The 72089-nt window shown below is 42.4% G+C and overlaps 1 protein-coding gene across 1 annotated transcript; it reads left to right on the top strand.

The window, feature by feature from the left end:
- The first annotated feature begins 27535 nt into the window (after positions 1–27535).
- On the top strand, positions 27536–42494 carry LOC128429180 (eukaryotic translation initiation factor 4 gamma 3). Its single transcript, XM_053415462.1, has 3 exons — positions 27536–27832; positions 28681–29008; positions 42421–42494. Exons 1-3 carry the CDS (start codon positions 27536–27538, stop codon positions 42492–42494), a joined length of 699 nt encoding a protein of 232 aa, XP_053271437.1.
- Positions 42495–72089: the final 29595 nt, after the last annotated feature.

Raw genomic sequence — 72089 nt, forward strand, 5'->3', positions numbered from 1 at the left:
CCACCGCTGGGCCTCCTCTCCGGCTCACCCCTCTGTGTTTCTGTCTCTCTTTTGCTCCGGCTCCCAGGAACCTGCAGTGGGTCCTGTGGACAGGGTCTGGCCCATCGTGATTCGAACACTTAAAGGTACGTGCATTTTACAAACCCGCACATAGAACTGTTGGCTTCTGGACTCAAGGAAGTACTCTCTCCACCCCCCCCCCCCCCCCCCCCCCCCCCCACTCACTGCGCCAGTAAGCAGCAGCAGCACGAGTCGTATAATAAGCAGTGATGCTCGGTGAATAAACCCTCAGGCGACGATACGCTTTGACACGGCCGCGCACAAAACGATCAAATTCTTCCACACACGCATTCCCTCACACACACACTTCTGTTTCCCTTCCAGTCAAAGGCATGAAAAAAAAAAAAAAACTCATACTCCACTTCCACATTGGCATGACAACCTGAGGGGGAGAAATCTCCCACATGTGACACTAATAAGTGCCGCTCGGAGAGGAGCGGGAGAGCCATTTCCTCCACGAGGCATAAATAACTAAATAACACGCAGGCCGTGGCGTCCGGGTGATTTGTAGCTCGGCTCGCCTTTATTGCTCCCTGATGTGACGTATCGCCCTCGATCTGCGGAGGGGGAGAGAGAGAGAGTGTGAGGCCGCACTCCAGTGGCTCCGAGACCCGGTCGCTCCGTTTTTCCTACCGAGACCGATGAATTTCTGATGCTCTTCAATGCATTATCGTTGGTTTGTATCGGCGTGCTCTTAGGCCCGGGGAAACGTTTTCTGAAGTCAGTTCTGCTCTCGATTGCATATTGAAAAAAGAGTGGATTGAGATTCCGTTTGAAACGCCCGGTTGACCAAAAAACGAATGCAGAAAAATCCTGTTGTTTTTCTTTTGTTAGTATTACTGCAGATTGTTTCGGGTTTTGTTTTTGATTACTTGGTTTAATGTACAAATATCCACCCTCATACATCCTCCTTTACCCATTACACTAAATCTGACCCGGACCTCCCAAGCGGTTGTAAGAGAGTTGTGAGGAAACATAGAGCAACAACAGTATGTTAGTTATTGTGTTTTTTTCAGTTGGTTTTAACCCACTAACCAGCACCACACCTGCAGTAGCAGTGGCTCGTATCATTCCTGATTTGTGCCAAAGTAAATCAGAGATGGTTGTCTGTAAATCCATGTGTGCATTGCAAACTGAGTTAGCGAACAACTTATTCATCAAACCCTTAATATTTCCAATTCACTTCAATGTCAACACATTCAGACGAAAGAAAATTGGGCCTAAAGATGCAGATAACAACTTACTTCCTCCGTAACTTTATTTTTCAGTGCTTACATCCCCAACTTATCAATAGAAAGAAGTTAAATAAGCAGAATCTGCCGTTGTCTTGTATTTATCTGAGGAGTGTGTCAAACTGTGCCACATTTTAAATTGAATTCCCAAACCCTGCTGTGAACTGTTTTTATGTAATAATGTTTATAGGTGATAATGAAAACAAAAGTTTTGCGTTGTAATTTAGATTTTGTTTGTGTTATGAGCAACACAAGCAAACTTCCTCTCCTTCTTTTTATTCCCGTGGGAATATCAGACATATTGACGCACAAGTGTATAAAACCTCACCAGAATGTTGTGTGTTTGTGTTTATTCAGCCCTTGTAAATCACTGGTGCTACTAACAAAATACACAAAAACACAGCCGCTTGTTTATCTTATGGAAGAAACCAAATCCCAAACCGGGTCCTGTGAGGCCGGATTACGACTGGAAGAGCAAAGGTGGCGTCAGCGAGGCGGATGTTTTCTTAATGGAAGCTGTTTGCGAGGCAGCGCTGTGGCATGACGAGGCCCGGGGCCTTTTGTCCTGGATCATTTTGGACTGGTGGGATCTGCAGGCGGCTTCGGAGCGATCAGGCACACAAATGCTAAAGGGTTGTCCCGCAGGATTTTGGCGGGTGTGAGATTCTCATTGTCTCCACCATTAAGAGCAGATGCAGTGGGAGCGATTGTGGCTGAAGTCTACCCCCCCCCCCCGAGAATTATTTTGAGCAGTTATCCAACTGGTTTTGTGCGCGTGGTGGATTTCATACATTGTGTGTGTTGCTGTGTAAATTCTACATGAGTGTGTGTGTCTCGAGGTCAGTGTCTGAGTGACTGCTCCTCAGGCCACGAAGCCACAGTCAAATCTACTCACTGTGATGAGATGTAGTGTTTGCTTTGCATACAGACGTACACACATGTTTTACATGTAGACAAACTGTGGGTTTAGTGCACTACACCAGCACAGAGGGACACGTTTTTGGACATTATTTTTACATTCAGTCAAATTTTTTTTTTGCAACTATAACATTTCCAAAATCCTAAAACCTACTAATGCAGTGTAATAGAAAGTGCAAAAATGTTCTGATGACTTAAGACCATTTAGTTTTCTTTTATGATAAATAAAATCCCTAATGGCAAAATTAGCAAGAATATGTGAGTTTGTTAAAACGTCAAGACTCAAGGCCCTGAATAAAAAACGCCCGCTTGAAGCAAAGCATTGTGGGAAACAACCTCCAGAACAACAGGTCAGTCGATGGGTGTGAATCTTCTTTAATAGTTATTTTCATTGTTTTCATTTATGAAACACGCCTGTGATCTGTTTAGTTTTTCTGGTAAATTAAATCTTTGAATCTATTCCACAATGAAAATGTTGGACTTACTTTGAAAAATTGTAAACAGTGAAAAGGTTGGACTTTACTTTGAAAAATCTCCAATTATATTCAGTAAAAATCGTTGATATTCGTGTATGTAGGTAGTCAGGGAGGTCCTGAACACAGGCATATCAGTCTCTCTCTGAATTTATTGAGCAAAGTGTTTTTACAGTACTTTGAAGTATCCTGAAATGATCTATTCCACAGTGAAAATGTTGGACTTTACTTTGAAAAATTGTAAATAGTGTTGTAGACAGTGACAAAAAAAGTTTAAATGAGCGTATTTCATCAAACTATAACCAGAGGAGATGGACTCCCATATCCCTAGAGAAACTGTTCTGGTCAGTTAATGCAGGTCAGAGCCTCCATATCAGCTCATGGAGTCATGATGATGCTTCCTAATCGTTTCAAACGTCAAGTCAGGGCACACACACGCATGCAGGGTCAGGTGTGCATGCAAATTATGGTAACACACACTAGGTCAAACAAGGGGCACATGCAAAATCTCTCCCAGCACAAACATTACATTTCCGCGGAGTGACGCAACTCTTTGAATGTGTCAGATTTTGTCACGTTCCCACTGTCTTAACATCCTTTTTCAGTCCTGGTTGAAGGGAAGATGAAAAAGTCCAGACACTCGGCTCCTGTTCAGTGCTGCACGGGGATTATAAGAGTAGAAGCAACACTTCTCTACGCAGCCTTGTCAGGTTTGGATCTGTGTTGGATGATTTGTCACCGAGATGTGACAGAGATTCCAGGTAATCCTCTGAATATGAATCCGTGGTTGCCCGCTCCCTTTTCTCCAGCCTGAGATTTGATACTCATACTCTCCCTGCCGGTTCCTCACTCTCCACCGTCCTGATGCCCTATGAATGGGTTCATCAGAGGATGGAGGGAGGACAAGTAGGGGGGGGGAAGTCGGGGAAGGAGAGAGAGAAGAATACTGTGCGAGTAAAGAAGCATAAGTAAAGACATCATGCTAATTAGCTGGCACCTTTACCCCCCCTGCAGCTCATCTCATTTGGATGGAGAAGTCTATGAGACTGTGCTTAATGTGTTAATGTGATGAATGCACAAAGTGTGTATGACGTTTTCCTCTCTCTATATATATATACGTGTGTGTGTGTGTGTGTGTGTGTGTGGCTATATGCTAATCCCTATGTAGGGCTCTTTCCACCGGACCATCAGAGGGTGAATATGGGATGAAATCACACCTCAGGGGAGATAAGGGGTCCTCTCATGTCAGGATTATACTGCAGCTGCCCTTCCTCCTGCCTGATTCAGTAACAGACCTGTGAATACGACATGAATGTGCCTGGAGCCTTGGAGGTGTGACCAGGAGAAATGATGGCTCTGGTTTGCTTTAACTGTGGGAAGCAAATTGACATCATTGCCATTTCCCCCAAAAGCACAAAAGCTGGAAAAGCTGCAAAGACCCCCCCCCCCCCCCCCCCTCTGCTTTCACTTCCTTTTCAAACATGTCTCTTATAGACTGAGCCTTGGTCAACAGGTCAGTCGATGAGTCTGAATCTTTATTAATCTGTGATCTGCTTCAATATGGCTCCACTCGCTTGCATCGTCAGCCATTGCCTGAAACACAACTTACACACAATTGCCATTCCCATAGCAAACGAAAGACTGGTGTTAGAGGGCGTTGAAGTTATTCTGTGAATTCTACCAGATTTGAAAGAGATGTGATGTTTTCATTTAAAATCACAACAATAAGTATGGAGAGAAATCGTGAGCCAAAGCTCCAGAAAAAAACAGCGACATCTGTTCATACTTGTGTGTCCATGAGTGTTTTTGTGCAAAATGATGCCCAGCAAACATCCCTCACACACGCCCACTGTTCTCTATATGCATCATTAGTCTGTTTATGTGGTAACACAACTAGTGTCTTGCATGCTTGAGAAGAAGGCAGCTACCGCGGCCGTATGGTGAGGGACCGGGGGTTAGGTTAATGAGTGAGATGGTCTCGGATCAAATGCTCCTGCTCTTCTCTCCGCTGTCTCTTCTTCATGATGATTCCCCACTGAGAGAGACTCTCTTATTCTGTCTGTTCCTGCTCTCACCTCACTTTGTGCCTTTTGTTCTTGATTTATATGGTTTCTTCTTCTCCGTCCACTTCTCGCTCAGCCGCCCAAAACTCTCCCTCTGTCTGCTCGTCGGAAAGTTAGAATACCAATAATCTAATAGATCTTCAGCCTTCTGTCACCCTGTTATCCAGACCTTGTCTTCCTGTCTGCAACACACACAAACACGTACACACACACACACGTACAAACACGTACACACACACAAGCACGCCCACGGTCACTGACACATACATTTTCTCATGAATTCATGCAGGATGTCCACAGGACAAGCCACACTCCAATAGGAACACTGTGATAGTAACTGCTGCAGGGACATTCATTCACAGGCGAATAGTTACACAAGTTGATTCTTAAATTTCAAAACTGCACAATACTCAGAGAGCACAGGCTATAAAACGCACAGACACACATTTACATGTGTTTGCTATAAACCACTTTCCTCTATTTCCCAAACACTAATTATCCACCCTCATGTGATCCATCCTTCACTATAAAGTCATGTCAGCCAATCAGAAGCTTTGGACAAAAGTTACTTCTGATTCTGGTTTGCTAACAACCACGACTCATTATTTTTCCTGTAAACAGTGAGAAGAGGGAAGGAATATTGCAAAAGGTCAATTTCAGTGGCTTATTTGAAAAAAAGCCATGTTTTGTACTTTCTAACATTATTATGTTGTAGATCTGATTTAAGATGGATGATATCACCCTACACTCAATAATCCATAACGACAAAGTTAAATATTATTTAAAATGTATTCAAAATCTCAAATGACTTCCTCTCATTACGTATTCAGACCATTAATTTGGTATTTGGTAGAAAAGCCTTTGGCGGCAATTACAGCTGTAAGTCTGCTTCACTCCTCAGGTTTGGTTTTCCTTATTTTTTATATGTCCTCTGTGTGAAAGTGCTGTTTCGAAAGGTGCTATAGAAATAAAGTTGTTATTAATAATACAATAATTATTTAGTCTTCACTCACATGGATTTTGGAAGTTTGTCCCATTATTATTGTCAGATCGTCTCGACCTCTGTCTGAGTGGATGGGACTGGTCTGTGAACTGCTATCTTCACGTCCTCAGGTGGAATCTGAGCTATTGAAAAGTCCCAGACTTGTCCCAAAGGCACGAGTCATTGTCCCGGCTGCTCTCAGTCATTCGGTGCTGACAGGTGAATGCATGCCCCCGGTCTGTAGCCACGTGCACCTCCGAGCAGGTTTTCTTCCAGGACCTCTCTGTGTTTAGCTGACTTCATCCCTCCAGCCTCTCTGAGCAGCTTCCCTTCTGTTGTGAAATGCTGCCACCTTCATGCTTCACTGTAGGGATTGGGGTGATATTAGCTAAGTGATGAGCAGCGTCTGTAGTGTTCACCAGATGTAGTATTTGGAGCTCTGCCCACAGATTTACATTTCTGTCTCATCAGCCCAGAGACTTTTTATAACTCGTGCTCACATAGTGCTTAAAATGCAGGGCGACAATCTCCAAACAGGCTGTCCTGTGTCTTTTTACACAAAGTAGCTTCTGTTTAGTCAGTCTGCCCCGAAGGTGTGATTGATACTGGTGTTGAGATGCTTGTCCAGGTTCTCCCTCCTCTGCAGAGGACTTCTGAAGCTCTCAGAGGACTTCTAAGGTTCTCGGTCGCCTCTTTGACCAGAGTCCTTCTTGACCTGTTACTTTGACCGAAGGGCCATTTCGAGGAGGAGACCTGGTGGTTCCAAACTCAATTTCTCAATTATAAAGCCCACTGTGCTTGTGGGAACACTTGAGGCTTTAGAACTGCTTTCAAATGATTGGCCTGATCAATGCCTCTGCACAGTTTTTATCCAGGAGGTCTGCAAAGGCTTCATGGTTCTTGTCTTGGCATGCACTGTGGGACCTTATATACACGCATGGGTCTTTTTTAAATATATGTCCAAATCCTATCAGTTGAATTTATGGACACAAGTCAACCTCTGTCAAGGACGATGCACCAGACCAAAGCAAAAGCCCTGATGACTCCTTAGACTGAGATATTTCAGTTTTTGATTCTTACTTCATTTGCAAAAACATGTTTTCACTCTGTCGTTATGCATGGCCACTGTTGCTTCATGCACCAGTAACAACAACCTGCACCATGTTGCTTAAACACCGGTCGACAGGAGAATAAGCTAACTGAGCATGCTCACGTCTTCCCTGCTATTTAACGGATCATCGAAGTGGACTGCATCGCCACCTACTGGCGCGACATGCGTGATTAAGCGTCTTTGGGTTTGTTTCGAGATGGAGATGTTTTGTTAAACGTAGGTCGTGTGGATGGAGGGGAAATGATCTGTCTAAAGAAGTATCTGCAGTTGTGTAGACAAGGCAACACAGACACACTTACAGCCGCAGGCCTTTCTAATCAGTTTGCACTTTAAGAGACTTCCACCTTTCCCTCTGGCGTTTCAACCCTCCCTCCAGCTCCTCTTTCACTTGTCGTTTGTTCTACTATCCCTCTCTCTTTCTCTCGCTCCGAGTCTTATCCGCTTGCTTCTGCTGCAAGTGCTCCTTTCTTTATCACTTCTTTTTCCCCGGCACAATAAAAGCTGTGTCTCTACTCAGCATTATGGGGATATGAAAAACCTTTATTCCCCTTTTCAGTTATACATCTAACAAAGCCTTTACTACCACCTTAATTTCTATTTACCTTTCACTTTTCTATCACAGTGGATGGAAAACACAGACATGATGACTGTGCATTCCACTAATATACAAGAAAAAGATGGATATAAAGAGAGGATGAGCGTTGGACCGCAGGGGGCAAAAAGGCGTTAACGATGATGCGGCAAGAAAGATTACAAATTACATTTGGGCATCAAACTTTAGTCTCCCACGCAACTCCCCAGAAACATATCAATATGTTTGTGTTGGTTTATTCACAGGGAGATGAAAGGGTGACAAAAAAAAACAACTTAAGAGCTTAAAGCTGTCACTGTAAAAGAAAAGTGAAATCCGCAGCTCCATCAAATGCACGGAGCAGCCACCTCTGGCAACTCACTCGCTAACACCATTTTCTGCTGGCTGTGAAGGAATGATGTATAATGTATGGTGTATATAATGTATGTCAATGTTTTTTATGATGCTGCATCAGAAATTGTTCAGTTGGCTGCAGCACCTTTAGAGACTGCACGTGTAAACGCTGGTGACAGGAAAGCAGACCATTCTACGGATTTTGGGAAATTCAACTTTTCAAAAAATACACTGGAGCTACCGAGCCCCCCCATAAAGATTAATAAATAGAGATCTAACACAAATGCATCATATTGTCTCCACTGGATTTAATCCAATCTGTTTTCAGAAATTGCTTCTATCACTGCACTTAGTTGTTGATTATTTCTCACTCCCAGGCCTTTTCCACCAGGAGGGGCCAGAGGGACCTTGAAAAGCCGCCGCGGCCCCGACCTCTGCTCGCTTTCCATTTCGGAGAGTTACTCGTTAAAAAAAAAGTTTATTTCGGTTGAAGTTGTCCGAGGTAGAAAAATGTCAACTAAATGTCAAAGCCCTCTGCAGAAATCCAACTGAACCAAACTGAAAACAAAATTATTTAACTCCTCATTAGAATAAATGTATGTCGTGCGTTAAAGGGCATGAGGAACGTTGAGTAGATGCACGTGGTCCGACCTTCATGTCTATGACCACTGTGAAAAACGTCTTATTCTGCTCATTCCAGCCATAGTTGGCACATGAATTTGTTATATTGGAGGAAAATTAACTTTTCTGTAAAGCTGTTGTGTCGACCAGAAGTGCTGCCTTATTGTTCCTCCAACGTCTTTTTCATTCACTTTCACTCGCGTCCTCGAGAATCATATTGTGTCAAATCCCATAAAACCCAAATGATATTTTTTAATTCCCTCTTTCCCCTGCTCGGCAATCTCTTTCCACTGTTCATCTTTTTTCCTAAATTTCAATATATGGCAATATCTGTGTTCCCCCGATACACGCCCCCCTAACGAGCAATCGCGAGCCAGTCTCAGCTGTCATCCGTTACGTTTCACCCCGTTTTATAACCTAGTCCTTTGGTCCACGTCCAGTCCACTAACATGGAGCAGGTCTGGTTCGTGACCTATACTCTAGCCAGCCACCAGGGGGCATCTTTATTTTCAGTCTACGGGGCATTGACAAACAAGTTGGTGCCGCTCAAAGGAAAAAATAAGAGGTTACCAAAAAATGTTGGTTACTATGACTACGTGAATATTTCTGCTGCTGTAGCTACTGTCTATCTTTCTTTTTTCTGTCTCTCCTTCCGTCCTTACCCACATGTATCTCCCCCGTTTTGTCATTCTGTCTCCTTCTCTTTCCTCCTCCGTTTCTTCCATTCGTTTCCATTTCTTCAGTATTCTGCTAAAAAACTCTTCAGACTTTCATATCCGAAATTTTTCTTCCTCAAAGGTCAAGTTCAGTGGCTCATCCTGTGGCTCCTCTCCTCGGCTTGCTCTGTTTTAACTTTCAGAAAAGAACAAAGACAAGAAAAATCTAATCCTCTCTCTCTCTCTCTCTCTCTCTCTCTCTCTCTCTCTGTCCCCCTCTCTCTCCATTCCTCTCCCCTCTATCTCTTCCAGTGGCTGTGGGGCTCTGTTAGCATTCTCTTGAGGTGCATCCACTAAATGTCACCAAGCTGCAGACAGAGACAAAGGGGGTGCTGGGGGGGGGGATAACTGGGTGGCTCCATTTTCTCTTTATGTCTCTGACGCTCTGCGCACATCTGCAGATTCCATATTGTCCTCTCTGTGACGGACTTTAACACACGTGTGCCTGAGAAGTAAAACTCCCAGCACCGCCCTTTGTCCGTGTTATTTCTAATGTTTCCTGCTTCATGTATATTCCGCACCTGTCCATGTGTAGTTACTGGTGTTCTGACGGATTGTTTATTAAGTGGAAGTTAACATGATTCACTCATGAGGCATGTTAACACGAGGGTGAATATGTCCACACGGATGGAGCGGAGCTAATGGACAGAAGCTTACCTTTCAGCTAATGGAATTAAAAACTGGCCTCTGGTCTCTGTACTGCTGCTGCTGTGTGTGACAGTGTTTGTGTGTATGTGTTTGTGTTTGTGTGTGTGTGTGTGTGTGCGTGTGAGAGCTTGTGTGTATTTAGCCTACATGAAGGTGAAGGTATAACGTTGTTTGGCCATGACGGAGAAAAAGCTGACTGCCTGGAAGAATGTGGCTGTTGAAAGTGCCTGAACCGAGTCCTCTCTCTCTCTGTGTGTGTGTGTGTGTGTGTGTGTGTGTGTGTGTGTGTGTGTGTGTGTGTGTGTGTGTGTGTGTGTGTGTGTGTGTGTGTGTGTGTGTGTGTGTGTGTGTGTGTGTGTGTGTGTGTGTGTGTGTGTGTGTGTGTGTGTGTGTGTGTGTGTGTGTGTGTTTGTGTGTGTGTGTGAACTTATATATATTTTTTATCATAGACCTTACGGAGTGAAGACATTTTAGCCGTGTGGTTGCTTTAGGTTAGAGTTAACAATTAATTTGTTTAGGTAGGATGAGGGTTAGGTGTTTAACAGAATGCATTGTACCAATGGGTGTCTCCGAACAACACAGACGAACAAGAATGAGGGAGTACATGTTGAGGAAAGTGAGGAAGAAATTGGATTTTAATGTTTTAAATGAAGAGGATATAAATTAATCCCATAAAAAGTCAAATTGTGGCTTTTCACTCGAAGCAGGTTGGGATGTTCTGTATGTGTGATTCTTAAGGTTGTATTAGTGTCTATATTTATCAGGTACACATTCTGCTTTACTGATACATCACATGATTAGTTAAAAAAGGGAGGAAGAGCCTTGAGGTTGAAACAGCAGTATTATATATTTCCTAGTAATTTAGAATAAAAACATGAAAAAGATCTTCAACAACATTTGACACATCATTTGACTGGAGCTTTGAGTCTTTGTGATTTTCAAATTTTCAAAGGTTTTGTGATGTTGTTTTTTTATCCAGTACCTTTTAAAAAATGAATTTAGCTTTTATGATGGTTGACTTAAAGGGCTGATGATACGACTGGTTATTGAATGGATGATACACAATCTTGTAGTTTAGGGTGAATGAGTCAGGACTGCAGAAACTTAACAAACCAATAAGAAAAGAGTGAGAAAGGAAAGAAGCATCTTTTGTTCCCATTTGCATCCATTCTTCCCTCTCTGGTCATTTATGTGTCTCCGGGACGTCGTTCACTCAGTCACCACAGACCTGTGTAATCTAAAATTGAACCGCGGATGCATACGAGCGCTGGTAATGGAATTGTTTCTCCTGTGATGTGCTGGGTCGTGTTTGGACTCTATATTGTCACTGCAGTGCATGATAACAACCCCAAGGCACCTTTACATTGAACACTGAGACCGTGGCGATGGCCATTATACAACTCTCCCATCATCCATTTGTCTCGTGAGGGAATCTCAGTGATTTTATTGTTCCCAACCTCTCTGTCCCCCCCCCCCCCCCTCCCATCACCTCATCCTCATATCTCTGCATTGCAGCAACTATCAGCAACATTAAGGGAACTGTTTTTACAAGAGCGACCATAAAGTCCAGCCACTTCCTGTCCCCTCCAATCGTTTCACAATGCTGGGCTCCCAAAACAGTAGTGGCAAGTAATGCAATGCATCACCTCTGTCGATAATTTCGTGAAATGCGTTATAATCATAAAGATTAAGCCAGTGGCCTCATGATCTCTGAAGAAAACCCAGTGTGTCTGGTGGGAGCCCTGTGTCGCATTTCCGATATGAGTTGTTATCCAGAGAGACGTTTTATCTTCGAACCTTCCCAGGCGGCTCAAGGCCCGGAGAGATCAAGCTATCTATTATTTCACAATAAAAGAAAAGGTTAGAGAAAAGCCCCCAAAAAATTGAATCCATATATCTGAGAACTTCTCCGTTCTTTTTCCCGGCCATTAATCATTCCATGACCCCTGAACTAAACGACACAGCAGCGTTTCAGTATTAACAGGCTTCTAACATCATTTAGATAATATGTCACCATGGTCACAGACACATTTTACCCCACAATGAATATATTTTTTGATTCCCCACTGGCTATATTGTAAGCAGCCATTATAATCATTTACATTAATAGTTGTAATAAAAACCTGGTTGTGCCATGTTTTTCATACAAACGTGTCTATAACACAGTAGAATCAGTGTGAAGTATTAACATTGATCGGTACATATTGTCAGGAGCATATTTTCCCACATGAATTAACAGAAAATATTAAGTGTCTGTTACAATTCTTTTTTTAATTAATTTGATTTTATTCAATCATGCCACAATTTGATTTACTCATCATATTTTCCTCACTCCACTTATCCGTTGGCCATTTTAATTCACAATTCATGATGGTATATTGTACATGACTTTTCACAATGCATTGTGGGTCCCAATGAGTCCAATTTCCAACCCAGTCGGTGACACTATGCAGGCTCCTAATGTGGTTGCAGTGTTTAGGCTTCTTTGCTAAAGTAACAAACGATTTAGCTTCTTATTGATTAGTTGTTCTTCAACAATCCAAACCGATTCCCACACTGTAAGAGAAGGTTAACAGACTTCTTGCATTATATCCGTTCCCTGCTCTCAGCTCTGGGTTGTCCGCTGTCCCTCAAGTCACAGCTGTAGCATTTTATAAAAGTGAGAACTTCTGACAGAAGCAGCTTTCCATCATGTGGCAGAGGTGTCAGACAGAAAGGTGACAAACACTTGCTTTCTATCTACCACACAGAAAAAAAGTGCTTCTTGTTTCTCAGTAAAAGCTGAAATATCATTTTTTGAAAACAACTCGTCCTTTATGAAGTCTGGAATCGGTTTTCACAGAATTAATTCATCATATTAATTATTTCTCCTCGAAATTACAAACAAGTACATCAGTTCACCGAGGCTGCCATCCGTAGCACCGACAATGAGATCATTTACATGAAAAATGCTCCCACATCTGAATTCTTTCCAGCCACAAGCTCCAGTAGTTCTCCCATTGAATCATTATTCCACGTTGTTGTCTAGTGAATGTTTGAGGCAACAGCTAATGACTGAAGAATGGTAAGAGAGAAAAGACTTCATGTGACTTCAGCTCGCATTAGAACCACACTGAATTCCAGATAATCTCCTGAGAAAAAAACTAGCTAAAAGAATACAAATATCTCAGGATGAAAAAGTGGTGCCACCGATGAAGATGGTGATTTTGGTGATAAGGACCAATATTGTCGAAACAAGCGGATTTTATACATTGCACCCCCCCTCTGTTTGTTGCACCACCTCACCTGAACCCTCTCTTGGTTTCTGTGTTCCTTATGAATGTGGAATCTCCCCCTGCATTGCTCACGTGTCAAAGGAAAACTCCGGGGAAACTCCAGACCCAAGTGTGGGGACATCCACTGGAGTTCACGTCTCCATGTCTCATATATCTCATGATAATGCTATAAAGTCAATGTACATTGTGTTGCTGTTCTGTGTTCTGACTGTAATATAAATGTAAATCAAATGAAAGGAAAACATTTATGTGTGCTTTCCATTTGGCTTAATGCCGCCATTAATTATTTCTCATCAGTTTAATCAGTGTTGAGTTTATGTATTTATGAGAGCGAGAAGGAGAGGACACTCCACAAGCCATCATCTTCTCTCATGATGGAATGCAGCCCGGCTCGCCGCGCGTTACCACAGCAACAGCAACTCTGTTAGGTGGCGGGCGAGCGAGCGGAAGGAGGGAAGGGGAGAAGAGAGAGAGAGATAGAGAGGGAGAGAGGGACTGCAGAGGGAGGTGGGGACGGAGAGATGAAGGATGGAGTCGCATGAAGGGAGGAGGGCGGGGGAGAGCAAACATGGACGGGGTGATGCCAGGGAGGGAGATGGATGGAGGGAAGAAGAGAGAGGGGGGTGGGTGGGAGATGTGGATGGAGAAATGAAAGGGCGGGGGGGGGGGGGGTTGCGTAGGAGAAACCTGTGTTGGAAAACTTCTCTGTGTTCCACACCTGATGTGTTTCTTTATACTCACCTCACTTCCCCTCTGCTCCACTCCTCCACATGAATCACTCACATTTCCATTCATACTTTTCCCTACAGTCGCAGTTTTTTTTACGTGTACAGCACCTGCAGTCACGGCACAGTAAACCCATACATCCAGGAAAGGCCGCTGCACACACAGTTCATCACAAAGACAAAGTGCACAGCCTGTATCCCTATCTTTACATCGCACATGTAGAAAAACAGCCCTGGATATACAGTTTTTTCTATTTTCTCCTTGTGCTGCTGTGTTGATTGTGCATTTACACTACGAGCCATAAATTATGTTAAGTTTTCATCTGTTGTTTGTTCAGATAGATTGATATGAAAGCTGGTGTAAGGATGGGACATGGCTCAGGAAAGAAGCCTTTAAATCTAGGCAGTTTCTTTCACAAGGTTGTTTCCACGTTTCCCTCAGTTTCTCAGAGAATGATTAGTGAATCTCGATTTTTCTTTTTTAATCTGCCTTGTTCACGGCGACTGCTGTTATTGAGTGTGTGGAACCTGGTGCAGCCTGATTGAATTCAAGGCCACTGCGGGGCCTGGGCGGAGGTGTGCGCTCCGCTGAGTGCCATTCTTTCTATTCACGATCACAAGTACCAGTATTGGAACATAATTACATGCTGTTCCAGGACCCACCAATTTTGAAACAATGAGAGCAACTCCCACTTTGATGCCTTTAAACAAGAACCTGTTGTGCATGAGACAATCATTTAGAAATATTATATTTCCATGTTTTTATCAGATCCTTTTGCATGATTGCAGGATGCAGATGTTCATTCAAACTTTTTAAGCGTGTAGTTTGCTCACTCACAGTTTTGTCTTTTCACTTGTAGAAAGGGAAGATTTAAAAAGGCTAAGAGACAGGAATTGGAATTGGAGGATAATGCTGCCCGAAGAAGGCGCCCAGTTACAGATTAATGTCCGATATCAATATCTGCAGTCTTTGTCTCTTCATCCATTCTTAACCGCCCTCTCTCCTCTTCCTCTACTCTCGCCCATGTGTCTTTAACACACACGCCTGAGCCAAGGGAATAATCAGATGACAGAGGGACCAAGGGAGGAGAGGAAGGGAGCTACATAATGAGAGAATTAAAAAAAGAGAGGGATTAAAGAGTGAAAAATCATGTGAGAGAGTGGAGATAAAGGCGCCAAAGAATGGGAGTAAACTTGGGAGAGGAGATGGTCGATAGGGTAAAGTGGAAGGTGACGAGAAATAGGCCGAGTGAAAATAGATAATTGGAGTGAGGACAGGACGGGATGAGCGAGGCTGATGGGAAGCGAGGAAGAGGGAAAGCCGAGAGGAGTGTGGCGGAACGGAGGGGATGTGACAGCCGGAGCTTTCATGGTGACTGTTTGAGCTGGAGCCGGTATTCAGATCACTCTGTCGCACTCTGTGCCAATTTGAACGCCTCTGTGCCACCTACAGGCAGGAGGAGAAGAAAAGAGGGGAGCAGGGGGGGGCGAGAGAGAGAGAGAGAGAGCTGCTGCCGCTGGAGTGAGGGGAGGGAGTGATGGAGGAGGAGAGGTGGGCGCTGAAGTGGAGGTTGTAGAAGGGATGAGAGTTGGTTATGTTTTACTACCTGTCGCGCGCATGTGACTCTTCTGTGACTGTGACCATCTCCCATTGATAAAGTGTGGGCCTTATTCAGGAAGCAAAACCATGTGACTTCCACCGTTGTTTCAGGAAGTGCAAAAGCATTTTGGCCATCTTGTTGTTTTTTTTAAACCAGAGGTGAGATGTGGTTAGGAGCAAGGGGGGTGGAGCCTAACTTAGAGCTTGAGGATCCTGTACGCTCGCCTACACCTGCGTCCATCACATCATATCCACTTATTTTATTTGGAGAGGACAGAGAGCAAGCGGTGAATGGGGGCAGACCGAGAGTTGGGGAGGACATGCGTGTCATTTGTTCATGAATATAATTTTTTAAGAAAGCAACACTGTAAACCCCAAAAAAGGCCAGCAGTCAATTTGAACCCCAGGGTAAAAAAAAAAAAATTCTCTATATTTTCGTCCAATCACAGTGAAGCTGAGGACCACACGTGCTGCTGTTATTCCCTCGGCCAAACGCACACTGTATCTCGATGTACTCTTCGCAAATGAGATGCCACCGAGCTAAAAAAATAAACTGCATCTTTTATTTTTTAACGCCTCTTTCTTCTGTCATTGTCAACATCTGTTTTCAAGACTCTCTCTCTTTCTCTCTCTCTCTATATATATATATATATCTCTATCTCTCCCTCGGTCTGCTTTGCATTTGTTCCCCCGCTCTCTGTCTCAATAACATAACAGGACTATCTCTGTGAGCGCTCGCTGCCTGTGTCTCCTCCGCCGCTACCCTCTGGCTCCCTCTTCATTCTGACAAACTAGGGCATGAAAATAAGCCTCCGCGGTGCCAGGAGAAAGCTAAATACGGGGCCTCCTTTCCTTTGGCTGTGCCTCTTTAATCAACTTCCTCTTATCTCCGCCTTGCATCCCTTGTTTCTCTCTTTTCAGAATGTTATGGAAGAGAAATCCGAACACCGCTGAGCGTCTTCCGCTCTCGGCACCTCCTCCCGTCCTCGCTCGCTTGCTCCCTCGATCACAGTCACTCCTCCTGCCACCTTTGCTTATTCTCCGCCACACTTTGTTTGTTTCTGTCTCATTTCCTCTTTCTTCACTTCCATTGTCTCCCTCTTGGCTCGCTGTCTTCTTTCTTTGGTTTGTTTCTCTGCCACCTCTGCCCTCCAGTTTCTGCACTCGTCTCCCTGTTTTTACTCGTCTTTCTGTTCCATCTGTCGCTTTTCTCTCAAATTTCTTCTTCTCTTAAATCATCTCACACACACACACACACACACATTAAGCTTTGTGAACACTGTGTCGTGCAAATGTATCAGAATAACTACACAAAAGAGAACGAAAAGCCTTGAAAATAGGTCAGTTAAAGGACCTTACTCGCTGATGTGTGTTATGTCTGTTGTGAGTGAGTGAGTGGGTGTGAGTTTGAGAGAGAAAAAGAGAGAGAGAGAAACCAAGTCAAGTTAAGACTACCTTTCCTTTTGACTTCTTTGTTTTTCTTTTCTCCTTCAGACAGAGTTCCAAAACAATGTCTGCAGCTACTGCTGTTCTCACATGGAGATTACTGCATGTGTGAAAGCAGCTACGGTTCTGTGTGTGTGTCTGCATGTGTGTGTGTGTGTAGGGGGGGGAGAAGCGTGCATTTGTTATATAAGTATTGACTATTAAATCCCTATTGAATGGATGCAGGCCAGACTCCAGTTGTCTGCTTAGCATCAAATAAGTCAGCTCTCAAACACAGGATTGTATTTTCTCTGCTGTATCTTTATTTCTCTCGCTCTCACTCACTCTCTCTCTCCCTCTTGGTGTAGTTGTGTTTTTTTTCCTCATCTCCTCTTTTGTCTCAGACTGTTGCCGTCATCTTTCTCAAACCTTCATGTCTCTGTGTAAGAAAAGACTCCTTGAAGGGGTCAAACTCAAGCCAAACTCTAGTCCTCCCACTCTCACTTAACATCCCCCCTCACACACTCACAGACTCGCGTACACACACACTCCTACTCACACTCTTCTTCTTCTTTTTTCTAAATTCAGGCCCACTTCTTCATGCCCTAGCATAGATAGTATTGGCTCATTTTCAGGATCCTTGGCAGTCTGGCTGTCTAAACTGGCCATTAGAATCAAATCGGTGAAAGCAGAGGGAAGTTGAACCTGATGGTTTAATAATGTGGATATCGCCTTTTTATCTCTCCCTCCCTTGTCTCTCATACTTATTCGTCTCTCTAAAGGCCTTAGCGAAATAGATACGCTTTTCACATCCCATTAATTCACACGTCATAAATGTTCTTCGAGACCTGTACCCAGTCAATGGAAGTTTTCACATCAGCGACAGAACTTCGCTGAGAGGTATCGCAGCTTTTGTTATTTTTGGACCAAGGTCGATTTTCCCGAGGTTTCCCTTTAAACCAATCAGAATGAGTTATTTTGGTCTTTAAAGGGACATGATGTAAGCAACTTGAAGAACAGGTGACTAAACTCCTGTCGAAGAAAAATGAATTAATCAAATACGCAAAAGTTTGGACAGTTTGCATACATATGAGACCAAATTCAATTATCAAGAAAGAAATGATATTCTTGGGGCAGTTGTTGCAGCAGCTCTTCAAACGGTCCTGACATCCTGGACCCCGTCCTGAGTCTGCTGTGGTACAGTAGAAACTCTTTTTAATTAAAGGCAGCATCAGATCTTCATTGTTTATAATTAAAGAAAAGAGGGGTGCCCTTTTTTCACTTGAGCCCCTGCCCCCCCTCCCCAAAAAAACCTATGCACAGCCCTGCTTTTCCATTAACCTTTATTTCTCCCGCCTTCTTGCTGCTGTGTAGAAAAAACACTGAAGCCAATTACTCACTGAAGGGAGTCAAACTCGTGTGTCAAACCTAAACCCCACCCCATGTTGCCCTCTCTCTGTTTCCCACCGGGGTCAACCATTACACCATCACTATCAAAGACAGTCGGAGCAGCTGCTAACACGTCAGGTCGAGCCCTCGCTTTTTCCGCTTTCACTTCCACCTCCTCCTCCCCCTTTCCTTCCGCCACTCGGTGTCTGTCTTCCCTGTGTCGTCCTTATCATAATGGAGGGATTAACCAAAGTATTAGGCTGAGCTGTAGATTGCGGATGTCCAGGGGAAGTCACTGAGTGGCTTAAACGCTGCCCCTATGAATGAGTGTTTTAAAAGCGGGGTGCAGGATCTCTCAAATCCCAGAGGCGCCCTCGGCTGCCAGTCTCGGGAGCGCGGATAAGAGCAGGAGACAATTTAACCCGAGGAGTTGATCCCTGCAGCCGAGGCACCGAGGCGGATGGGGAAAAGAAAATCCGAGCAAAACATGTGGGCTCCAGTTGGTGGACTGAGAAGGGAAAAGACCAGGTGTTTGATTTGGAAAGCAGAGGAGGACACAGACACTCTACCAGTTTGTTATCCACTGTAAGATGGGTCTCACATAAAGAGCTGGTTTCACTGGATTCTCTCACAAGCCCAGTCCCCACCTGATGTTGCTTTTGATGGAATGTACTTATTTTCAAATCGGCAGGAAACATCTTGTATTGGCAGAGTAATTTATTCCTTTATTAGACATGCTGATGTTAAGCAAGTAGGATTTAAAGCAACAACGCATAGAGCTGAAGCAGCGGCAGGCACACTGGACCTTCGCTGTCATGGCTACAGTAATGAAAGATGCGGCTAAGCGTGTTAAACAAAAATAAATAAAACATATGCTTCGTCAAAGTGCTGTGTTCTGTCGTTCCATCCCTCCACCTCCACCCCCTCCTCATGTGGACCGTCATTCTTTATACTACTTCACCTCACTTCCTTGTTTGCTAATGCCATATTTAATATGGTCTCACAAAATTACATAACTATGGCATGTAATGAGTTTAAATAGATGATCCCTGACTCACGGGTCAGAGGAGCTGCAGATCAATACGACTAGAAACGAAGATAAATAGACGAATGGAAGGTGAAATGATCTTCCCTGAGACGAGTGTGATGTGCGAGGAATCGTACTTTTTGAATAAGCAGGTCCTCTTCCTCTTTTGTGCTCGCGTCTCCTGATGATTATTGAGGAAACAAAAGACGGGCAGACAAAGGAACTAATCCCAGCGGAGCTCGGGCGCTACGATGAAAGAAAAGAGCGACACCGTTTCAGAAGTAGAATCACAGAACAGCTTGTTTTGCATTGTCTCTCGCTTAATTAGCGATTGTATCCGAATATAATAAGAGTCATGAGACCTGACCTGTACCTCAATTAGTCGATGCCGCCATGTTTGGGAATTACACAAAAGGGATGTAAAGGTTTGATCTCATTGCTCCATTACAGCATAAATGGTCCTGTGAAAGTAAATTTGATTGTAGACTTTTCTGAGAAACTCTTTTAGAATAAGTGACCAGAGGGTAAATGGTATTAAAATAAAATTAATAACACAAATATTATAATGTTAAATAATAATATTCTAACGTGAATACGAATCATTTTTGAGTTTTATCGCCAACATGGGATTTCTAAAGTGCTAATGAGTGTGGTTATAAGGAATTCAAAACCATTTCTCAATTTGGGTAATTTGTTGTCTCAAAGTCAAATTCATCATCCTTATCCTCATTTTGAAAAATATCAATTAACTTGAATTTTTTTTATTGAAAATTCACACAAGAAAGTTTAGAAATTACTGAGAAGTCCAAAAAAAATCTAATTAATTTGGTTGGGGGTAATTTAGCATCTATAGTCAACTTTATGTTGAATCATCTTTTGTGTTTTCCATTGAAACTCTCCATTAATGCTTCCCTTCAACTTGAGTTTCAAATGTGGCGTTAAATTGCCCTGTTTAGCACTGGAGTGGTACGAATTTCTTAAGGGAATTTATGTTAATATTTGATATGTTAATATTTGTTTGGCTGTCAGCGGATGAATAATGCAGGGAACTGAACTGAGGACTGGCACACACGGGTGTTTCCAGCTGTGGATTCATAGGGATTGTTCTCATGAGGCTTTTATTTCTCCCTATGTGGCCTTTCTTTTTTTGGGGGGGGGGGGTTCAAGCATCATTCTCTGTTTGCATATTCAAAGAAATGTAAAAACACCTTTGAGGCCAAATTTATCATTAAAATTTTAAAAGAAAATGTTTAAATGACAGAGAAAAACACCAATTTGTATTCAAACGTCACAGCTACAGATTCCACCAGGCAGATCATAGAGTTCAGTAAATTTCTGTTATCGATATTATAATAGAGTGCTTATTCTGCATATTTTGACCTTTATGCTGCAATTCAGAGTGTCCATGGTGATTACTATAATCCCATTTGATGCACTGGCCTCAAGATTTCACATTTATGCTTTTTTTTGCATTAATTCAATTTCCAAGGTGCCTGTACTGTGAATTAAACTGTGTATCTCTGAGATATTCATACATTACATCCATACATTCATAGACATGCTGGTTAAGTATCAGTCTAACTGGGCTGGGCTGGGTAAAGCTAAATGCTAACATCGATTCCTGCCTGTCTCCATGCTTACCTTCGTACTTTTATCGATTTGTGACATTGAAGAGGCCCAACAGGACTAAATGGGTGTTGATATGTATTTATTCCTGGTATATAGCTTGGAATGTTATCCATATTTAACTTTTTTCAGAATTTACATCCAGTGCCAGTGCAGGAGTTGAAGTATATATGGTGATGCTCAAAATAAGGGCTTTCAGATTGGAGTGCAGCACATCTGGCTTTTACACAGTTGACTGTTGTGAGCGTCCTCACACAGACCAGCAATTCATATTTGTCTTTTATCAGTTGTAACAACATTGTGTCCCTGACCTGAACTTCAAGTTTGAATTACAAAAGTCTAACCAGACCTGAATCCACTTTAACTTGTATGACGGAGTGTTACAGCTACTTAAAGGGGAAAAAAATTCTGATGTTTTGAGAAAAACATCCTAAAATTGCAATAACAATGACGTTATTTTGTTATTTCACAAATAAAACACTTGTTTGTCTCAGCATCACAAGTGTCAGGACATTGATTTAAATAGATTTAACAAGAAAATGAGTCCCTCCCAAAGAACATGTTTGGCAGTGGTCGATTGTGAGAATATCGTTGGTTAAATTTGAATGAGATTAAAACTGGTTTTGGATCCAGAAGGAATGAAACTCCAACAACTAGCACGGGTTCTCCTTGACAGTTATTTCCTCAAAATAAACATTGTCACTTCTTTCTCATAACATTGTGAATTTGTTCTTGTGATATTACAATTGTATTGTCCAAATGGCTTCATGATTAAATCTCCCAAAAATCAACATTGCCCTAATATAACATAGTACTTTTTTAGAATGGGCCAGGAAATAAATACTGACAGTGGTGGTTTAACCAAAGATAGGTGAATTAAAAGCAATTATCCACTTGAAATATCAAGTAGCATAAACATAGCAATAAATGTATAACCCAGTTAATCTGTAGAGTACATATATTAAAGCTGTTGTGTAAATGTGAGCGTCTTACCCACATCATGAAGCAGGTTCACCCTGTGTGCTGTGTTGTGACTGAACAGCGCAGCCACATTAAAGTTTGATAGATCTCCGTCTAATGAGGAATGAATACTGTTGACCTGACGTCGAGCCGCCTGCTCACGCTCAGACTGACGACTGTAAATAAACACGTATTAGCACACTTACTTTTAATTAGCTGGCTCAAAACAACAATTAGCATATGATTTTTATTTTTTTATTAGCATGGAAGTGGGCCACCAGCAGCCCGTCACTCATTAAGTAGAAGGGAACGCTGGCTTGTTTGTTGTTCAGTCGAATTTGATACGACATGATAAACCGAGTGGAAGAGAGAAAGTTAAATATGGAAATGAAGAACCACCACTGTCAAATAAAATGTTTAGAAGCTTAAAACATGAAGGTAGGACCCCAGTAACAAACTCTAACTGCGACTAATGAAGGATTATCTTATCTTAAACTTGAAAGAAAAGTTTTATTATCTAAAATGTATTTTCTTGAGATATCAGACAAAATATAAATAATCTGCAATGTCAAGAAACAGAAGATGTGATCATGAAAATGTTCATACTGTTGTTAATGGAGGAGTTCAAATAATCAAGGTTGTCAGCTTTACAGTGTTTGAACCACTGACTGCAACAGTCAAATAAAAAAAATCCTCTGCAAAGGAACTGCAGCACTTTTTTTCCCCCTTTTCCAAAATTTACTTAGATTTGAAACAAAAAAAAAGAAATAAAGCTGACAGACGTGTGTAGTTCAAGAACAACCTCATATCTTTCTTATAGCCGAAGCAATTATAGGAGACACTGCTTCATCAGCGGAATTCTGGAGAAGCTGGAGGAATATTATCGGGGCGACTGCAGCCCCCGATCCGATTGCAGTGCGCTATTAAAAAGTGGAAATCACATTGTCTCAGGCCGAGGATGAAGTTCAACCTGTAAAGGCAGAGGAGTTAAATGTAATAGTCTCGATAGGAAATTCCAAATTAGATTTTAAAAAAACCCATAGGACTGGTATCGGAAGGAATAGAGTTATTATTCATTAGTTTTCATTAGTGGAAAAATGTCGACATGAAAAATGACATTATTTTCAATGAAGGTGAATAAAGCAGACAACTGTTTTATGGCCTTTTGATTATTGCAGACATCTGTGTATTAAAAAGTGTGTGTGTGTGTGTGTGAGAGAGAGAGAGAGAGAGTGTAACCAATTCAGATTTTTAGCAACGTGCGGATACAGCATCTGTGTCCTTGACAGTGTGTGCATGTTCCTGTGTTTGATTGACAGCTCTGCACCAGTTGGGTTAGTCCACTGCAGAGAGGAGAGACCACTGGAGAGGAACAGAAATCAGCATGAAGGCAACAAATTACACACACACACACACACACACACACAGCCATTTATACACTTCTATCTCAGCTGAACACACACACGTACAGGGGCAGTGTGTAAGCACACACAGGCGCGCCGAGTTCCAACCCTATAAATTGTGTGCATTCATCAGGAAATACCCCTGATAACAGGCTGTACAACTTCACAGTGGGAATACACTTGTCGGAGGTTTTTTCAAACCCATCGACTCAAACACTCAACTGCTCTTTTATTTTGTATTCCTGTGTTACTGTTAATTTGACAAAAAAAAGTCCTTTTAGAGTAAATGTCTCTCACACACACACACACACACACACACACACACACACGCGCGTTCTCTCTTAACCCTGAGGTCAAGTGTATAATAACGATGTTCCTATGAATTGCTCAAATCACCTTGTCCTACTCCACATTTAAAAGCACTCAACCAGCCCATTTTAATTAGCCGATGAATGCCTGTGTGGTGAGAGTGATCATGGAGCCTGTGCAACACATGGATTTCTGCTCTTCACCAGCACAAGTGTTTTGTTGACCCACCTCGTCGCCACCGTTCTGTCGTTCGGTTCCGATCGCGATAGAGGACGTCTGTTTGTGAAAGTGATGCAATAACAAAAAATCCCCTCAGATCAATGTGAATAATACCAATTACTTGAATGTAAAAAGTAAATTGTAGTAATGAATGAATTAAACAAGGCCGAAACACTTACCATTCTACTTTTGTCAGAGTGAAACGAGAAGATCGATACCAAAAATATTTATGCAAATAAAACTGGCACGATGTATAGCAGGATTAACATATTTTAATCCTATTAGTTTAAGATGCAAAAAAGCTAAAGTGTAAAATTATGATTATACCTGCTTACGTGAGTGTTTCAAGAGAGTTTGGGGGCCCCATGTAAAATCATCCTGGAACAAAACCAAACTGATACTCCACACCTGCAGAAAACCACATGATACATGATGGATCTTCTATATTTTTAATCAAACTTGAAGACAGTAGTTTGTGGTCTCGTTAGGGGGGGGGGGTTGCCCATTTTGTCATGCAGCCTCCTGTTTGAAGCTTTTCCCCTCTCAGCTTGGGGGGGCCCATTCAAACTCCCTGCTTTGCCCACCCTGTTGCAACGCCCCTGCATGTTAGGCAACCAGCACCACAATCGAATAAACCTATAATGTTAGCTGTTTCCCAATCCTTATGCTAAGCTAAGCTAACCAGCTGCTTGCGTCATTGTACTTATTATATAGTTATGAAACTTTTATCTCCTCTCGGGAAATTGCCATTAAACCATTTCTATGAAGATGAAATATTCCCGAGTTTCTCTACTGGAGCCCTCTCCTCCTGGGTGTTCTCAGATTAGAAGCTTTCGAGCTGCGTTATTCTCTTCATTAAGAACAAAGCCTGCAATTTGCATCAGTGATATCTATCATCATTTATGCTAATGGGTTACCCACACAGGTTCACAGCCCGTATCTGTCCCTCATTTACTCGCACAGAGACAAAACAATAACACAGGGTGAGTGACAGCTCCGTGTCCGGCTGCTGCTGCATAAATCCATCAAGAGTGTTTCATCTCGTCCAGTGGTTATGCGAGCGTGTCCCTCATCATGTATGTGCAGCGACATGCATTGGAACCCATGTTTTCTTCACTGTTAATGGGTTTTTGTGTATTTATGTGGAGGTGAAGTACATACGATCGGAAAAAAATGTATGTGAGTTGGTGTCAGTGCATGTGTGTGTGTATGTTTGTGTGTGTGTTATGTGCACGTTAGCATCTGTCCCTCCGAGATAAGAATATGTTGCTGTAGCAGGATAAAAGCCCTTGAGACAAAAGTGGACGACTGTCGAGGAGCTGAAAAGAAGTCAAAAAATAAAACATGCGGATGAATGAGTGAAAAGCTTAATACCGTTTTATGCTCCTTTCATTAATTTTCCTTCTTGCTGTCTTTCTCTTAACACTCACTCCCACGTGCTTATGGCTGTCACACAATATCTGTCCTTGACTCTAAATCAATTCTTCCGTGACATTTACAGGAAACCACGACCTGGCGCTTAAAGGCATGAAGGAATCTTTTGAAAAAAATATTATATAAATTTGTATAATTCAAAAATAATGTGTTTTCTTTACTGAAAGGAAGGGACATTACTTCAATACATCAACGCATGTGTTATTACACTTCTATCGATACCTGCAGTTTTAACATTCACCTCTCAGCCAATCAGACAGCAGCATTTTCTGTGACAGCGATACGAAGGATGGAATATGAACATTATACTTCATACATGTATTAAATGGCAGAACAAATGCGTTACATGAGATAAAAGTCTATGAATACATTTTTGCTCATTTAACTTTGATATAGGTTACTGTGTGACGGTTAGAGGAAGAGGTGTGGGCAGAGAAAGATCATTAGAAGAGGAGAATCCAAGGAATAGGAGATGAGAGGACCTGTGATGTTCCCTGAAAGAACTTCCCTTCGCTTTCATTATGCTGAGACGTCCACCTCCTGACACCATGATGGACTCACATTTTCTATCCCTATAAGCCATTATGGCCTTGTCTTCACTAATGTGTCTATTTTCTATGCAAATAGCTTCAGTTTGAGGGGGCATCATTTTTATATTATAAAAAATGTGACATTCCGCAATCCCAAACAACCCTATACCCGTCTCCACTGCCCGGGAACCCAGTAGCTAGTGTTGTAGCCCCTGTCTTTGCATTGAGCCAGTATATATACTCTCTTAATTCCTTCTCCCCAAGGCCACTGTCCAAACTGTGCAAAATATTAAACAGTTAATGAAAATGCACAGCCTGCCTCAAAGCCATGTGCAAATGCTTCAACAGATTTGGTTAAAAATGTGACCGTGAGGCTGATTCTGAGTCTGCTCCTTCATTACACAGACTATGAGGTTTCAGTGAAATTAACTCATTGTCTTTCCCACAAAGTGCAATAGAAAATCCTTCCACAGTAGAAGTAGTCTGGGTTGTGTGGCACCTGTGGATTTCCTTACGCAACATAATTGAGTTTTTTTTCAGTCTTCGTAAAAAGCTTTTTCTGACAAAAATGATTAATTCAGTGTTTCTGAAATAAAACTGACCTCAGTCACACAGAGACGAAGCCATGTGGAAAGATACTGAGGTTTGTACACAGTGTCTCACTCATGCATCTCATGTAATATATCTATCATCTATAGAGGGAGAAGAGTAGAGGAGAGAGCACACAACCCTGTGGGGCTCCAGTGCTGATGGTCCGGGTCTCAGAGACAAGCTTGCCAAGACTCACACGCTGCTTCCTGTCAGTCAGGAAGTTAGTGATCCACCTGCAGGTGGGCTCAGGCAAGCTCAGCTGTGTCAGCTTGTCCTGGAGAAGAGCTGGGGCGATGGTGTTGAATGCGGAGCTGAAGTCCACAAACAGGATCCTGGCTTAGGTGCCGGGGGAGTCGAGGTGCTGGAGGACCTTCTGTCATTCCCATTTAGCATCTTAGTTGATGGAGACCCAGAATCAAATCAATACTTTCTTTTATTTGCATAGTCAGTATTCACAAATCACAATTTGCCTCATAGGGCTCAACAAACTGTACAAGGAGCGACACCCTCTGCCTTGTTACAGCAGCAAAGGGGACAGACAGAAATAGACACCAGAAAAGTAATAATAAGTGAACGTGTAATACTTTCTACTAATGCAATGAAATATAAAAACAATTTAAAAATACAAATAGAATATAATATACTATAATAGATAGTCTTGTTGTCCTTGTGACGGCACTAATCTCCTCTGGTCAGGGTCAAAAGACATAAGGTGAATAGATTCGTACAAGTGTGTTTGAGTATGTATGTATGTATGTGTGTATATTTATGTGTGTATGTGTGTATCTATCTGTATAGGTTGTTTAGATAAATTCATATGATGCATTTCACTGCAGGTTCCCATAGCAACCCCCCCCCCCCCCTCCCCCCACAGCTCAACAGTCAACTGACGACCTTTGAAGTCTGTTGTTACTTAAGAAACCGCCAGTTTTCACTTTTCGCTCAGTTCTCGTCTGACTACTTGGCTGGTTGCACCTGAACTCTGTTCTTTGGATTAGACTTGAAGTCAACTCAGATCTATTTGAACTCTGGTCTTTCACCTGAACTCTGGTCTTTCACCTGAACTTTGTTCTTTGGATTAGACTTGAAGTCAACTCAGATCTATTTGAACTCTGGTCTTTCACCTGAACTCGTTTCTTTCACCTGAACTCGTTTCTTTCACCTCAACTCATTTCTTTCACCTCAACTCGTTTCTTTCACCTGAACTCGTTTCTTTCACCTCAACTCGTTTCTTTCACCTCAACTTGTTTCTTTGTATTGATAGAAGAGAAAGATGTTCCGGAGGCCCCGTGCCAGGGAGGCTGTTGTGTCCTTGGAGGCATCTGCCTCCTCCAAGAAGCCATGGACCCCACCTGTCGAGAAGACAGAGGAGGAAGCTGTGAGGAAGGAGCAGGTCCGGCCTGAGGAGTCCGTCAGCTGTGTCACGGACAACTTTCAAGCGTTCATAAGTAACGAGGAGATGGACGGTGAGGAGAGCCTGCAGGAAACAGTTGAGCTGGTTTTCAAGAGGGCCGTGAAGAAACCAGACTCTGCTGGAGTCTTCGCCAATCTGTGTCAGCGCCTCTCAACAGTATGTGATGCATCTATGACTGGAAAATACTTTTATCCTGTTTCTTACTTAGTTGAGAAGTTTATCTTTTTTTGCAGGTTGTAACATTCATTTAACACTTTGATAAACAAGCTATGCTAACCCCTTAATGCACACCATGGGTCATATCTTTGAGATAAATGTATTATATCATTTAATATTCCAGGTATTCATTAAATAATCAGTTTTTGATTACCAGAAATATTGATCTTTATTTTTCCTTTATCACTTTATGAACACATATATTTTGTATTGGAAATACAATTCTTTCTCAGTAGTAATGGATTGTGAAGAAACTCTTAATAATAATTCACATTTGTTCATAAGGTAAGAAAGGGAAAAAGAAAATAATGATTTGTGTTAATCAAAAACAAAATTACTAATGATTATCTGAAATATTAAATAAAGAAGTTAATTGATTTCAGAGATATAGCAAAGAAACATTCATGCCATGCAGGAAATAACATAGGAAATTAAAACAGGTCATTTTTGACTCATGTTGTGAATTTGAAGTGTAGCGATACAAAAAATACTTTTTTTTTCAAATAGTAAGAAAGGAAAAATTTAAAAAAGGATTTGTGATGATCATAAACAAGTTAATTGAGGAATACCTGAAATACTAAATGAATCAACATGAATCATCACTTTGGTTAATCAAATAATAAGTTCATTTAGAGTTGAGGATAAAAATCGGCACAGACTGATCACTGTTGACCGCATTTGATGTTTGCTGTATAAAGTAATTCTTTACACATAAATAATCACAATGTTTTCCTAAGTATGTGAGTTGCATTTGTGTTAATATTTCCTTATGGTTTTCTTCTCTTCAGGTTGAATTCCAATCCTTGTCCGACTGGTCGGCCAGCGTCTCCTTCAGGTCCCTGCTGGTCAAGCACTGCCAGGCAGAGTTTAAGAAGAACTTTGACAGGGAGGACATTTCACGGAAGGGGGTGTCCTGCCTAGAGCCAGTCAGGGACGTGAGGGTTATTGATCGACTGAGGGAAGAGAAGAACAACGCCAAACCCTCCTGTCGCTCCATAAATACCATCCGGTTTATTGGGGAGCTGTTCCTCTCCAAAGTTCTGGATGAAAAAGCAATGCACTACTGCATCAGGAAGCTGCTGCAAAATGGAGACGGGCCGTCTCTCGAGAGCCTCTGTGAGCTCCTCCAGCTCATCCAGCAGGACCTGGAGGTGGTCACGTCCAGGGAGGTGATGGACTCGTACTACAACCAGCTGAAGTTCGTCGCAGAGAAAGGGAGGAGGGCACCAAGGCTCTCCCTTCTGTTGAAGGACACGGTGATGGCAAGGAAGTGAGCCCCAGAATTATGCTATCCACCTGGCCACTTTACGCAGTGCTGCAGAGAAACAGAGTAAAACAGGCAGAGATGATTATTCTATCTGTTTGTATCATCAGCCACATTGTCAGCAAGTACAATAATTATTGTCAGTGTACAGACTTTGGAGAACGCTGTTATTGTAAAGTTGTATTGTATTGTTTACCACAGTACATGTGAATGTAAATACACTTGTGATTTTTTCTATTCTAAATAAAGGATATGATCTGATATTACAAAGTGTGATTTTGGTTTGTGATGTCTTATCGCCGTAATATGTGCTTCTGAAAAACTGCTGCATCCAGTAATTATGAAGGAAGAGAAGGAAACATAACAAATCCTGATAACAGACTGATATTCATACATTTTCTGATAGTGCAGCTCCAAGTTGAGTTAATCTGATCATGTTGTCCTCTTCATTTGTTTACTTGAGAACTAAATAGAAGTTTTATTTAAGATGATATAACACATTTAAACTCTAACTTTACAAATTTCTCAAGTTGAAATCCAGAAAATAAAGTTATTTTCAGGCTTTAAGTCTTTATATAAAACTTCTATCCACTTTATAAATGATCTGTTCTGTTGTGCACGATAGGGGTTTGTGAGCTGTGGAGAGTTTTGTTCATAGAGAAATCTCCTACTACTGACTCCCAATTGTAAATAAACATTTTGAGAATAATTTTTACTGTTTCTTGTTATACGTGCGAGTGATGAATCAGAGTCATAATTCCATCAATTTTCTAAACTCAGAATCAGAATCAGAATTATTTTCATTGCCAAGTATGATTTCCACATACAGGAAATTGCCTTGGTGTCGTTCATTGGTGCACTGAACATAAAACAACAATATAAAAACAACATATACACATTAAACAACAATATAGAAACAACAATATAAAAGCAACATAAAACAACAATATGGAGCAAAATGGAACAAAATATATACAGTACCAGAGTTATGGGCACGTGCGGTGCTAAAGTGCAGAGATTGGTGATAGTGCCACTAATATATCAAGTATAAATTATGTGCAAGGGGTGGGGGGGGGACAGAGCCAGTGTGATGCAGGGGGCTTGTTTGTGAGCCCCACTGCCATAGGGAAAAAACTGTTCAGATGGCGCGAGGTTTTAGTCCTGATGGCCCGGAACCTTCTTCCGGATGGAAGTCTGTGGAAAAGGTGGTGAGCGGGATGAGAAGGATCAGCAACGAAACCCCTGTGCTCTCCTACTGGTCCTGGAGTGGAACAGGTCTAGGAGAGCCGGCAGGTCACAGCCGATGACCTTCTCAGCTGACCGAATGATCCGCTGCAGTCTGCCCTTGTCCTTGTCAGTCGAGGCAGCAAACCAGACGGTGATGGATGAGGTGAGGATGGACTCAATGATGGCTGTATAAAACTCAACCATCACTTTCCGCGGCATGTTGAATTTCTTAAGTTGCCGCAGGAAGAACATCCTCTGCTGGGCCTTCTTGATGGTGGAGGTGATGTTCTCCGTCCACCTCAGGTCCTGTGCGATGATCGTCCCCAGGAATCTGAAAGACTCCACTGTTTTAACTGGGGAGTCGCACATGGTGAGGGGGGAGCGGTTTGGTCTAGGCTCCTCCTGAAGTCTGCTACCATCTCTACAGTTTTCAAAGCATTCAGCTCCAGGTGGTTCTGGCTGCACCAGGAAGCCAGGCTGTTAACTTCCTCTCTGTAGGCGGCCTCGTCCCCATTGGAAATCCAATTAGGGTGGTGTCATCAGCAAACTTCAGGAGTTTGTCAGAGGGACGGCTGGAGGTGCAGTTGTTGGTGTAGACTCAGAATGATTACCATCATGAGGGATGACACTAAAATCAAGTATAAATGCGAACGTTGGGTATATTAGACATGATTTAATATTCTGATTTGCCTTTGGGGTTTTCTCATTACACGAAGGCATCATCTGAAGAGCAATAAGTGTGGTCGCATAGTGAGATTTGATGAAAAGTTTTCCAGCCGTCCTGCTCTGTTTCATTTTCCTTTCAAAAGAGAAAGTGTTGCTGCAGTGCTTTGCTGTCTCTCACCAGTTAAATTCTCTTCGTCATTGTTGTGAATGAAATGGAAAGTCATGGCTGCCTGGGAGGAAGCAGGAAAACATCGAGCAGTTTAAGTTTGGTCTGCTTTTGCGGAATGATTGGGAGTTTTCCTACAAACTTTGTCCGAAGACATTTAGCTTGAGGTTTATCCTGACGAGAAAACTTTGTGATAAAACTTTGTAGCCTGAAGCTGATAGAATAAGTGGTTAGAGCTGTGTGGAAAACTTCAGAAGTCACCACAGGAAGGCAAGTTCTCATCCGGCACAGCAATCCCGTCACTAATCAACAATAATTACAGTAGAAGTCGTTTACCAGTCATGGTTCCTGACAAGATCTTGACTCCAGGAGGTGGAATGTGTGCAGGTCAACAGCAGTGTTCAATCTGAGCCGAGGTTATAGCAGTTTCTACTGGCAGGTCTGCTCAGCATGTGCAGCACAACAGCAGCTGGAAGCCGAGAGTCAGACTGAGCCGTCGGCTTCACTTAGTGGAAGTAGCATCTTGTTTTCAGCTCAGCAGCATCTTTGGTTTGTGGGAAACGAGTTTCCATTGCAGGAAACCCAGTGGTCATGAAAAATACAAGCACTAGCATACAGGCCTGTGGAGCAGCGTATTACCACCCATAATTACGTTTTAATAAGTATGACAGGAGCAAATATGGACGACAGGTGCTGTTATATAAATTACAATGCAACAGTAATAGTAGTTATAGCTATATTTGTATTGCCGTTACATCTTGTTTCAGAATGAGGACGAATAAGTCAAGAAAGAAGCCCAATAATAAGACAACAATTTTAATCAAGGGCGACAAATAGAATAATACATCAATTGAAAAAAGTAACACAATAATAGCTAAAAACAAACAAGTTAAATGCCATTTGGTAAAAGTAAGTTTCGAGAAATGTCAACAGACCTGCTGTAATTATACACAAGTAGGTATTGCCTGCAGGTTTTTTTCCCCTGTAACCATGATGACAAATATTCAATACGCTGCCTGACAGTACACTCCACTTGTTTAACATTGTATCCATGGTGACCAAGGCTTCAGGAGACGTCCCTGTGGGTTGTCCGTCCTTTTCAGAACATGGGACAAGATGGTGGATAATCTTTCGTGTGTTTCAGAGCTTGATGTTAAGACGTTAAGAAACCATCAGCAGCAGATATCAACGATCAACAGAAGCTGTTAGGGGACGTATCGTCCGTTGTGTTCTATAGTGTCAATAGTGCATTTTAATAACAGCATTGTTAGCCAAATATACAGCGCAGAGTGCTAATGCTCTAATTACAATATCTATTAGCAGCCAGTAAGCTTTCTAATGGAGTTTTTGTCTGTGGGGATGTTCTCTCTAATTAAAGAGTATAGGTAATTTAATAGCAAATATTGTGCATCGGCAAAACATGTTTATGGAAAAGAGGCAGAGTATTAATATTGAACACACGTCCCAGACTTTCACTTGATTATCACTTACATCCAGTTAATGAAGACGAGTAAAACGGTTATCGGTCGGAGCGATGGCCTTATTGATGAAGCCCTGGGCAGTAAGAGATGACACCCAATCCTCCAGATCAATGTCCCTCTCCTCTCGGCACCGATGGAATGATTCTGCTATGAATCAGTAGCACAATACAGAGTGTGAATATCTCCAAAGAGAAAATGAGAGGCGATGACTAACGCTTTTAATTAAAGCAGAAGATGTTGGATGATGCGTACACGATTTCCAATTGTCCTCGCTGCATCAAACTGTAACATTGAGTCGTCTTCATTAAACCTTCGGCTCAGGTGTAATTTCTCTTCTCGGTGACGCCGCTGGTAAACAAACAACCGCTTCAAAGGCTTTCATATCTTATCGTGAGGCCGGGAAATTAATATTGAGAAAGTTTTAAAACCAGCACGTGCTCGGTCTCGTGTGACGATAAAGAGCTTCTGGCAGCGTCGAGCCTCATAAAGACTGTGGCCATCAAGGGCCCTTCTGAGTCATCTGTTGTACCTCTCCTTAACAGCCACTCAGGCTAATCCCCCCCCCCCCCCCCGTTATTGAAATTAAATATTTCTATTAGATTAATTTCTCCCTCAGCCTTTTTTGTCTCCCTTTCTAGATGGGGACTCCTCGTTGTTTTTTCCTCACGCGTCCTCTCTCATAATCCGACTGAATGAGCGTGTGCACCACATGGCCCCCGCGCACCTGCACCTCCTCACACATTCTCATATTTATTTATTACACTCGGCCCTATTATTGAATGAATGCAGTGAGTACTATCCCATCTGCTGGATCTGCTGCTGAATGCCAAGCAGTATTCTGTCAAGCCCCCCTTTCTCTCTCAGTCTCCCCTGCAAACCTCATCGCTGTGGCTCGCTCTCTTTCTCTGGAATCCAATGGGCATGTTGGCGAAAACACACAAGTTGGTTGGCTGACAGAGCAAGTGAGGGGGAAGCCCTGCCCGCCACATATCTGGGTGACTTTTTGTGTTTTAGTGCCGGGCAGGCCGCCCAATGACGTGGGCTGCTCTGTCCCTGATGGAGAGGCCGGCCCTGCTGTACAATTGTGTGATTGAGGGACTTTCTGTATGACTGGAGCTGGCTCATCATCTAGAATACTGAATGAATGAATGAATGAATATGTAATTATAATATTATAATTTTTACTTGAATGTTCGTCTGTCTGGTAGATCAGAGTCACTCACAACCAGGTAACTAAGTAGTAGTTATTACATTTTCTATATTTCGTTTCCCTCATTGTTTAATACAAATTGGTGAATTGGTCGATTTTAGCTCGTATATATGATGATAGTATTTGTATGTGGGCAACCTCAGACAATGATGCTGCACTTCTGGTTCTTCTCGTGGCCCAGACAAAGTAGATGTGGGTCTCACTTGGTAATTAGCAAATGTGGCCAGATAATCCCGGAAGAAATGTGGATCTCTTTTGGCAAACATGCTGCGTTTAGGCACGATGTAATCTGGATGTGAACCTAAAGTTGCCCATGTGCTAAATGGTGAATATGGAACAAATAGCTCAAATCAAAGATGGGCCACCTTTGGTTGACGTGCAGTGTTGCTGTGGCTTGCTTGTGGCCCAGATCCGGCAAACAGGAGCTGACTGCCTAAGGGCCATCATTCCAAGCACTGTGTGGGCGGGATGAGAATGTGGCAGAGTGACAGTGTGGGCCGAAATCTGGACAAAAAGCAGGTTTGTTATGTGACGTGGTAAAGTGTAAAACTTATTTTTACCCTGTGTGTTGTCCTCACTGGGAGCAGAGTGTTGCTTCCCCTCTGGTAATGCTAATGTGAATGCAAACCCTGATTTTTCCAAGAACTCCTCAAAGTGTACAAATAGAATTCTTTTTTTTTTTATTCTTTTTTTTTTTTTAATAATATTTTTTATTACATTTTCTTATAACACAAAACATGCAGAACTGCTCAGACACGACACAAAAGGAAAAAAAACAAATGTGGGTATGTGGGTACAGTAGATAGAAAATAATTAAGAAAATAAAAATAAATGACATTGGGCACATTTTACAAATAGAATTCTTAAAGTAACATCAGTTTTCATAAGAAAATATCTGGTTCAATCTGTGTGTGTGTGTTTTCTTTTGACAGCCTAACTGGAAAGTCTTTGTTGGCTCTGCAAATTGTTCTCCCCTGCCCGATGCATGCATTTGATTCAGCAGGCATCAGATCGATAGGAGGCTTTTGTTGTGAGCATTCGTCTCCCTGCTTCTCTGTTAGTGAAGAAATGCTGAGTCAAGAGGCAAATAATGCCACTTAGGATTGTTTCCCCAGTCTGCATTTGATTGGACCACTTAAGTGTGTGTGTCGGTGTGTGTGTGTGTCTGTGTGTGTGTCTGTGGCTAACTCCCAAGTGCTCTTACAATTTGATGAGTTGTTTATCTTTGCAGTGTGATGACTGGTTTGTTCAGGTTAAATAAATTGTCTTTTATAGGCTTTTATCCTCTCCGTTCCCCTCTCAGGCTCTCAGCTCTTTCTCTGTACGTTTATTTAACATTCCCTATATAAACTTTTTTATACAATTTTAGGAGATTCATCGCTACCATTACCCGTCCTCTGTTAACTACAATCTCAATCATTACACGTCCCAGAAAAGGATTATCTTAATAGCGTTAAATAGACTAGACACCAAGTCTGCCTTTTTCCAAATGAGTCAGTGTCTGGAGCGGCTTTCTTTGGCCACTTAAACAGGATATTTCACAGAAGACTCCTACAGCCTCAACACGATTTGTTAGGACAAAGTTCCTGTGGATTTTCATTTTGAACTATATTTTTATTCCTGGTCCCACTGTGTGTGTTTGCCCCAAGGCCTTCACAGCATCAGGTCCAATTGCCTCTCAGTCTCTGAAATGACTCTTTCCCTGAAAGTTCACGTCTTGTCTGAATTCATTTTATTACGTTGTATCGTTGGCAGAATATTTGTTTAGTTACACATTGATCAAATTGTCAGTGGAGTGTACTCCAAACATTACACTTCAAAATTGTATGTGGTACTTGCTTCAGTTATATGGTGATACAGGAGAGTTATTCCTCCACGAGTGAATAGTAAATTGAAGGGGAAATGTAGTTGAAATGCAACATTATTAGAATTTTTGAATTAAAACTAGAACTTGCATTTACAACACAATAAAAATAGTTTTGTGATGTCACAGAGAACCTGTATTTAATTTTAATTTTTTTTATCTTAGATCACAAAAATCCAATCAGTAAATATTTGGATTTAACCGAACATTTGCACCAAATTTGACGAAAATTCCCTAGATAGGTTCTTGAGATATCTTGTTTAGAGGAATTGGACGAGCAGAGAAACAACCCCGAAAACACGACGCCTCCGGCCACTGGCTTTCATCTTTCACTCCACTGAGGCCTGAAAACAAGCCTGAAAATTATGTGTACGCCGATTTAGTCTGACGTGAGTGTACACTGACATGGTAGCAACTGGCTGAATCTTTCACCAGGAGGTTTGACCACGTCTGACCTCTGACCTCTGAGGTAAAAGACGAGAATGTCAATTGTGTCTGAGAAGAATTAATAAAACAGCAAACCTCCACAGGAGCAGTCCCTTTTCTTTTCTTTTTTTTTACAAAATGACATTTCCCATTCATCACCTGTTCAACAAAATACAAACGGGAACAATGGAAGGGAGAAAGTGGTTGATGGTGGAGATTATTATAGGATGCATGTAGAATACCAAATTTTGGAACAGTGGAGGGTTGAGCCCTCTACATAAAGATGTAAGGCTCTTCTAGCACAGCCCATTCCCCTGGTATCCTTACCTCACAGGACACACATGCCCCAAGGGAATATGTTGTGTCTAATTCCGTGTTTGTTGGTCAGTTGGAGTTTGACATCTTTGAGTGTGTGCAACTCTGTGAAGGTAGATTGAATATAAGGGGGCTGTTGGACTTTAGGAAGGTACTGTATGTGCCATCCTAGCGGTCAGCGTGGTACATGGCACAAGAGAAGTATTTCAGAATAGATTCGGATAAATAGGCGGATTCAAGAATGTCTTTCTTTTTCTCTATGTATGTAGCTTTAGCACAGGTATCACTCTCTCTGTGCCCTTGTGGTTTATTTCTTTCTCATTCATTACTGGCTTTTGAATGCTACCCCCATCCAAGTCATTTATTTTTCTTTCATACCGACTAATGCTGGGTAATTTCTTCATCTCTATCTTCCCCCCCCCCCCCCCCCCCCCATCCTTTCCCCCCACATCCTAACTCACTTCATTCACGCCGTCGCATTAATATCCCATCGGAAAATCACAATGCAGACGGTGACAGAAATAGGAAGCGTGAGCCGGTGCGATATCAGGCCACATAGACTTCTCATTACAGCGTAACAAAGCCAGGTAGGAGGAGGTGCATTACCGCGCGCCGTGACAATAGGGGAATTTACACCGTGTTTTGTGCGTCTTTAAACTCTCCCAGCAACAATGCGGACAAGCGTATTAAATCTTATTAAGAGCAAGACATTCATTTTGCAGACGAATCCCTCCCTCCCCACTCCCGGTGTTTTCTTTTCCTTTGAAAATCCAATTTTGAAGTCTTCAGTTGTTGAATGCGAGGCTCTGACAACCTCCTGTGGTTTCCACCGGCGGGTTGCTTTGTTAAATTATTTCATTTTTAATGATTTCTCTCTTTACATTCTTTATTTATTGGCTCAATTTCTTTTTGTCTGCTTTGCTTCTCTCTCCTCTTTGCAAAGCTATCCCCCTACTATTTACTATCCTTGCTGTATTTCCTGTGTTCAAAGTCTATATTATCTCTTTCCATCAGCTTTCTGTAAATATCAGTCAACTCATCATGCCTTCCTGTCGTCCTTGTTTCCCTCCGTTGAAATGAAACTGCCCCGAATGACCATAAATGTAATATATCACACTCTGACCTTCTCCTTTTCTCTGAGCAACTTAGTTGACACGGCGCGGCGACAGATTTCTTGGCCCTGTATCAATTAGACGAGTCAGACTGCTGAGCTCGGCTCTTTTTCTCCACGAGTTGTGAACCTCTCAGTGGCTCGTCTGCGGTCATTCACACTTGCAGTCACACACCCCGGCTCGGCTTCTCCTCGGTCAAGACTGTTTGTGTGCTGTGTAATGTACTCCGGCACTTTGGCACAGAGCCCTGGTAATCAAGACGACCGCGATTCACCAAAGGGAGATTTGACATATTCACACAATCTGACTCTGAGGGCATTTTCACATCTGAAAGTCAGGACTATAGTCTGAACCATGTCTCTATTACCATTTGATTGGTTTGTAGACATATTTTCAATCAGCCAGTCGTATTTGATGAGATTTTTGAACAAATTCTAAGAGAAAAGGTTGTTTTTTCCGTCTGAATCTGAAAAAAAATGAATGAACCGGTTCATTTGCTTAATTTTCTTGCCACTTTAATATCATTATGAAATTAATATCAGCAAAATCTTTCCAAACAAATCTTTTCACACTGCAAATGATCTAAACAGTGCTTCAATTTCATCTGGACTGAGACAACCTCTTTTTGTCAGACTAAATTTGATCATTTGGCCTGGACCTTGGTCCGAGGCACCTTTTTTTGTTTTGGACTAATAAGAAAACTCTGCAGGTCCAGACCAATCAGTGCTGGTGTAAAACATTGGAAATGAAACCTACTAAGAAAATAACCTGTAGAGAGAAGAATTATTTCCACCGACATGCTCAGGGTTGTTTTTTTAAACTCTTGACAGCCAGAAGTTATTGAATGAACATCTGCAAAGGTCAACACGTCAGATACAAATAGGCTGTGATTAGATCTGCTGCGTGTTTCTGAGCAAAGACAGAAATGGACACTCGTGAAAGAAAGAAGAACTGTGGACATAATGGTAGATAGTCAGAGATGAGGGGGAACGATAATGATACAAGCTCTGGAACATTAAACACATTGAGACTACACCGGCTCCGATTTGCTCTTATCAGTTGAAACAGCTATAATCCTTATAAAATTGCATCATGTGTCCCCCCGATTAATTAAATCCCAAACGCAATGTGGATTGAACTAATGAACATATCCTCCTGAATCCGTTTATTAATTATATGTTAATTTTAGTCTTTTATTCTCTTTCACAATCTCACTGAAAGAGTTTTTCCGTCCTAAACATCCCCACACATACAGGAGTCATGTCAGTGGGAGTCTCCAGAGGGATTTTCAATGCTTAAGGCTCCTCTTTCCCCAAAGCTCATTGGAGACACACTCCTGTTCCCTACACACACACACACATACACACACACACACACACACACTACTGTATATACAGTACAAATAATGTACATGCTCAGAGACCGGTACGCAGACATATGCAGAGGTGTGTTCCCTCGCCCGCTGCCCCTCTCTCTCTCCCTACTGACAGCCCCTGACAGCCCGGCCTGTGTTAAGCAGTCTTCAGAGAGCCGCTGCAGAAACAGCCAGACGAAGGGTTAAATGACTGTGGGATTTCTCCTAACGTCAGTAAGAAACCCCCACTGGTCAGCAAAACCTGCTAGCACATGTCAAACTGTCTTGTTACCCAGCCGTGTGTGTGTGTGTGTGTGTGTGCATGTTTCGTCTGGTCAGCTGGTCTCTAGCATGGACAGTATGTGTGTGCTGGAGGGCATGTTGTTGTTGTTGTTGTTGGAGTGGTGGGATGGTTTCACAGAGTAAAGAGCACGCAGGTTATTTCACAGGGACACGCTCAGGTGAAAAGATGAATTTCATCACAAAACGCTTCAGCCGATGGGGGGGGGGGGGACCCAGAGCCATTAGTCAGTGAATACCTTCGCCAAAGTGGTTGCAAATGGTAAATGTATTTATATTGCAATTTTCTAGTCTTGATGACCACTCTAAGTGCTTTACAGAAGAGTTTTTGCCATTCACACAAACATTCATATATTGTAAATTTATGTGCAGCACTTACTCTGTCTTGCCCAAGGATAAGTCAGCATGCTGAGTGGGGAAGACTGGGATTGTACCGCCAACCTTTTGGTTAGAGGACGACCCCCCCCCCCCCTTGTTTTGCTTTCTTTTACATTTCAAGATTCGCTCTTTTTCAACATTTGAACCATTTCCCCAAGAAATACTTCATGGATCTTAATGGAAAATAAGGCACATTTAGGGAACTTATTTTTAAGACTGTGTTTAATTTGGTACACCTTGAATTGAAAGGGATTTTTCGGCCATGGCGGAAGTGGTGTCCACTACCCGTGTGCCATCCTTGTTTATAAAGTACATTTCAGTTGGTTTTGCAGGCAGCTACCCGCCGCGGACGTGTGTACTTTGCTGAATATTGAACAGCGTGTATACTCAGGGAAACCTTTGCAACCTTTACCCCTGGTTCCCATATTATGAGAGGAGAGTAAAGTAGTTTACATTAAATCCAATATGTCACGATGTAGCTCCGTGTAATAAGGGAATGCGCCCTCTCCTGTAGCGTATAAATAATAAATGAGCACAGTGTGGCCTTCCATGGCTGATAAAATAATCCATGTGAGGTGAGGATATGGCTGTTTTGTGGGGGTAATTCCACAGACAAAAATCGACACAGTCCATACAGTGTGTAAATTGACATGTATGTATGATCGTACAGCTGCTGAATTCACATTGCAGACCAGAAAAAGGAGATGCTTGATCAGGCAGATGGCCTCACATCCATCACCGAGCAGATGGCTTAAAATTGTTTATAGTTTCAGCCACTGAAATAGCCCACAGACACAAAAAGGCCATCTGGGTGCACGTGGGGGGGATTCCAGCATCAAACCCATCTCCTCAACCGTCATTTACCATCGCTGACCGAAATACAGCCTTCTCAGAAAGGAGCTCGGAAAATGCAGGAAAAGGGGGATGAATGTGATTGGCGAGATTGAAAGATAATTCCAGTTTATCTCAACTCAAGTGTGTTTTTCGTAGTTTGGGCCATGATGGATGGGGGCTCCTGATTGCATCATTATAACAAAGGTAATTGTTGAGATTTGGGAAGATGCCAACATCGTAACAATGAAGTCCAATGGGGCATAAAACACGAGGGTGTCCTTAAACCGTGATGGATGACTGCAGTTGACAGATAAGGTGAATCTCAAGGTCAAACACTACTGAGTGCACTCACTTGTTCCTGATCGTATTCACTTTCTGATCTCACTGTGGATAAGTTTTCAACTGGAGTTTCATTTAAACCTTTTTGTTGATCTGATTGCTTGTGTTGCCTTCAGGGACTTTTATAATAAATCAGAATTATGTTCTATTTAAGCCCAAGACAAAACCAGACAGAGTCTTACCTGCTGTCGTACCACTACACTCAACAATCCTCTCTCACCAATGCCACAGTGTTTCTACACATAGCAACTTCATCGGTTGATCATTCTGCACCCGTCAGCAGTTCTGAGATGGAGGTGAACCAGCAATCAGCAGCCGCCGACCCTACTGTTCACAGGTCAGGTTGTCTTCTTAGTCTCAGTATATGTTCAGGGCTCATGCTGGCCTCAAACAGCTCACTCAACAGTTCACAACACAACTCACCCAAACAATCTGGGCTTCGTTACAGTGAGCGACAACTCAAGCCGACGATTGGACTTACAAATGCTTCTTTGTTTTGGTCGGCTGTGTGTTTGCATACAGAGCAGACAGTCTGATGAGGTCTCAGAGTTCCGTTTGATGTTTCCCCCCCCCGCCGTCTCATCATCGAACAGTATGCTTTCTGTTGCGGGTGGGGGGGGCACACACATAAAGCGCAATATAGCATCAGGTCCACCATATGGCTATCTGATCTGTACAGCTTGAGCCGCTCTGCCAAACTGCGGGAGCTTGGCTCGCTGCACGCTCCATTTCAAACACCTCAGATGTCAGTGAGTCATCGGGCTAAATCATACCACAGGTCCATGAAATTCTAGGGCAGGACTTTTAATAGTTGCCCTCACTACCTTGAATTCACTGTGTGGTGTCAGATTCAGCAGAAATACAAGAGAGGCATGCTGTTTGACAATCTCTCCGATCTGGCTGACATATACAGTAACACTGTATTTGAAGATGGATGTAATGACTACTTCCGAAGAAGTGACACCAAACTGTCTTGATTGCCACCTGGTGGCTGGCGCAAGGAAGTTATTTGATGCTATAAAAAAACAAAACAAAAAAGTGGAAATGTCATGATTGACAGCTGAGACTGACTTGGAATTGGTCAAGCACGTGTATTGTCGGGAGCTCCATCCTGCAGCTCCATCCCCTGATGGCTGCTGCACAAACTCTGGCTCCAAATGTTCAAGATGGCAGCGTTCACATCCTGTATATGTTGGCTTCATTTCTGGATAGTGGGAGGAAGTGAGGACACGTTGTCCATCTTTATATACATTTTATGATTGCAACCTTTTTGTTTGTCTGTAAACTGATCCAAGCTAAACTGAGTTGACTTTCTCTTGGCTCCATGCTTCCCGGACAGACATGACTGTGGTATAGATCTTCTCATCTAACTCTTAATCAAGTGGCTTCTAAATGTGATTTATTTGGGTTACACCTCACAGATGTATTTGCTGCTCTTCTCTCGCCTTTGACTCCATCTTGTGTCTTTATTTTTAAACGAACCGCAATTAAATGGATTTTGTAAAAATGTTGATCCGCTCCGTGAAGAAACAACAGTCCACCGCCAAGGAAATGACATATTGCCTTTTTGCACTTGTCTTATTCCTGTGCAGATGATGACAGCCACAATCTGGACACAGTCACACTCGTTGTCCCTGTAACACCAGCACTGATGATGTTGAATTGAACCCTCGCTGGTGAATGCTCCCCAATCACAGCAGGTCATGAAGTTCCCAGGTGTTGACAAATTGAAACAATTACCTGTTTCATGACAGAAAAGAGGGGGGACACTAGATCGCTGAAACACGAGTGGTGCTCTGTCATGGTTCGAGTTTAAATTCATTTGAGCTCTTAAGTCGTGGGTAGACGTGTTGCCTTCGGTTCAAAGCAGATAAAGGTCCTCATGCCGAGATGATCATGTGAAGGATCCTAATAGGTACACGCGTCTTTTACACACACCGTGACGTACAGACATGTTTATTGAAGCTGAGTAGCGTTTTCCCATTATCCCATAGGTGAGGTCCACTCCCCTCATGCTCACACCCTTTGCGTTGTGTCAGAATTTCATTATTAATACATTGCATCAGTTCTGAGGGCACAGGCAGGGAGAGTGCCTCTGCGATTCCTCATTAGCTGTTATCAGGAACATGAGCTGAGCCGAAACACAGGCTCATTGTGATCACAGATACTGAGACTTAGTGGGAGAGAGAGAGAGAGACAGGGGCTGGATGAAATCCCCCCAGAGATCCCATCATATCTGCAGAGCGACACTCGACACAGGCCTGAATTGTAAGCATGTGCACACTCAGGCGTGCAAGCACACAGACGCCTACGCAGTTGCGTGCTTCAAGAATGAAAGTTGTTGTTGAATCGCTACAACTTTGTCGCTGACAAGAAATGCAAGCAATTACAGAGTGCCGCCTCGGAGAGTGAACCCAGCGGCCCACCTGTATGAAGAGCAAATTGTCTCTCCTGGGATGCCACATGTTACACCACGAAAAACCCACTTTGATATTCTCTAACTGTCGTTTCTGTGGAACTAAATGTTCCCAGGGAATACTTCGAAATAGACTGCAATTCAGTACAATAGGCTCTGTAATGAGTGTTACCTTTGGGGAGCCGTTAATGCTCAGTCTGTCTTTGAGGCATTGATTTAGCTCTATTTTAAGACGTTGTCGTAGATGTGATGATATTTCTGCCTAGTTGTCGGATCTCTTTTAGGAAAGCATTTACATGCTTTTAGTTTTTCACCATATTTGAGTCTTTTGTGTACTTCTCAGTCTTAAATTGTCAGGTTACAAGTGATATCAAAGTGGGGGCGTTTCGAACAGATGTCAGAAGTGTTGTGTCGAAGGAACATCTACAGTAGAACTCATTAATAACAATACAGACTATTTGCAGAATGTCTTCTTCCACGGCTGCTGCTGTGCACTTAAGTCCTTGCCCATCGATTCCACGGGGACAGGTAGAAATAACAGGGTGAATACATCATGTTAAACCAGACATGAGAGGTAATGAACGGGGAGTGAAATCCCCCTTAGGCCAGTTCCTATCCACTGCGTTAGCCTCTACACAAGGTAGCTGGGTGAAAGGTAAGGCAGAGGGTGTGTGTCTGTGTGTGTGTCTGTGTGTATGCATGTGACTATTAGGTTACAAAGTCAGGACATTGATGATCCATAAGGTCATCCTGTCCTGCTCTGATCAAACACTGCCGACTCCACGTTCAGCCAAAATAGAAATACTACCACCTTTCTAGGGATCAGTGAAATTCTATAGGTGTGCTGAAACATCTCTCTCTCTCTCTCTTCTTTCTCTCTTTCTTTGCTGCTCCTGATTATCTCCGACATAGTAGCACCAAGTGATGTGTAAATGAAAGAGAAAAAAAATCTGGATTTGACATAAATAGATACATATATGGACACGGATGGAGCGATCTGTCTGTACATATGTAAATTAATTTAGTCTTACAGATATGGACTAAATCGACAAAACTGAGTAGTACTCCAGGGAGCATTGTGGGGGCAGTAGAGAGGGCAGTTCAAATGAGATGACAATAGAACATGATGAAGAAATTTCAAGAATGGCATAACTTAATGAGTCAGGAAGTGGGGCCACCGCCATTAAAAACATGGCTGCTTTTACCTCTTGTTTCAGAGGTGCATGACCTCCTTTTTTGTTTTCATCAGGGACTCTTTAACTCTGCACTGCCCTCTAGTGGATGTATTGTTTAGCTAATGGAAAGGACGAATGGAAGTATGTGAACAACGCATTTCTCAGGGCTCTTGATAGAAATAGACGTTCTAGATTATTAGTGAGATTATTAGTCAGATTTGTGTCACAGTATAGATACTATTCTAGATGCCCATCACTAATGAACAGTGATTTTCTTGCAGCTTTTAAAATCGAAATACTGTGGATGTCTTACCCATGTCCACACGCTCACGTACACGTACACACACACACACACACACACACACACACACACACACACACGCTTACCTGGACGGATTCGCCATAAGTCACTTAACTCTCCCATGTCTAGTCTGTGTTAAGGGAGATAGAGCCCGCAAGCACTAAATCATCCTCTCTTTCTATACGTACACACAAATTCCTAAAAACGAGTTAAAGAGGTTCACGCGAAAGCAATAACTCCGTCTCATGTATGATCCATACGCTACTTACAGGTTCTTTCCACTTACACAGGCGGAGAGTCCGAGTGATAAATGGCGGCTCAAATGAGGTTGGACGTTCAGGATTAGCACAGTCTGTTCTGCTTCACACTGTTGCCAAAAGGAAAAACGGCCCCATCTTCCCCGAGTGCCATCCCTCGACCCTAATGCAATCTTTATCACAGGAACAGGTGGGCCGCGGCTTCCACTGGGGCAACTCGAAGGAGAGACAGACGTTAATAAATTGATGCATGTGATAGATGTTGGCATATCAAAACAGATGTGCATCAGCAGACCACACCTAATGGCTGCGTGGAGGATCTTCAATCACCACTGCTAAGATGAGTTCTGTTGCTTTAAATCACATATTTCTGGATACATATTGATATTCCAGTGGATTCCATGTAAAAATCAAAAAATGTCAAATGACATCATGTTGAATTTTTCTTCTCATCCGTTCCTCTCTAACAAAGAGAGCTGCTCAACCAAAACATCTTTACCGAATATGTTAAGTTAAAATACATTATACATGCTGCACTGCCTCGAGGTTAGTTCCAGAAAGAAGGTATCTCGCTTTCCTGTTGTACCTCATTTTCTTTTCCCTTTTGTTTCCGAGTGAGAGAAGTTATTTGCCTTTGAACTGAGGTCAAGAAAATTCCCATTCAATTGATTATTTGCACGGAGAGAAAAAAAGATGCGGCATTTTAAGTTTGCCCTAAAGTGGCTGCACTTGGAGAGGAGAGATGAGCAGATCGTGGCGGGGAATAGAAAATAGTTTTCTGCCATTGCAGATACAGTATCGACCATGTGTGTGTCTGTATAAAATTAAACAGGGACTCTCCACCATGAATATGAAGGCAACGCAATCAAAAGCTAGAGGGTAGAAATGACTAAATCGAAAGAGAAACAGCTAAATGAGCTGTGGGGTGTTGAGCAAATAATTAACATTCAGAAACAATTTGGTTTAAATATAAGGGTTTGACCTTTAGCCGAGAGATGGAGTTTCACTACCATTCTTAAGTGTTTCTGCTCAGCATGGAGCTTGAGCCAAGAGATAACTAACTCATCTTTCTTATCTTAGTTTAGCTAATCTCATTTTAAATTACAGAATAGCAAAAGGTCATAATGATACACTCTTTATAAATACTCCACTTGCTCCCACTCTCCACAAATAAAGCTAAAATATCCTGGATACCATTATCACCGTCTTGCACATTTCGAGTCGGCACAGTAGCGACCAAGGGAAGCAGCCACGGCAGACATTTTGGCTTCAATTTCAGGGAGCTGTCATGTCGCACATCTTAATATATTAGCTAAAATATAAAAACATAAACTCTTTAGAGCGTACACCAGGCCAAAAAAGAGTTTGGGGGAAATTGTTCCAGTAATTTTTGTGTAAACCTGCCAACACATAAACCAACAAACTGATAAAGGTGATATCGCATCCTCCTTGGTGCAGTTGATAACTAGCATTACCGCCTACTTAGCTAAAGCTATTATATTTATATATATATATATATATATATATATATATATATATATATATATATATATATATATATATATCCATGCACGAAACTGGGATGTAAACACGGCGAGCTGTATATTTACTCCCTGAGTTCACTGCTGGTTATCTGACAACCAAACAATGACGATAAACTTCCATTAAAATTAAACAAGCTCGAAAGAAATCAGTCACAACTCAAATTCAACACTATCAATTTGTAATGAGATGACCATAAAAATCAATCTCATGACATTTTGGCATAAGCCTATGTTTAACCTATTTGTGTCATAATTGAAATTGATCCATGAAACCGTGAAACCACAGCTTTAATGGTTTGACAGCAGGTTCCCACATCGCCACGTTGAAGCAAAGCTCTACTCACTCATTTATACAGACCTCCCCACACAGTGAGTCATTGTTGTTGATCAGATTCAAACAAAAGCCTTATTAATCATGTTAATAAAGTCGTCTGACAGAGGTCAATAGGTCCGCAAATTTATCGAGCCATTGAGCTTTCATCCCGCAAACAATAGCTTTGCATATTGCCCAGCGAAGGTGCCATTAGAAAACGCCATTGATGGAGTGTTATTCCCAGGGATGAGGGCAGAGCTGTTTACACAATGACTGACAGCGTCAAACTGAAAATTTAATGGACCAGTATCACACCAATTAATATATCACAGGCTCCCCTTAACGAGGATTTCTTAAAATGGCAGCGACCAATTAATCTCCCTCTGATCACAAAATATAATTTTTTTTTTTCTCGTCACTTCAAACGAATAAGTCTAATCTTTAACATACCAATTTAATATTCTGAATGTCAACAACAAAAGGATTTATTGAAAGACTTAATCCCTGTCTTTCTCGGATTCTAACCGAAACACCGCGACATTAATCAACCGCATCTCAGTGTATTTTCTTCCACATTAGAGCCGTAAAATCCTCCCTGAGGCCATGTCATTTCATCAATGCTTCTTCCCGTGTATTGATTTTTGACATGAGGTGATTTGAGAAGGTCATCGACACACGTGCAGACGATCCTCTAGGGGGAGCCGCTCCATTCTCCCAGTTCGTTAACCTCTTTGTCCAATCTCGTCCTCTTAGTGTCCGTTTCAGAATAGAATTGATTTTGAAACACATAGGGTTGAAAACTAATGATCAAACTATGTGACATGTGGTGCAGGCATTCGGTGAAAGCTGATCAAGATGACATCAGACAAAGGGTTCGGTTAGTGCTGCATGCCCGACATTTAAAAACCTAGAAACAGCAATTAACATCTGGCTTTTACTGCCATATGAATGGATGTAATCAGCATTCACTCCCGGGTTGAATTACTCTGTAGTAGACTCAGGCTTTCACTGGCTCCAGATCAGGTCAGAAACACAACACCAAGGTTAACATGCTAAAATCTCCTTCCCTATTTTGGCAGTGCAGATACCGATGATGCCTCTTATCCGTGCATTGAACTTACAGGCAGTTTTTTTTTTTTTTACATCTTAGGAAGAGCGTGTGAGTATCGGGCAAGATGCAAAACTGGCAAGACAGTGAGGTGAACTGGAAATCCTTTACTGGCAATGGGAAAAAGGAGTCAAATGCCAATTTTAACGGGTTAACTAATCTTTGGAAACAACTTGCAATAACGTTCATTTCCCTGATGATTGGGATTATTCTATTCTAGTGCTGTTTTCGCTCTATCGTTCAAGCGATTGTTTTATTCAGTTAAATGTATTCACCTGATTTCTGTAAGGGCAGCAGACGGCTAATGTTCAGTATCTGTCCTCTGATAGATGTGACTCAGATCTACACCGGCCTTGCTAAGGCAGAGAGCAGCAACTAAGAGTTAACACAAGAAAAGATTATACACTTCAAGACAATTGATGTATAAGTTATAACCTCTAAATTATGCATTAAAGCTGGTTTAGTTAATTCGATTTCTACTTCTTTGACATTTAAATGCAGGTTTTTTTTGCCTCAAAATGTCAGATTTATTTTGTATAATATATTTTAAATGTTTAACCTATAGCAACACCAACCAACTCTCCCGTTATACCTCCCTCACCGTGACGACTCTTAAGGGGGTAACATTTGTGTAGCCATATAAGCTGTGAAAGACATTAATAAATCAATTTTTATCGTCTATTGAGCCGTTCCTCCCTTAACTGACTGAAAAGTGAAGTTGTGAGTAAAAGGTGCGAGACTAAGCTCTTTATCTCCTATGAGCTGACCTGCGAGGGCCATGTTTATCGGCTCTAAAGGCACCGAGCTGGATCAAATCCTTGTTAAGTTGATGAGTGAGTTGAGTTCCTTCAAGGTGAGGGCAGCCTCTTTGTCCTACCTGGCTTGTTTTCCACCATCTAATGGCCCTCAAGGCAATCAGAGCCTCGCTGCTTGATGAAGTGGAGCCTGTTGTGAAGAACAAAGGCTTATTCCATCTTGGTTCTATCTGGCTGACATCTCAGCTCCTCGGGGACTTTGAGCTCCCTGCCAGTTGTTCATTCTTCCAGTCGTGCTGTGCAACCGTTAGGAGACTAGAGGAGAACAAGAAGAAATAGAGTGGATTCACTTGAGGCCACGGCTGCTGACTGGAACCAAATGATAGAATTTCATTTGACAATTGACTTGTTGGATTTATCTCACCCACTTTCACCGTGCACCGTGATACAACGGCTTCATTTGCAAACACTGGAGTTTGAATTGGAATAAAAAGGGGCCGGTGCACGACGTCAGCAGCCGTTTGAAATGGCCGACTGGTGCGCTCATGATTGCTCTTAAGTGGCGGATAATTTACACACAAAGAAATAATTACATGGGGGGGGGGGGGGGGCCTTCATGTTAACGCAAAGGCCTTTTATAAACTGCTTGATCTGAGAAAAGGTCTAGATTCCCGTGTTCATTCATGTTTCCATCAATACATCCTGAGACACTTTAAATGTGGTGCTTAGATTCCAGCAGGAAAGTGAACCCCAATGAATGGAGCACAAAGATGGAATGCCTCGTGAAGGCTTCTGATTGGACGGTTGAAGGGAGCTGGCTGAGTATCCAGGGTTGAGGTGGTACAGGGGTAGAGGCGGGTCACCCATTGATGATGGTATTGAACTGGGAACATTTTCAACGATGATAGCATACAGGCCATTGGCTCAAGGTGAGCGTGGCAGGCTGTGATTGGTTGAAAAGAGAGAAAGAGCAGGTGGAGAATAGAGATAGTGGGAACAGTGTACGTGATTTAGAAGGCACCAAGACTTCCTGACTGAACTTTCACTTATTTCAACAATCACCATATGGTTTAATGAATAGTTCTTTCATATAGCTCGGATTACAAACTTTTACCACTCTTGGACTCTTCTGGACGAAATGTGGTCAATCTCTGAGTAAGTCTTGGATAATAAGCCTTCAAAAATCACACTCTGCAAATATATGTCACAAACTTTAATACGATAGCTCTGAAGCAAGTAAATTGACTTCAGATGGGTTTACCATCCAATTCATCCCCAAAGGTGAAGGACCCCGTCAATGAAATCCGCCTTAAAGTAGGTTCGCTGGCTCACGTCTGCTATCGGCTGCCTCCGACTCGGTGCCGTGCTGCCGATGGCGGAGAGTTAACTGACAGCAGAATTCTGGAGGCCACGGCTGAAGTCTGCGCTCTCATCCAGCAGCTGCCAGCCAAAATGAAACACGTACAACATCTCAGCCCGCCCGAGAGCATTTTCACTTGCTCTCAAGACTCAGGAAGAAGGACTCAAGCTTGTGAAGCTACAGGTGTTGACTTAGTTTCACTACACAAGTGATGGTGCATATCAAGGGCAGGGGAAGCGCTCGCTGCACTGACGTTATATTCAAATGCGACACGATGGCGCCTCTTCCCTCACACTCACAACGTTTGAGAGTTCAGTGGTTAGCGGGGAGCAGGTGGTGGTTTTGGAGTGACAAGGCATCAGCGGTGAAATAGAGCTGGGAATTTCCTCTGGGAGCGACTCGTGCATCATCGCGTAACTCTACCTGTCACACATCCTCTCCAGTTCCAGTCCGCTCAGTTATTCCCTTTTTTTCTCTCTTGTCACGTCGTCTGCGTTTCATTTTCTCCGCCGGGCTTTACATTCGGGGACGATTAGGGACTTTTGCCACTGATGAACGATAATGGTGAATACACACAAGCCGTTAACCTGATTAATGTATTTAATCTGTACTGGTTACAAGGAAAAAGATGTGGAGGCACATCGCTGCATGATCATTCAGGGTGTATGTGATGTTGTTTTCATATTTTTTCCACTCCTTCTTAGTCCCTTGTTTTTTATTTCCCCGTCTGCATTGACTTTCATTATCTCCTTGGCACCACCGCTGGCAGATTTTGCCGCTTTCTGTCTCTCCCTTTCTCCTTCTCTCCCTTTGGGATAAACACATTTGCAATCCACCTCCCTTGAGGAACAACAAACTCACCGGTCACCCATCATGTTCAGGGTAGATTTCACAAAGGATTCTGCAGCTCTGTGAGAGAACAATCCCGCCACGCTGTGTTCTCTTATGCAATAAGTGGTTCTCCCCGCAGTGGTTGGCTGCAGGAAGTGAATCTTTTATTTTCGGGACAGACAAGTGTCCTGTTGGATCAGAATAAATACACTGATCAGAGACCAGTGCACAGTTAAAATCCTTTTACATTCCTAAAACATTTGGGAACGAGCGAATCTGTAATACGGTGAGAGGGTGAAGATTTTCGATGTTTTGCCACATTTCGGTTATAAATCAAAGAGAAGCGCTTAATGAAAAGCTAAGAGATCACAAGTCATTCAGATTCACCCTGAAGGAGACATGAATATATAACTAATTTCATGGAAGACCATTAATTATCCTGACATTGCATTTTAAATTATAACCTTGTGTCAGTTGGAGGATCGCCAAAGAAAGAGGAATAAATCAACACACAGTTTCATGGTAATTCATCCAATAGCTGTTGAGCCCTGTGGTGGATTAACTGACATAGCAAATTTCCCTTACTTCAAACTATCCCGTTCCTAAAATGAATGAATGAAAACAACATGTAGCCATTCGGTGGTAAGGAAGATAAAGTATGAATTGTGTTTACGATGAGGTTTCCTAAGTGTAACACAAGATGGGGTTAATTCAGTTTTACAGCTCACGTGACTGCAAACTGAATATGATGGTTTTCAACAAACTTTCATCACCATCGGCCACAACCAGACATCAAGAATCCTTTTGTGCACGAGTGACTTCACTGCTAACGAGTGCATTTATCATCCTCAAAAAGGAATCTGCTCCAGTGTGAGAAGTCTACAACAAACGCTGTCACACAAAGGCAACCGTTTCTTCCCGAGTTGTGCAAATGCTCCGGAGAGGTTTTCGAGATTATGTCACGGGGAAGAGACAGCGGTGGAACCATATAGATGAAAGCTCCCTATAGAAAGTGAAGCTCTTGAACATACATCAGTGGGGTAAGAACATTGGATAGACGCGTACTTTCACTTTTTTGTTGGTCCACGTCCCGTCCACTTACACGGAGGCGGCTGGATCTCTGACCTTCGCTACAGCCGGCCACCATTTGATGATCCGGACACTTCGGCTTAACTCACCGTCCATGTTTATATATACAGTGTAGGCTGAGGATACAAAGTGCAGCCGTACGTGTTTGTTTGTATTTTGGAAAATACACTTTTGATTTAAATGAGCTTATTAGAGTGAAAACCTCTTAAGCATCTGCCAATTAAGAGCAAGGGAGCATTGGGGGTAAGATATATATCCCGGACCACTTAGCTCTTCAAATTGGCTGAGTGGAGCCCAGTCTGAAAAGTCTGTTGGTATTACTGACTCCATATGGGGCCCATCACTAAAAGTCAGGGAGAAAAGGGTGAGTGAAAGGATCAAAAACAGGCGGAGATTTGAATGAGAGAAAAACAAGTCAAACACCTATCTTCACTTTTAGGCCCACATGTAAAGTTCCCTTTGTTTACCATTTCTCTTAAAGCAATTTATAGTAAAGTAAGATAAGACAAGGTGGGGTTTATGGACGATTCTTTGCATCTCATGAATTACACGACTGACTCATATTTCAAATCTGCAGTACAGTGTCCTGTCACAGTCAATGTCATCACGCTACCAAGGACTTGCCAGTTAGTCGGTGCTCTACACAGCGATGTTACATTGTTCTGATGATGAGGAGGTGAACTACTCTCACCTCACGATTACAGTTGTCACTTAACGTGTCAAAAATCGCATCATTAATAAGTAATGACTTCCCTCTAATGATAATTCAATTTGTCCCTTGTTGTTTTTGGCAATTTTCCATTTAGCGTCACAGTTTTTTTTGTTGTTGATGTCTTTTTCCTGCATGGAAATTGCTGAGCACATTCAGTTCAGAGCAGTTTCTAATTCATTAGCATTTACAGGACCTGAGAGCACAATCACGTGGAGGTTTTATGGTCCTGTGTGAATTCCCATTGTTCCCCATCAGTGTGACTCTAATGATGATTGGACTGAATAATGTATTCAAAGATTTGCTCGGTACCTCCGAGGACACTGTTTACTGCAAACTGCCGGATGGGGCAGAAGTGCACATGCATGCAAACGCACAGGCGGAAATGTGTGTGCCTCCACACCCATGAGTACATATGAGGTTGAAAACACACATAAGCAACAACAAACAGCATTTGCATATGAAAAAACTTGCATATAAATTTTGACCGTTTTTAGAATACTGGACACTAACACCTGCTCTCTCTCTCTCTCTCTCTCACACACACACACACACACATACACACACACACACACACACACACACACACACACTTGGTCGTTCTCATTAGCTGCTCCTAATGAACACAAATTCAATATTGCTTATTAATGGATAAACAGACTAAATAAAGTAATCAGGCTTCAGTCTCTCCCGGTGAGGGACTCTGCATTTAATTAAAAACAACATCATAGGGTTATTAAGGACAAACAACCTTCAGATTATATAATTCTCTGTTTTGCATTTAAAAGAAAGAGAGGAGCAGTGGATACAGAAGTATAAATACAACGAGTTGCATTATGGGAAAGTGGAAATAGAGCAAGGTGAATTATGGGAAATGAGGAATCCAGCTTCATCTAACGGGAGGGAAAGTCGGGTTCTGCTGTGATTTTGACCAGTGCACAGAAATTTGTATTTTCTCTTTTGCATCCTGTGGTTATCTGGGCGTTCCAATGCCAAAAGGCCCGGTGCACCCCCTTAATGGCGGATTCGATAGTAAGAGAGATGTGTCAGCAGCTGCCTAATTCAGCTCCCCACGGAACAGTTGCTTGATCAATCATATTATACACCAGCTCTGGTAATTAATCAAAGCACCGAATAATAATGCCACGGAAAAAAGAAGAAAAAACGAGTCGAGACAAGTAAAGACAAATGACCAAATTAGTCACAATCAGGTGGAGATTCGTGAGAAGAGTCAGTGCACAAGAAGAAGAATTCAAACACCAGGTTGAAGTTAGAACGTCTAACACCAACCACGAGCCAGTTCCTTCCAGAAAACTGTGAACAATCAGTGTGAACTCTTCAAGGACGGAATCTTTGGTCGGTCTTTTAACCTGTTTTTGAAGTAAAAGTAACTTCTAAGCTCAAACTCCATGATCGCCCCCTGGTGGCTTGGGCAATGAACCCTGCCTCCCCGGGTGGGCTCCATACTAAACCCACTTCTGCGCAGACTCTGACTCCAAATGTCGTGAAAGGCTCAATATGACAGAAGCCTTGCCGGGGAAGTTGTGACCCGTCATCCATCTTCATATTAAATGTATGGTAGACATGATGGCGTGCTGCTGAAGGACTGCAGAGGCCAAGTCTTCATCGTGAATTCTATACGAGCAAAATGAGCAGATTTGACGCCTTTGATGAAACGAACAAACAGAGCACAGTTGCAACCAATTGAAAAACACTCTAATTTCAGAATGACGAGATGGTGGTTGACATTCTCTCTAATGTCAACATGGTTTTGCAGAGCTGCATTTATATTCCTGTCAGACCTTTAAGCAGATGAGAGCCGGGTGAGAGCTGAGTCCGGGAGATTGGCTTCCTGGAATAAGGGAAAACAAACAGATCTACACGCTTATGACAGGAGGGAGCATGAGTGCTAACGTGTTCTAACAGACGGGCACGCAAGCTCAATCACACAAACACACACACACAGATTATTCTCATTGCATACGAAATGGCATCAAAATGTTTGGCAGATCGCCGCGGCGTAATTTAGTGGGAGTGCAAACTGGGATTTGATTACAGGCCTGTGGAAGAGTTCCCCGACCCTTTTATCCAACGTGGAGAAGACGCAGTTCAATCCACTCCGTTCCTCTGGCCCTTTGCAGAATAATGAGCGCCGGGTCCCCTGGTCCTTTACAGAATAATGAGCGGCTGACTGAACCAGTGGACCTTCAATCCCTGGACAGTTAACTTCTCCCAACATGAATCACGGCTGGCACAAAGGTTTCCAAATGAGGTCTGGGAGTCCCGTGGACCCTGTGTGTGTCATTCCAGGATTCAGAGCAGTGCATTGTGTTATTTTGCTCATTTCACCTGAGAGAAGGCTGATTATTATCGACGTAGGTCAAACTATGCAGAACAGGCATCACCGCAATTATCCTCTAAATCACAGCCGGCATTTCACTCTGCACATGCGGCTATTTTAGGTTTAATTGTTGATATAAAAGTGTGTTATGTAAATACATTTGCATAAATCTGTCACTGCCGTGGTGCAATTGGGCAAGTCTCAACTCTGCTTGGTTCAGATGCAGAATGGGGGGGGGGGGGGTTGATTTACATCCCTGTCAGCAGTTAAATTCCATTTATCAGTAATAAGTGGAAGTATTACGCCGAGAAACGTAGCAGTGCACCAACCGAGCGGAGAGGAAGAAGTAAATAGCACAGTAGTGGTGTCAACGTATTTTAAAAGTATTCCTTTCATGTGTATTTTTAATTCGAAACACATTTTTAATATACACACATTTCCTTTCCCTCTCTTACTGACACTATCCTTTCTCCCATTATCCGTTCTGCTTTTAGCTCAGTTTTTGGTCTCCACCAGCTCCTAAGATAAATTTCATAATATTCACCAACTAGACCCTGATTTTCTCTCAACTCTTCGATTGTGGACACGCAGCGCTCAGTGGTTTTATGAGTGAATCATATATTATACATGGTCTATTTGTTAATGTAAAGCAGATCTTAATGAAGCCAATTAGTCATTGGAAAATATTAAATGTGTTTAGTTGCTAGGCAGAAGAGGAAAAAACAAGCTTATTCCTCCACTGGACATTGTCACTTTTCAGCACTTGTCATCTCGAATAAATAAAAAACAGAAGGCTAAATAAACGGATGATTCCTCATAACAGCAGATGCAGTTACCCACAGAGTGTAGAAGCCTACTAGGTAATTGTTTCCCCTGGTACAGTCACTTCAGCTCGACTGCGACTTCTGTCTCTCCCTCTCTCAAGCGCAGATACTCAGGCGGGCAGGATGACAGATGAGAGGAATGGCCGAGTTGTCAGAAGCTATCCGCTCTTCAAAGGCAGAGAGAGACGCGGGAGAAGATAGAAGGACGGGCGAGAGCGGGTGAAATGACAAAGATGGAGAGTGTATGAAAATGAAGAAAAGGGAGGGGGGAGTGGGTGGGAGCGAAACGACAACACTGTAATGGAAGAGGTGGAAGATGGGGAGGAGAGGCCCTGGCAGTACAATGACGGTTTGAAAATAACGAAGCCTTTGTTGCCCAATTGAATAGAAACAAGAAAAAAATAACAATACCTTTAGAGCGAAGAAGGAAACCGAGGGACAGAGACACACTCGGTGGATAAGAGGCGGCTCCGGGAGAGGTGATATACTCTCAAAGAGCCGCGCTCGGTCCTTGTTTGACAGTGTGTTGATTAAGCAGTGCCCTGACCTGTCACGATACTCAGTGAGGTTCATGTTCCCGCTGCCGCTCGGGGCTTTCCGCAGCCACGCAACCCAGATTGAAGCAATTCTTCATCCCCGGACGCTAAAATGAGTGTTTATAAGACGTAAATAGAGACACTTATCTGCCGAGACGCACCTTGACACGAAATGCTAAACGCCTGCAGCGCACACGAGAGGGAAACACACTCTTTGGTTTTTTCATCGTAGATATCCCCATCGTGGATGCCAGTACCAATACAGCAGTCTGCCTGAGCAGGACACACATTAATTGAAAAATGAACGTTACACACGCTGGCAGCTCTGTATGGGGGGGGGGAGAAATGATTCTGCTGTAGTGAGTATAAAGGTGTCTTCTAGCAGTTGATTAGCGCGGCTCTCTTTTATCATCTGTCACATTACTTCAGTCGGCGTTTTCCACTTCTCCTCCTGCCGCCGCCAAGAAATGCAGATTGAAACCATTTGTCATCGCAGCCGTGCGTCGGACATGTAATAAAAGAGCTGCGGCGCATTTGTGCTCATATTGGCAGGTTAACACGGAGGTTATTAAACATGCACGCTGACGCTAACTCACGGCGACCTGACAGTTATGATGGATGAAACAGTCGTGTCTGATGAGGTCTTTTGGGGGAAGTGGAGTTTAGCAGCGTAGCGCGGATGCAGTGGACTACCGTGCAGCACATATTAAAAATTAATATAATATGGAACAGTTTACCATTTAAATGTAAAAAAAACAGACTAAGCCTATCTATGTATTTTGTTCACTTGTGTTCTACCACCCACAATGTTTCCAACAATGTTTAAACCAAGACAAATTTCAAATTTTAGTCAAAGTAAAGGGACGATTCATCCGAGGCTCTTCCCTTCTCTGTTTTAACAACGTATTACGAATTAAAGACTCACTGCTAGCCAGTTAAACGGTCGACTGATAAATAAATAATACTTTAATATATTACATGATTTGTGCTGCCTGCAATGGTGGAGACAACAACTCCAATGATCCCGTGCTCTTACACGTCATCAAATCTGGTTTTTGGCTTGAGGCACCCCATAGTGGCCAAAGTTACGTATTTTAGGTATTTTATTACTTTTTTTTTGACAAAAGAGTCTGACCAAACGTTTGTTAACACACATGTACCTGTAAAAACCTGGCTTCATCTTTATGTTTAGCATAGATGAATGGATTAGTGTTTGTCTTATTATCCAACTGAATAAGACCGCACGATTTATTTCTTTAATGTGTTAAGTATATGCTATTACAATATGATAATATCAGCTTATTATCTTGGAGGTTGATCAGCAGGTGTTGATCTATCTCTTAATATATCATGAGCGAGGATAAGTTTGCATCCTAGGCTGGTAACTTTTGAAAGAAGTTATAGCCACAATATCCCGGCCTGTGATGTACAGATTTTTTACAAATGGCTGATCTCTCCTTCAAAGCTTTACCTCTCGTGAGGAGAACGCTGATTCCTGAGGAGAGTTTCAGAGCCAGGGCCACATGGGTCATTAAAATCCAAAGGGGTTTCCATCTTTGAAGCATGAATGTGCTCGGCGGTTTAAATCGTAACGTGCCGATCAGAATACTAACGATTGATCACACGTCATTCACGAGACCCACCACTACTGCAAAATACAACATCGTTACTTAGCGTGAATTATTTATTATAGAATTGTGAAATGAAAAACAGGTTCATGTTGGCTCTATCACAGTAAATATGAAAATCCAAGCCTGGCGTTTCAACTGTGAATTTCTCCGACACAAAGAGGTCGGGGAATTAATAATTTCACTATACGTCTTCTCCCTTTCACATTTTCAACAAGTTGTATGAGAGTGTGATGAAGGGAACAGGCCATGACTTGCAGTGGCGGCATGGTTTGCTAAGCTCCCCCCCCCCCCGTCTTTATTACTGAAACACACCTCCATGGCCTTGTGTTGCTGGCCGAGCTCCATTGACACCATAGAGGAATACAGTAATGAATTTAAAAAGCAGCCCAAAAATGTCTCACTCTCTCTGTCTCTCTCTCTCTCTCTCTCTCTCACACACACACACACACACACACACACACACACACACACACAAACACACACACACAATGCTGGCCTTAGGACTCAATTTCCCCCGGCAGCGTATTGAGTTGGAATCAGATAACTGCCAGAAAGTGTGGAAAACCTAATGCATATCAAGTGAAGAGGCATGCTGACACTCCCCAGTGACAGAAACACTGTGCTCTGTTCTCGCAAAACACAAACCCAGCATAAAACTGGAAGACGCGGAATGAAAAGAGGGGAGAAGAAGAAGAAGAAGAAGAAGTGCGGCCGTAGCTGAGATTAGGAAGTGTCTGCTTTTCTCTTTCAGCAGACAGGAACCAAAAATGGGGCTTCACCGTCCACACATGTCAAGCAATTTATTTTGGGTCAGGCCCCAGAGGACAGAGGGTTTAGGTGGGCTCCCATACATCTCACACAGGGAGTGGAGAGGTTTGATTAACTCATGGCCCTGTTAGACTCAGCCCTTGGTGGTGCCCCCTAGTGGTTCAGGGCAGTAAGGCAATGTTTGAGCCATTTGTGGTCTATGGATATCGGTTGAAACATGTAATCTGACCCTCCAAAACTGGGTGAGTAAATTTAAGCCATAGCTGCCTGACACAAATATCAATTGGCCAGAAAGCCAAAACTGCAACTGGATGCTAATGTCCTTTTCTGTTTGCTGATATTTAAACTTTTAAGGTGATCATTTGTCTCAATATCAGAATGCAAGAAATATAACCTATTATCATATTAAATTTTTTCTCCAACAATGTGGATCAGGTCAGTAAAGGTTTGACATTGTACTGGAAGCTCTGGTCCCACTGGTCTGTCTGTGCTCCGCTTTCCTGTCCTCCAGACTGTACTTTTCTTGGCCTCTGGTTCAAATCCATGCAGCTCACTGAACTGGAAACTGGAAATGGCCTCATTTCTCAATGGAAGTGTGAACGGGTAGTATCTGTTGGTGTTGCACAATGGAAATCTCCTGGGTGTTTTCACTCAGTGCATTCTGGGATGGGCTCCAGTCTTAAAAAAAAGGGAGTGATATATGAATGCATTACGGAATTAAGCCATTTGTAGGTCTTCTTTCTGTGTTTAATAGATGCACTTTGTGACATTTAAAGCTTTTATACACCAATTTGCCTCTATCCTTATTACCATGGAAATTAATTAAACTTCGGCAACCTTCACTTTGCATGAATTTGAGCCCCCGCTAAGTGAATTTCAGCTCGCTGGGTTAGATTTACTGCTCAGTCCTCATGGGCGCGGAGCAAAAATGATGATAGCTAGAGAAAAGGTCTTGCTTAAAGGAAGGGGGACAGGCATTCTGAATTTAGGAACTTCAAGCGCACGACTCAAATGGGAGTTTGAAAACGTTCGTAAGGAGAAATAGAACGAGGGAAGCACATAAGGACACAGGGACTGCGGAATAGTCTCTCCTTTGAAGGTATAGTGTGTATGTGAGAGAGAGAGAGAGAGAGAGAGAGAGAGAGAGAGAGAGAGAGAGAGAGAGAGAGAGAGAGAGAGAGAGAGAGAGAGAGAGAGAGAGAGAGAGAGAGTCTGACAGACACTCTCCGGTACTTGTTACCCCACCTGTCAATTAGTTTTAATGAGTGTGCCTATTGCCTCCTGCTTATCAAAACCTGACATACTGTATTGTTAGACAGTACCCTGAGGAACACAGCTTTCACTGATTTCAGACTAATGGTATCCCACCAGGCACTTTGTTCCATTTTCCCTCAGTTTTATTCATGCAACGGAGGATTTACTGCTTTTTCACCAGCCTGCCTCATATTCATACCCAAAACACTTAGGGACGTTTAACACACTTTTACTGCTTAAGGATAGAAGTTATTGTTTGTTTGTGTCGCGGCCCCTGCTATGCATCACATGGGGCTGAGAAGAAGCTGGACTAAAATTTAAATGAGTTTTATCTAACATTATTCTTCTCTTCCTCTGCGTCTCATCATTAAAGTTATATAAGTATCTTTCCTTCTCACAAAGAGGCTGTACTTAATCGGAAGCTGTTTAACGCTTATTCTTTTTTATTTTGTGTACATCAGTGTATTTATTGGCTTTATTCACTGGTGTAATTATACATTTAGCTTTTGTTCAGGTTCATAATTCATAAATCATGCATTGCAAGATCACATGCTCTCTATTGTTTAGAAAACACATCACTTTCCTTAGGCTGTCCACTGCTGCTGCTCCTCTTGTCAGCCTCTGTCTGAAACACTTGGTTCTAGCTCCTGTCTCTTTAAGGCCCCCGCTGATAACACTCTGTTGTGATTGGTCAACATCTTCCACGCAAAAAACATCATTATGACATCGTCCATGCGTTAATTTCTGCACTACCCACATACGCGTGTGAGTCGTCCATATCTATGAATGCAGGTGCCCGGTGTGGTATACACAGAGCTGCTGCTCACAAGGCGTTATTGATAAAAGGGCACATACCACTGTGTCGCACCAGGCTAGTGCAGAGAGAGCTGCATTGATGAAGGCTTGGCTCTTTTCCTGTTTGAATCAATGCAGACTTTGACAATGAGCTGTGACTCCTGCAGGCGTTGAATCAGGCCATTTAAGGACAAATACGTCATATTCTGTATCCGTATGAGTTTCATATTAAAGTAAAAGCCACAAGTGCAACATTATATGTGTTTAAGTAAACAGTTTACTGTGTGAGCCGCGATGTTAAGAGACGCGAGCTCCTCTCGCCTCCTTCCTGTTGACAAACGCTGGTAATGTGATTCTGGTGAATTTTTGCTCCAAATCCCTCTCACAGAATGTCAACACAGACTGAGAGGATATTTGAATGAAACCCCCAAAGTAGTTAAAGCTCTGTAATAAATAAGAATCTGATGACATAGTTGTTTGTATAAGCAAACACAGGGATGAACTAAACAGTGTATTTAAAAAACAAAAAATAAGGTGGGGGGGGGGACTGTTTGATTATATTTCAAATCTTTATTTATTTAAAAACTTTAAGTGTTTATCCTGACACGCTTGAAATCGCTTTACATCTTTGTTTTGACAGGAGTGAGTCGGAGTGGAAATGTTGCGTTTTACTTTCCTCCCAGTTCATGCCTTCCTGCGCGCGGGGCTACAAGCGCCAAGCTTGTTTTTGCGGAGTGAAATTCGATTGTGTGTCGATGCATAAACTTCTTCCCTCAGACTGAGGAGCATTTGTTTTGGGGAGAGTGCAGTGGAATGGAAGAGTACCTGTGAAGACGAGCATACTCCTCCTGTTGAGTGGAGAGGGGGGAAAGTGGAAAACTAGTTGTGTCCTCAAGGTCAACAGAGTAAATAAGAATAGAGAAACTGTGTGTTGACGTACTCTGCTGTAGGTGCAGAGCTGTGTGGCTGCAGTATGAAGTGTGTGAAGTCCTGTCACCCCCCCCCCCCCTCAGGATCAGGGGACTTGTAACTGCAGCTTCCCCTCACGGACTGTTTGCCTGTGATTGTTAAGTATTTGGAAAGAGTTGTCAGTCAGGCCGAGGACCTCTCTCCACTAAAAATGGATTCGGTTGCAGTCATGCGCGAGGTGAAAAACACACACGCTGACGCACACACACAGACACGCACAATTTCTCTCGTTCCCCGTTGCGGTTATCTCCCCTGCACGGCGTACGGTGGATCAGGGGAGCAGGGGGAGTGGATGTACATTAGTGACAGAGTGACACGTGATAATGACGTACAACGAGATAAAAAGGCTTTTACCGCCCGGCCTTGGCAGACGGAGACAGCAGGGTGGGAGGAGGAGGAGGACAGGGGGGAGGAGGAGGAGGACAGGGAGGACGAGGAGCAGCATCGGAGGAGACGTTCAGACATCCATGCTCCTGTCATTACCTGCTGGCAACACTTTGGCACTGACACCGCTCCATCTTTCACTGCGTGTCACGACCTGGCAGAGAGGAAAGGAGGGAGTGTTTCTCCACTTTCTGCCTCCCTGCTTGTTGGTGTGCGTCAAATACACACATCCATGATTTCACTACTCTCCTCCTTTCCGTGTAACAAATTTCTCTTTCAAATAATCCACCCACATATTTCACAAACGTCGCCTTGTATCTGAACAGTTTTTCCCTATGGCAGTGGGGCTCACAAACAAGCCCCCTGCATCACACTGACTACGCTGACCCCCCCCCCCCCGCACATAATATTAGTGGCACCAATCTCTGCACCTTAGAACCGCACGTGCCCATAACTCTCTTACTGTATATATTGTTGTTCTATATTGTTGTTTTTTATATTGTTGTTTGTACAGTGCACCAACCACACCAAGGCAATTTCCTGTATGTGCAAATATATATGGCAATAAAAAGAATTCTGATTCTGATTCTGATTCTGATGCATATCTCACAAACATTGGAATAGTAAATTGCCCGAGGAAGTGCAGTACAAATCTTTTGGAAGTATTCAATATTAATGAAAATTAAATAAACAACAACATTTGATTATTTTTATTTTTGCTATATCAAACGCATTCACAGGTTACCTCTGTCATTGCAACAACGCAAAAAAAACCACTTCCTCTTCATTAAGTCCTCTTCAGAGTAAAAAACACCAACAAGTTTTTTTTGTTGCCTCACTGCTATCGAGCTGAATCGCAGCGCTTTTATTTTGAAAAGATGTGAACTTGTTTTCTAACTTAACTCTGCACCATAGACTGATTATAAAAAGCTCTGCAGACAACGTCCAGCGCACAAACAATAAAAAGTGACAGTGTGTGGTAGAACTGTTTTTGAGGAGGACTCGGTATAATTCTGAAGTAGCTTCACCCAGGCCAAGAGAACGGTGCAACAAGGCATGAGCAGGCACTGCATGTGTCCTTCAAACTGGAGCATAATGAAAAATCCAAATCAATATTAACCTCTAATATTCCATCAATGTGGTTTCAGCCTCATATTCAAACAGTATTTTGAATTAACTCTTTCTTAGTTTAACAGATTACAGAATTAATTCTATCATTTAAATCCGGATTCTGAGGAGCATCTTTAATTCTGTGCGTCTAACACTAACAGTCCTGAGCCATTACAGCTGAAAGGGAAATAGTAGGGCTTTTTCCTGAGGTACAGTCTAATCCAGGTTTCTGCAGATATCAAATGTAATTATGGTGTTTGCTCTCTGAGTGTGATAAGCAACGAGGGAGGAGGAGTGTTTAAGGCCCAGTCAAGTGCGATCAGACGCCGAGCCCGAGCCGCCTTGGCGCCATCCAGTGTCTTTGGGATTTAAATAGCTAATTTTGCTGGAGGGGGTTCAAACCCAATTTGTGTTTAAAAGGTGTGTTTCAAAGCTTTACCTTTCGCCATCTCTTTGCGTGTAATACCTCGACTGCTCTCATTTTGTAGATCACAAGCGCACGAGGAGGGAAGACATCAAGGGATTTGAAATGGTGGATATGCATACGGTGAACGGGACACTGTGGTAGAGACAGAACAACAGACGGGCTTAGATGTGTAATAGAGTTGTGTAGGCTAATGATAAATATGATTCCAGTTCGCAGTGTGGAGTCAACCCATGATATTGGTGCAAGTGGCTCCCAGTCAAACAGCTCCAACAACCAGTCCAGTTGCAGGAAACACATTCACAGCCTGCTCCACTGTTCTTGGCTTTACGATGTCACAGTGAGGTTGACCTTTGAGCGCCTCACTTCAACAATCCATTTCATCCAATCACACATTTGTGTTAAACTGTGTCATAATTAGTTTCCTAATAACTCCAAACACTAATCAGTTCCTTCTTGAGCACCCAGACAACATAGAAACATTAAGTGTCTGTCTACAGCTGAAAAACAGCAGAATAACTACTGCCGCTGGAGCAGTTTTATTCCAACAGTTTCCAACTTAATGATCATTTCAGAGGTTGTTTATTCTATTAAGCCAATCCTCGTGGAAAGATTTGTGGTATTAAAGTTATAACACCTAGGTTACAAATGTTTTTTAGAGCAGTGTTTGTCCAACTTTATAGTCACACTTCTCTAAAACAGTTTAGAACCTGAACTTTATAACCGTCATAAAATAAATTCCAAACTAACTGTGGACAACTAGAAATTCTGTAAATGTTCTCTCTTGGTGACTGTTCATGTATTTGATTCATGACCTGGCTCAAGCCGCTTAGTTCCAGTCAGTGTTGGGATGTGACAAAGCACATTTACTTAATTATTGCTCTTAACTTTTCGAGTATCTGTACTTGAATTAAGTAGATTTATTTTCAGGTACTTTTTACTTTTCCTCCTCTTCATATATCAGCAAGCATCTGTACTTTCTACTCCATTTCTTTATATATTTTAAAAGTAATCAATTAGGAGAAGGGTATCGGTCTATTGATGCAATCAGAGCCAACAGGTAACATTAGAACTCGCCTCCTGATCGTCACTGGGGAAGAAATATCTGAAATGGATTAAAAAAAATGACACAGTCAAGCCTCAACCGTGAGTTTATAATACAATACATGTTTTCAGTAGCTTGATTTGTTTTATTTCTTTTATTAGACCAAATTTACAGTAATATAAAAGATGTTTCATTAAGGAATAGGTTACACGTTTTTTGAATACTTAAATTGCATTTGAAAACAAGTACTTAAGAACTTTTACTCAAGTTAATGTGGAACTTCTACATTTAATTGAGTACATTTTTTAGTAGTTTATTTGTACTTTTACTAACCTTAAATATTTCAGTACTTCCTACCCCCACTGGTTCCAGTTGAGGGTAAAATTAAATGCTATAAATACAGTTACATTTAGACAATGGAGCCAAAAGAAAAAGCGAAGCAAGTGAACATCCTTTGAATGAACTGCAGCCTTGACTGAAAGCCGTGCCTCATCACCCGCCTACAGAGGATTCAGCATCTACATGATTCAGCCGTTACACATCACACATATTCCTGACTGTACATCCAGTTAGCTCAGGAGACCCAGGACTAAAACTCGCCTTTCATATTTAATGCCACAGAAACACAATATTTTATTGTTTGGGCTTCTCAAAGTCACATTAACACCACAACAACTCTTAGTCCACAGCAACTCAGGCAGGCTAATGCTAACTGTTAATTATCCCCCTGTTTACTCAAACAGTCAATATCATACACAAGTTTCACACACACACAAATGCACACACACACACAACTGGGCGTTAAAGCATTGTTGCCTACCTAATCAAACAAGCTTCCCCCAAACAAATTGTGCCGCAATGTTCATCAATTACTCATTTGGTATTAATTAAGACCTGCTTTGTTTTTCAAAGTTGAATTTGATGATGGTGGATTTCCTCCTGAGGCTGCTCGCCCGCCTCGCTTTCCCCCCCCCCCCCCCCCCCACGAAGCTTCTCGCTGTGTCCTCTGCGGCGACACGAAAAAATATTGTTGCATTGTTGAACAGCCTTTTATTTTTCCTCATGTTTCATTTGAGGTGGAAAAAAGCTGGATTTGTTCATATAGAGACCAAAAAAAAACAAATGTTACAAAATTGACGCAGCCATTCCAAGCGAATATATATTTAAGATTAAATAAGTAAAATGTTTCCTCCCTCATAATCTTTTAATCCCTTTTGAGAGAGTCGGTGAAGGAACACATGCTCACCGAAATACACCAGCACCGGGGCGAACACACAGCTCAATAATAGTATATATATAAATATATATTTGAGGGATGCATACAAGAAGGATTTGAATATTGTAAACAGGTGCTGAACCACTTCCCAGGAAAGGCGGAATACAAACACACACACACACACACACACACACACACACACACACACACACACACACACACACACACACTATGTACACGACTCCGCGCTCCACATTCTATAAATACAGAGAAGCCCGAGCCAAACACTAAAACATCATATGCATAAATACCACTCATCATACACACAGATGGATGAGCTGTATCACACCCCTCTCCACTGCAAAATGCAGCCTGTCATACATTATGCATATGGAAGAGACGTGGACCAGTGTTTTACATCAGAGTAAAAAGCTTGCATCACAACAGCAACGCAATACCACTGTTTATTGTACCTCCGTGGAAATGCATATTGTAAACTGAACTGCGTGTGTGTGTGTGTGTGTGCATAGGTGAGTGTGTGGGAGACGGTAATCTGCTATGCAACAGTAAAACTGATTTTCAGTCACATTGCTACAGTGTCTTTACGGAGAAGGCACTCGAACGCACGGGGGCAAGTCGCAGGTTGAATTGTGCGTCCACTGAATATAGACGCACAACCTGCTCGTCCAGTATGCAGAAGGTGTTTGCAGATTTACAAACACACTTATCCTGCATGATGAGTAGGATGGAGATTGGGTTGTGTGCTTCTGTTCTGCACATAGACACGTTTTTTCTTTTTCTGCAAGTGTGTGTGTGTAGGTGCAAATCGTTTTTTCCTGCGAAGCTGCATAATAAGTGTGTGATTGAGTGTTGCCTACTGTGTGTATCTTGTTTCTTGAAGTTAATGGTTTTATAAAAAAGAGACGTCAACCCACACCCAAGCCGTTCCATCACATTTGCACCAGACAGATACAGTCCCCTGATACGGCATGTACATAATTTCACACATGCAGACTGCGTGAGTGTATAATCATATAATTGTGTTGTGTTGTGTGCTTGCCTGTTGAAAGTCTGTAAGCAATGGCGCCATGTTGTGTACCCAAGGTCTGCGCGCCGTGAAAACAGACAAACATACAAATGGCTTCCCTCATTTAATAAGAGAGAGAGAAAGTTCATCGCCTGATTAAAAAAGAAGATTTGTACCGTGAGCTGTTCAGTCGTGTGCGAACCATTATGTTAACATGTTCTCCTGGATTTTTGCCGCTTTCGCCTATGTTTTTTTGTAGCACAATGACTCATGGGATATCTTGGAACCGGGAAGGATCCACCTGGTGGAACCTTTGTTGCTCGGGGGTGGAGGGACACATTTGTCCAGAGCCTTGGAACTGGGACAGTGTGGTCACACCACTTTGACGCAATCTGTCTTCAAACGCAGCTCCAGAATTGAGACAAAAAAGAAAACACAAATAGATAGATCAATCTCGGATTACACACCAATTACTTGAAATTACATGAAATCAGGAATCCCTTCTTCTTTGGTGCTCTAGCTGCCAGTGGCGGTACTGCTTAACTGCCGTTTTTGAGCGGTGAAGAAGAAGTGACTCCGCAAACAGAAAACTCTAGTTTAATCTGGGTGAAACTAAAGCACTTTGAAAGAGCAGTACATGGATCTGTGCTTTCAGCCCAGAGACAACATCTTCTGCAGAATCTGAGGCCTTTTCTGACGCTGGTGTTGATGCGAACATCAGAATACACTGCATGTGAGGTTGGGCTCAAAGCTTACTCTTTTTAAAATGCACAAACAGTGCAGCGTCTCTTAGGAAGCAGAGGATGAACCGGTTGTTCTGTCTGCAGCTGCTGATCAAAGCAAATCGGCTCTTTTGTAACCAAACAAGGGGCAAAATCGATTAAAGATACAAATTAGCGCTTTGGATGACAGGAGGGGCCGCGAGACGCCAGTTCGATGCCTTCTCCCTGGCCGGCGCTCGGGCACGTCTGCTCATTGCTATCAGCGTTTGTGTTACTGATTGTGTAACGTGTGATTATCCTCGTGCGAGATACACAGTATATGTCACAATCAAATCTGCATCCTGGGAGCCGAGCCCCGAATAGACTTATCTCAGGGAGCCGCACGCGTTTCGACTAATAACGGCCATCAGTCTTTGCACTGCAAACAGCAGACTCTCATTACATCTGTGTTCAGTTTGAATGAGTGTTTGTGTGTGTGTGTGTGTCTGTGTGTGTGTGTGTTTGCCCGTAGCTGAGGTGTGTGTCTCATTAACAGTGTTGTTTACAGACGGGACTTGTGCGATGGCAAGAGACAAAGGATGAGTTCCAATCATTTCATTTTAATTAAACTGAGCCTTTCAGTGATCGCTCTCACAACGAGCGTCTCCTCTCTCCAGTATTTTCGGACCCTTTTCCCTCCTCCTCTTCCTCCTCCTCTTCCTCCCTCGCCCCGCTGATTTATTCTGCCTCACTGTTTTTACACTATAACTGCCAAATTCCCTTACTAGCATGTGTCCCCTTGGCCCGGGGACCGGCACGTTCCCGAAGCCTTGGCAGGACCTCTGACGGCCCGAGTCGTGCCAGGGAAGGCCGATGTGACTGGCAGCGGACATGGTGGGCTCGCTCCCAGTCCATCACTACCAGAGAGGGCTGGTGGACGGAATCGGCTGCATGACTCCAAGCTCACTTGGGCGTGAAGTAAATGTCATCCCAAGCTCTTTTCATTCCTCCCTACCCCCCCCAAAGTGTTTCTTCCAAATGGCTTGTATTGGTGTTTGTGCTTTTTGCAGTTGACCAGTGCGTGTTTGTCCTGGGCTGACTGTCGCCTTTCTTTCTTTGATTAGAATTAGATAGATATGATGTGGAGTTGATTGATGGAGACTCCAAACCAAACGGATTGCAAGAAGTCGGAGAGTAGACGACAGCTAGATGAGGACATGCCCCTGCCAACTTTAAAGCTTTTAGAATTGAATAGAATGGAAGAGAGTCGAGTTGAGAAGAATAGAATAGAGCATAATAGAGCAGTGTAGAGTCACTGCACGGAGTAAGTTAAGTTAAGTAGCCGTCCTTGTTGGTGCTTCCTCTCAATCATTCTCCAGTTAAAAAAGAAAATAGGAAATTGATTATAATTATAATGTAACTTCTGAAAACACTTAGATGGCTTATTGTTGTAAAAGAGCAGCTTTAGTTTACAGTAAAAAAAACAAGCTGCTGTTGATTCAATATATGCATTTATACTCTTAAGGTGCTGATGGAAGTCAATATGTAAATGTGTACATATGAGGTGAGCTAGATGTCAATATTTCATTTTTCCCCACTTCTTAATATTCTGCCGTGCTGAGGTCCAGACGGACAGAGTCAGTGATTTTAAATGAGGGCTGGACTAAATTAATCTAAGTATTATCTAAACCAAAGTGCGGCCAAGTGTAATAACCTTAATCGCATAAGCTGCAGTTTTTATTAAAGGTTAAATATGTCAACGTACCAGTACATGTAAGGAATTGTGACTTACAGCTACACAAATCATATTCTCCAGATGTGAACACACCAGATCATTAACCTTTTTTAAATAAAAAATGAAATGCAACAATTCCTGCCAAACACATGACTCATATCAGAATACTATTATCCTTCCAAATTTAAGCAATATGATTTTTTTGGGCACATTATTCAGCCATTTCAACAACATATTGAAATCCAGCATCACTGAATTCTTTTCCAATGGTCCTGCTGCCAAAATACTGAAAGTTTGGCGATAACGTTTGGCACATTGTCTGTGTCTAACATGCATGATTTTTCTTACAGTATATTTGTCCAAAATAAACATTGTGATTCTAGAAATGTATCAAAATGCAACATTATACTATTTATTCAATACAGTCCAAAACGAGAAAGTGCCAAAGTCAAAAGTTCAATATTTTACAAATGTTTTTCTCCCTTTTTTTTGGATTGCTTTTGTTTTGTTTTCTTTTGGGTCAAGTCCTCATACGCAACGTGCCGCCAAAATTAGTTACTAGGTCACCAAATCTGCATTAATCCACCACTGAAAACAGTTCCTAACAAATGCACTATTTACTGGTGTTTGAATTAACGTCTGCTCCAAAGTTCCCACATGTTTTAGAAAGAAAAAAACTTGACAAAAGAAGTATTTGTGACCTATTTTTGAAGGATTTACATATTCTTTAACAGAAACAAATAAGGAGTTTTGAACAAACACTTTGTTTTTAGTTATTTTCTCTGAATCAAGTTGCAAAATTATGTTTGACCTAAAACCAACCCGAAGTATCTGAAGAGATTAACAAATTTTTCAGAAATGTCGAAATAACCTTATGAAACCTTGTGGTGTGCTTTCAGCTGTGTGTGTAGTTTCACCTGAGTGTCCTGTTGTGTTAGTGTTTGAAAAAAAGCCCCCCCCCCCCCCCCCCCGGGGTTAAGATGTGACAACTTACATTTTGTTCCGCATGTGGGCTCATTTTCTACTCCAGTGCTAAAGTACAGGCGCAGTGTAAAAGCCTTAATACATAATTCACCGCCATCTGTCCCCAGCACATGTTGTGTAATAAAAGCTGTGTTGTACCCTCTTCTCCTCCGTCTTGTCTCCCTCTCTCTCTTTCTCTGTCTCTCACTGCCGTGTACTCTGTTTTTTTTCCTAATTGTCTTTTTTGGCTGTCTCTCTCTCTCTTCTGCGTCCGACTGCCACTTACACACTTCTCATCTTTCATTCCAATGCTCGCCCTCTGACTCTCACATGTATACAATATCTTCTCCCCTTCTTTCTCTCTCTCCGTCTCACATCTCCTCCTCCTCCTCCTCCTCGGTTCCCTCCAGCTCGCTCTCTTTCATTACAGGGCTGTCGATGACTCCCCGTGTCACAGCACGACTTTACACCTGGGGGTCAATTAGCATTTTGCACAAACTCATCAGGCCCCTTGTCCTGCGCTGTGTGTGTGTGTGCGTGTCAGTGCGTGTAGGTGTGTGTTTGTTTGCTCTCAATCTCATCAGGTCTCTTGTGGAGGCTGATAGTGCGGTGGCCCTGTGAATCCGTATCTTTCGTGGTCCTTATAGAGTAAGAGGCTGCAGAATGTGGGTGGTTAAGTGTCTCTGTGTGTGCGTGTGTGTGTGTGTGTGTGTGTGTGTGTGTGTGTGTGTGTGAGTGTGTGTGTGTGGGAAGCGTGTCAGCTTAGTGCAGAGCGAGAGCCCACTGTTTAGTCTTCTTCTCTGTGGCTGGTGCAGAGGCTGCTGCTCATAGTAGCTGAGCCTCGAGGGGGAGAGCAGGAGGAGGAAGAAGAGAGAGGAGGAGGAGGATGAAGAGAGGCTAAGGAGGCGACACGGGAGGGAAAGAGGGTTAATGCAAGTTCAACAATACAAGGATGCAATATTTTGTCAGGTTTCTAACTATGCAAGTAAAGCCTTCTCATTTTTAAGCAAATCGCCATTTGAACTAAATCTTCTGATCCTTTCATTAACCGGCTTTGATCTTGAGTGATTTTAATTTGAAAGGTGTCACAGATCTCACGTCTTCTTCCTGCTGAGGGTTAAGCTCCAGAAACACTGGAACCAACCCATCACGCTCCTGAATCAGAGCATCTGAAATAAGACCTTCTGAGCTCCACTAGCATCTTAGTATAAAATGAACTGTCAAATGTATGGCCGTACTGTGAAGATATGAGCTTTAACTCACAACAGGCACATTTGGCTGCCATTGCAGAAAGGGACTTAACATTATGTAAGTTAAAATAAGTCAGACTGTCATCAAACGTTCAAATGAAATCAAAAGGAACAATTATCTGTTTAGGCCTAATTCATTTATCAATAATAATTCAAATTTTTAACATTACATTGATTTTTTGCATACAGAAACAAAGAAATAAAAGTATAGCATTCACTGAATCGCGTGGGACAGTAACATACAAAGTGAGTGTGGAGTATTGCATATTATGAATAACTTTATACACAAGCCATCCTCACAGGGAAAAATTCCTTAGCATCAATTTAAATGCATCAATTCAGCAACTTAAAGCTCAGTGACTGAACAACAAACCCTTTATTAGGGCTTCAGAATGTTTTTTAGCATTGAACCCCATAATTGTCCTCACCG

The sequence above is a fragment of the Pleuronectes platessa genome, chromosome 22 (genome assembly GCF_947347685.1).
Source record: "Pleuronectes platessa chromosome 22, fPlePla1.1, whole genome shotgun sequence".
Classification (NCBI taxonomy): Eukaryota; Metazoa; Chordata; class Actinopteri; order Pleuronectiformes; family Pleuronectidae; genus Pleuronectes; species Pleuronectes platessa.

Coding starts and splice junctions, on each gene's coding strand:
- LOC128429180 (XM_053415462.1), top strand. CDS start 27,536: ATGTTCCGGAGGCCCCGTGCCAGGGAGGCTGTTGTGTCCTTGGAGGCA. Junction 27,833..28,680: donor TGTGTCAGCGCCTCTCAACA/GTATGTGATGCA, acceptor TCTTCTCTTCAG/GTTGAATTCCAATCCTTGTC. Junction 29,009..42,420: donor GCCGTCTCTCGAGAGCCTCT/GTGAGCTCCTCC, acceptor ATTCCTGTGCAG/ATGATGACAGCCACAATCTG.